Source organism: Amblyomma americanum, chromosome 3, assembly GCF_052857255.1.
Source record: "Amblyomma americanum isolate KBUSLIRL-KWMA chromosome 3, ASM5285725v1, whole genome shotgun sequence".
Lineage (NCBI taxonomy): Eukaryota > Metazoa > Arthropoda > Arachnida > Ixodida > Ixodidae > Amblyomma > Amblyomma americanum.
In genome coordinates this window covers 5,477,195-5,549,283 of record NC_135499.1, presented here as the reverse complement: position 1 = coordinate 5,549,283, position 72,089 = coordinate 5,477,195, and the positions used below count along the sequence as shown (strand labels likewise).

General features: G+C 46.7%; 2 protein-coding genes and 1 long non-coding RNA gene across 3 annotated transcripts; all 3 read left to right on the top strand.

Moving 5' to 3' along the window:
• Nucleotides 1-16,506: 16,506 nt before the first annotated feature.
• LOC144124431 (uncharacterized) lies at nt 16,507-22,297 on the top strand. Its single transcript, XR_013313167.1, has 2 exons — nt 16,507-16,895; nt 21,823-22,297. It is a non-coding gene; the product is annotated as an uncharacterized LOC144124431 (long non-coding RNA).
• Nucleotides 22,298-23,688: 1,391 nt separating this feature from the next.
• On the top strand, nt 23,689-28,467 carry LOC144123039 (uncharacterized). The gene is made up of 4 exons (XM_077655958.1): nt 23,689-24,043; nt 24,609-24,794; nt 27,684-28,281; nt 28,379-28,467. The coding sequence occupies exons 1-4, from the start codon at nt 23,738-23,740 to the stop codon at nt 28,465-28,467; spliced, it is 1,179 nt and encodes a 392-aa protein (XP_077512084.1). The 5' UTR covers nt 23,689-23,737.
• Nucleotides 28,248-34,016, top strand: LOC144124430 (uncharacterized). Its single transcript, XM_077657077.1, has 2 exons — nt 28,248-28,475; nt 28,691-34,016. The coding sequence occupies exon 2, from the start codon at nt 29,480-29,482 to the stop codon at nt 29,996-29,998; it is 519 nt and encodes a 172-aa protein (XP_077513203.1). The 5' UTR covers nt 28,248-28,475; nt 28,691-29,479; the 3' UTR covers nt 29,999-34,016.
• The last annotated feature ends 38,073 nt before the right edge of the window (nt 34,017-72,089 follow it).

Genomic DNA, 72,089 nt, shown 5'->3' with positions numbered 1-72,089 from the left:
CGTAAATTTCGAGCTTTGAACTGCTGTTAAGCTCAGTTCTGCGCTTAACCGCAGTCATATCTCAAGTCCAAAAGACCAAATACCGCTTAATTTTCATCGCAACTTTTTTCTTGTGCACTTTTTTTTTCCCGAGTGGTCATCACACTGCAAGTGAACAGCTTTGTTTCCATTATTTTTTTTTAGTGGCTTTGTTCTCTTGCAGGTGCAGGTTGGTGCAACAAAGGTTGAGGAAGCTTCCATTCTTTTTTTTAAAATGCTGAAATGCTTATGGAGGTGGTCATCTGAACATTTATATTTATTTTCACATCCTGCAGCCTCAGGTGAAACTGTGGCACGAGGAGGTGAAAAAATACGTACCCCAGTGTGCCCTTATAAACACCTGTCCAGTGATAGCAGGATCTAATACACTGTATATTGTGCAGTGGAATTTTTTCCTTACACATTTCTTTGTACACTTTTTTTCCAGAAGTTGTTGCCCTCGTCATCCAAGAAAGTGATGCGGCTAGTGCTTTGCAGAAGAAAGCCACTGACATATTGGTTCGCTGCCTGATTTTGTTCAAGCTATGCAACAGCTGAGGTGCTCTGCAGACTATATCAATGAAGCCTTCACCAACATTGGCCAAAACATAGTTAAGGTACTGTGCTTCTGCTAAGTGTGAATTCTTTGAGGCCCCGATGCCAACATGGTGTGAAAATGACATTCAAAAGATGTCTTCACAAGTTTACGGTGGACTGAATTGTATGGAAGCAGTCCTTTAACAAAGGCACTGTCTCCTCATTGCTCTTCAGAGCAACCAAACTGCCATATATATAGCCAAGAGAAAATCGGACAGCGATTCAATAATTCAATGTCAAAGTGGTTGCTTTCTGTGCCAAACGAGCCGCAATCGTTATGCCAGGTAACTAGGCCAACCATTTTTTGCCTGAATAGAATGCGGAAAAAACAAACATAACATCGGATTTTTTCAGTGCACAGGATTCATTGTACACTGGATCCCGCTGTATTAGGTACGGTTTCTTTAACGACAGACTGGGGTACATTTAAATTATTGTTTTCACGAGCATAGCAAAAATGTAAAAGTCAGAGAATGGTGGTTTCCCCAACCTTAATTGCAGAGTATGCAGGTGTCAACATATCTTTGACATATTGTAACAGGAAGAAACATTTCTGATAACCCGAGAAATTGTCTGAGCAGAAATAATTCATAGTCTGAAAAGAGAAAAATGCACGTCTACTATTGCCGACATTTTACTGCAGAAACCTGCAGTCATGATGATGATTCTTATGCATTCACAGTTCTAGCACTCTTTACTGCATAAGTCTGTGTAAGAGTGCGAACAGTAAATGGCAAGCAGCAGCAGCAGTGCATCATCCTTTCCTCTGTATTCATTGTCTGTGTACTTTACCAAAAATAAAAATTACGATTACTTACGCTGCGAGACCAGGCCGGATCTCATCAAACAAGCCATTTCCTACAATGTGCTTCGCACCAAGGCACTGCGAGTTTTATGTTTGAAACATAAGTTAAGGAGCTGCACAACAGAGTCCACACAACTTTCTGCACAGTGCGGATGTCAGACGAGTGATGTATTCCTTCCAGTCCTCATAAATTGGTAGTCAAACCACACCCTCGGTCACATGCAGCGTCACACTGATATGGATGTTAGTTTTCTGTACACTAACCAAAGAGGTGTTCTATCTGAATACATGGCTCTTTCTTCACTAATCAATTCAAGCAGTTTGTCTATCATCACGCTTACCGAGACCTGGTTAAATGACATGATTTCTGACAATTACATTTTCCTCTGCGACTCCGAATTTAACATATTTCATTGTGACCACGTCGGCCGTAGGGGTGGTGGTGTACTTCTTGCCATTAAAAAAAGAGGTTACTGCTGTGCTTATTGAGGTCGTATCGTACCTGGAGTCAGTGTGGGTTCGTATGAAATGTGGTCCTACGGATGTCATTATTGGTGTTTACAGCCCTCCTGACATGAGCACTTTTTTTTCAATTGAATTCTGTGGAATGTTAAGCGAAGTTACTGTTCGATTTCCTAATTCAGGCTTACTATTACTAGGTGATCTTAACTTTGCAGCAATTAGTTGGTCTTCATTAACAGCTACAGCTAATGATCCTGAAGCTCAGGCTTGCATGTTTTTTTTATTGCAACAACATATTTCTGAACCCACGCATTGTTCTGCCAATGTTCGTGATCTTATCCTAACCAGTAAACGTTTGCTCCAATATTACCCTCTTAGAAGGCCTTTCTGATCATACTATAATCACGGGAAAGCTTAATTTCAAACACCACAAGAAAGCAACTCGGAAAAAACAAATCAGCTGCTACAACTTAGCAAACTTTGCCGAAATAAATGCTGAGATGACTGTTTTTGCTGAGCACTTTCTTCTAAATTTTTTCAACACGTTCAGTGCAGGTCAACTGGAACCTGTTCAGTAAAAAACATGCTGCTCTTATTGACAGATTCATGCACTAATCCTGCGTTTTGGTTTAATCGGCACCTACATCGCCTAAACAGTGACAAAAAACTCTTTTACAGACAGGCTGACTGCTGGAAACGCTACAAAGGCTGGAAATGCTACAAAGCATGCGATAAGGATTAGCAGTTGATGTCTAAAAAATGGTGTCATTACATGGCATCAATTTTTTGGGGAAGAAGCATTCGAGTGCTTTTTATTTATTTACACATACTGCTGTCTCTTCTCATAGAGGCATAACAGGGGTGGGCTACACAGCATTTCATTACAACAATGCCAATAACATGGTTAGGCAGTTCTTTTTGAAATTATTTAGCAATGCATGCAGAGAACCGTCCAAGTTGTTCCATAATTTAACGTTCCGTGGACCTTGATATGCCGGCCTTGATATGACGTAGATATGCAAGCTTGAGCCATTTTTGCAAGCCACCCAAGACAAACACATTAGGTAAAAAATTGTGAAGCATAGTAGTGATGTCATTGTTAAACAGTATGAGAAGACGGGACACATGAAAGGAAGACAAGCTACACAACCACTGAAGCAAATGGATCATTACCAACTTGCCCAAACAGAAGCTTTAATTTAGTGGTGATATGTTCACTTTGTTTCAAGAACTGGTGAGCGGTTTCAGCAGCTTTGCACCGTACCAGTATTTTTAGTTTTCATTTACCCACTGCAGTACGTTTTTTCACATTCACACTGCCCTGATATAACAACTACCAGCCCTTCTGACATGTATGATCCTGAAAAACTGAATGAAATTTGGGTGCGCAGAAAAACCCATATACATGCGCCATAACCCACAACATTTCCAAGGTAATCATGAGGGAACATGCACGCTCCATTCACTGGCGTAATGCCAGGCAACTGGTGCACAAGGCAGCAGCGCACCAATGAAGTTTTTTCTACACAGCCACATTCTGCAAACCTTTAAGGCTGACAAAACAGAAGACAGCAGTGCAGCACAAGGTCATGACTGTGACTCAACATTTCTGGATGATAGGATTTAACAAAAGTGACCATGGAAAACTCTGTATCAAACATGCACATAACTAACATACAACAGAGAACCGTACACTGGTATGGTTTATTAGGGTTCAACGTACCTAAGCAAATCAGGCTATGAGGGACGCCGTAGTGAAGGGAACTTCGACCACCTGGGGTTCTTTAACGTGCACTGACATCGCACAGTACATGGGCCTCTAGAATTTCGCCTTCATAGAAATTCCGCAGCTGCGGCCGGGATCGAACCCGCGTCTTTCGGGTCAGCTGCCGAGCGCCATTACTGAGCCACCGCGGCGGGTCGTACATTGGTGAGTTGTTTGTATTCCATGGCGACAGCAGCACCACAAGACAATGGCACAGGAACAGCACAGCCCCCAAGTTCTTGTGTCAATATCTTTTGGTGCTTCTTCTATCACAGACTGAATATTCTATATTCAGTACTTATCATGATAACTTGGTATCTTGCAAATACTTTAAAAGTGAATATTTACAATGAACTTAAACACTATTACCCATTCTTTAACTACTCATAACATGCTTCAAGTTTGTTTGCTCATACTGATTACTCATACAAGACATGTTAACCAGTTGTAGCATTTGTCATTATGAGCAGGCAGTGGTGGTGAAAAACACTTACAGTAAAAAAAATACAGAGAGAGAAGAGGCTATCAAATACGGATGCTTTGCTAAACCATGTTGATGACCTCTGTTAACACTAGTTATGTCAAACTGAACTGGTTGCCGCTCATTTAAGGTGCTGAATCGAGCAGGGCTGGTCAGAAACGTGCTTATGGAGTGTCTTTATACTGTTATGAAGGCATCAACTGTACAGCAATTGTAAACGTCACTGTCATTTTGGCTCAGGAGGGCTAATATTTTAGTGTGAAAGTACTACTACATGAGGTCTAACTGGCTCACAGAATTAGTGTGAACCTTGACCTTGAGGATGACCTTGGCTAACAAATAATAAAATATTGCCGTGACTGGGATTCAAACCCACGGCAGCACAAGCAGATCAATTTCGCTGGCCTGTGCACGAGAACACTATGCTGCTGCCGCAGACGACCACGGCTCGCGTTGTTGCCATGAGGCTTGGCACATACCCACGACAGGGGATTGGCCAGGGTTCAGTGGGGAGACCCCATAGAATAAAGTAAACTGGCGTCAAGCTAATGATTGTGCCTTGGGTGAAATTTCAGAGTAATTTAAAAGAGAAGGAAGAAACAAAATACCGGGAGAGAATATCTGAGAATTAAATAATTAAACATACGAAAATACCCAAACGCTCTTTTGAATGCGGAAATTTTTGAAACAATCAGCAAGGGAATCTGCCGGTAGTTAAATAATTGTGGAGGTGTTCGCAAACTTGATGCAATGCAAAACCCCTTGCGCTCACGCCGAAAGAGTTGAGAAGGGGAACCGACAAAGTGAGACCCAACTTTGTAATGGGAATTTCTAGGTGCGCTCTCCTCTGGTGTGCAAACCTCCAGCAAGAGAGTAGGAAATGCTGCAATGTCTCGACTTCACCACAAGCCGCACAAAGGTTTCTGGGACTGAACCCGCATCTACATAAGTAAAGATTTAAATGGGGAACCCTGCACCGCATGAGTGTCATCGCTACCTCACACTGCCGGGTTTTACATGCATGAGCCTTCCATGGGTACATGAGATGTTGGCAGCCAACGGTAGAGAGTAAGGGATCGTTGCACGTGGCAGTTATAAACTGAAAGCGCTGAAATCGAGTCATACCAAAAAGAACAAGATTAGGGACGCTACAGGCAACAGGTGCATTTAGAGCTTATTTTGTCAAAAAGTCTGCTGGTTCATTTTGTAAAATACCACAGTGGCCTGGTATCCAAACGAAGCGCACCTCTTTCACCCATCCAGGAATAAAAATAACTTTAGTGGGCGTCTCAAAAAAGCATTTCATGTGGACTCCAGCACCAACAGAACAGACAGAGAATCGGAGAGGAATATCACCTGAGAAACAGTTGGGGGAATTCAAAGTGACCAGCCCAAGAGCCATAAACTCTGCTATAAATATGGTTGTGTAATCCGGGACTCTAAACGAAAAGCTCCACAAGAGAGGCTCAAAAAATAGCAACCACTGCCTTCCGGTTGGCCCCAGACGCATCTGTAGCAATCACAGTATGTTGCGGGTAATGGGCAAGGTGATCAATGAGGAGTCCAGTTAATGTCCTTGCAGGCAGATGCTTCGCATTAGGTAGGAGATTATAATCAAAAGCAATATCCACAAGGGACGCTGCCCAAACAACTCTGCATACAAAATTGAGATGCACACCAATGTTGGATAAACCTTGGCTAATGAGGAGTGAGAAAGAGGGCTGGGTGACGAAAATAGGTGTAGCCACATCAGGAGCCAACTCAAATGCCCGCAAAAAAGTCCTGACAGTTAAAAGGTGAAAACAGGAGTTAAGGTCGGGAATACGAGCCTCCAGGTACAGAACTGCGGTGGAAACTGATTGAGGGAGACCTAGGCAGAGGCGCAGTGCGCGCCTTTCTAACAGCAGCAACGGATGAAACTTATATTTAGGGGAGCCAGAAAAATTATGCAGCCAAATTCCAAAATGGGTCTGACATAGGCAAGGCTTTGTAGTGAGGTACAAGCATGTCCCGGTGCATGCCAAATTTCCTATTACTCATCCATAGTAGCCTACCTAGTGCACACTCACCTTTCTGAACGTTAGTCTTGATGTGGGGCCGCCAATCCATACTGGCATCATAAATGACGCCTAGATACCTCAACGTTTCTACCTGAGGTATGCTGTCCGAGCAATAGTGTAGCGATATATATATAGAGGCATGTTGGTTTTAAAAACCATCACGCTGCTTTTATGCACATTTAATACCAAATTTAACGTATCCAGCCAAACCGCGAGCGCATTGAGGTAATCCTGGAGAGAACGATATAGGGCATGAATGTCTGCTGCCGAAGCAAAGAAGGCTATGTCGTCTGCATAAACATATACTGTAACATCAGGGTGTACTGGAATGTCACAAATCAGCAGATTGAATAGAAGTGGCAGAAGTACAGAACCTTGTGGCATGCCTCTGGTTTGGGCATAGGTGTCTGAGGTGAAGGAACCGTCAGAGCAAAAGAACTGCCATCCTGTTAAAAATTCGCGGATCCATGCATGAATGTAGTACGGCGGGTGTAATAATGCCAATTTACAGAAAAGGGTCGAATATTCAACACTGTTGTACGCTTTAGCAATGTCGAGCGTCGCTAATGCTGATACTTCTTTCTTGCGCATAGCAAGGCGGACTCTGCTGTCTAAATCGACATGGGCAGACCAAACGGAGCATCCGCGGCGAAAGCCAATCTGGGCAGAGCTCAATGCGGTCACTACTGGAACATGCGTGGATAGGCGGCTGTGCACAATTCTGTCTATGAGCTTTACCAAATTGGATTTTAGAGCTATCAGCCAAATGTTATCAATATGGAAGCCTTTTTTTGTACCTTTCAAGAGCAATATTATTTTCGCCACCTTCCAGGAGTGCGGCAACCATGCAGTTTCCAATGATGTATTGACCAGATGGGGGGGTCCCGAGTGAAGTCTTGCGCTAAGATTTTGAACATACCGACCGTAACACCATCCCAACCCGGAGCTGAGGATTGCATTAAATAAACTGCAGTTGTTAACTCTGATTTGTCAACCGCAACATAGTCTGAGCCGGGGTAGGGGGCGAACAAAGGGACTCTATGCTGCTCCTGAAAACGTGAAGCACGCCCTTGAGCAATTCGCTCTAACTCATCTTTCGCCTCATGTGGAGAGAGCACCACTGAGCTGCTTAAATGCATGGCTGAGGAGTTCACATTCTGTTCCATAAAACGATACAAAGCTTTCATATTTTTTGGATTTGACAAATAGGTGTTCAAATTTTGATTGTAGTCATCCTTTGCCTTTGCTATGGTTCGTTAAAACGAGGCCGAGAAAAATTTGTAGTTGATCCAATTTGCCTGGCTCTGATTATGCGAAAGGGTCCTCCACACTGCTTTCCTGCAACGGAAAGCTGTCTCACACGCGTCATTCCACCATGGGGATGGTGATTTCTTGCAAATAGCAGAACGCACAGTGAACTGGGATCTCTCCGTAGCCTTCAAAACTGAAGAAAAATCTCGCTGAGCCCTGTCGGTCACACAATAACAAGGATCAGATGTAAGGGAGGCGCACAAAGATGATTTGTAGCCTGCAACTAATTTTCGGGCAGAACCATTATCTTGGAGGGGCTCACCAATATGGTGAAAGTAATTGGCAGGTGGTCACTAGATGTGCCACAGTCAATTGTGGACCATGCCCCTATACCTACTCCTCTTGCTGCCAAGGACAAATCGAGAACTGAGCGTTAAGTGTCTGAGGATGAAGGTTATGGCCCGAGAATTGCAGCAGCGCACATTTTCTGACATCCATGCCCATAACATATGTCCATGTGAATCAGTATAGGAACCCCAGACGACGTGATGTGAGTTGAAGTCCCCAGCAATGATTACCCTGCTAGAGCTTGCAAGTAAGCTGTCTAGGTGGTCTGTTCTGCATATTCTATTTGGAAAATAGACGTTTGCGACTGTGACAGTAGAGCAGTGCGGCAAAGTGAGATTTATAGCTAGAAGCTCACAATTGGAATCCATTACTTTTTAGTTATTAATGCCCGGTGACACAATTTTGACGAATTCAGGGTCACGAACCCTCCCCCCCTGCCATTAATGCGGTCCACAGGGAAAATACAAAACCTGTTTAAAGAAAATGACTTAAGAGGGAAGAGCCAAGCTCCTTGCAAGAGCAGAATATCTGGGCTATGAAAAGATAGAAGAATTTTTAAATCGGGAAGAGAAGATGCAACAGAGTGGCAAATCCACTGGAGAACCTTTACACCTGCCATGATGCCTATTTGAGAATAGAGGCTGAAACAGCCTTTTGTAGCATATCTGACCTGGAAGACACTCTAGAAGGCCCTTTTTTTCTCTTGAGATGGGGAATGGAGGACTTAGAAGGAGTGGTTGAAGCACGACGCTTCTGTTTAGGACACGCCATTTCTACATCATTAGTGCAAACAGTGTTGCAAGAAAGACTTACAGGGGCGCTGTCGAGAAGCGGCACGTGAGACGGTACCTTGGGTGATGACGTGGCAATGAAACTTTGAGCACAGTGTTGCTGTGATGTTGATGCTGGTGGAATTACAAGCTGAGGTTGAGGAATAGCCTGATTTGCAACAATATCAGACAAGGCCTGCGTGAAGCTGCTAAACATGCGCTCAACTACAACTGAGAGGGCTTTTTCAACGGTTGACACTATTGAGGCAGACAATGTGGCCTCGAGGTCAGGAGTAGAGGAATGCACAATGCTGGCATATGAATGTTTTTTGCGGTTAAGGAGTGCATAAGCGTCTGCCCGTGAGCAGCGATTCTGCTCAATTAATTCCAGTAAACTTTGCTCCTGTGACCGACTTTCACAAATGGCATCATCGCCGCTGTGACTGTTACTGCATAGACAACAGCTTGGTTGTTCAGCGGTGCAGCTGTCGGAAGAGCGACCTTCGCCACACACCCGGCATCTGGTCACCTACTTACAGGCTCTGCCACTATGTCCAACTCTCCAACAGTTGGTACATTGCAGGAGTCGAGGATGCAGCGGGTCCACGCGGCAGACAATAGGCCAAATTTTCAACTCCGAGGGGCATGTGCGACCATCAAAAGTTGTTATGACTGACTCCGCTGCAACACGGACTACAGCCGTCTCGCGAGAGCAGCGGTATACAGAAATAATTTCCGCCCCGGCTTCCTGGAACTCCTCCAAAATTTCAAGATGACGGGTCCACTCCACGTACAATGCCCTTAGCGCACGCAAGCTGCTCAGGAATGAAGGCTTTAACTGGCAGAGAAGTGAAGGTATTACACCGGAGCAGATCCGACACACACTCAATGTTTACCGACTTACAAACAATGCCCCACCTTCCAAAAGGTCGCACTTCAGAGATGTCGAGATAGTGACTGGTTAGACTTTTTAGTTGATGCTGCATTGTTTTGGGTTCTTCATTTTGAGAATTGCATCTCCAATCGGTACATGCGCCATGGGAATTGAATCGACGCCATTTTTAGAAATTAATTCAAAGGCAAGCTTTTGGCCGGTAGGCTGGTGAACCAGGCTGCCGAGCCTCCTCCCGGGGAGGTGAAAGACATGCCTACACACTGCGCGCCGGCAACCTTACATCCCCTGAGTAAGCACAGCTACCCTGAACTGTGGCAGAAAACCCATGAACAGGGAACGGCCTCACCAAAAGAAAAGAAATGCCCAGCACCACCAGGAAATGAAGCAGGCAGTGACGAAGCAGCAGCAGCCACCAAGCAGCGGTTTTTCAGCCTTTTAGGCCTTTGCGCCGGCACTTGGCGTCTAACACAGCAACGTTCCCCAAACTGCGTTAAGCTGCAACACACGCTCACGCTGTGCATTGCATGTCGTCGTCTTCCATTAACTAAAACTACTCTAGAACTAATCTTGTCACCATAAGTGCCGACGACCTAGCAAAGCAATACCATGAGACAAACAGGCTAAACACATGCTTTCGCACATATACTCGGTTTAACTACGTTGAAACCCTACCATTTTTTCCCCCCTGGTGCGGTACCCATTTACTATACAGGGGCAGAGTGGCTGAGCTCAAGCACTGCGCTCAGTATTTCTAAGAAAATTAACTGTGTGAACTCACTTAACTGAACAGGTCAGGCCTGAAGCGATCAATTTCGTGTCGCGTCACACGGAGGTAATATCGGCAGGCAAAATTTACGAGATGGGAGTGTACGGGAAGAAGATGTTTTTGGGGAAAAGAAATGGCGCAGTATCTGTCTCGCATCTTGGCGGACAACTGAACTGTGCCGTAAGGGAAGGGATAAAGGAGGGACTAAAGAGAATAAGGGAAGAAAGAGGTGCCGTAGTGGGGGGCTCCGGAATAATTTCGACCACCTGGGGATGTTCAACGTGCACTCACATCACGAAGAGCAAAACCGCAAAACAGGACGGGACCAAGGCAGGCGACAACACAGGGCGGTACTTTCGCCGCACTGAATGTTTTAGTCATGGTTGCCATTGAACTGTTTCTACATACTTCATCTTCTTTTTATGATTTATGATTGCTTTCCAGATTACACGCGCGACTGATCCTTATAAGCTCTGCTGTGTTTCAATAAATGTTCAGTTGTCAGTACCGCCCTGTGTTGTCGCCTGCCTCGGTCCCGTCCTGTTTTGCGGTTTTGCTCTTCATGATGTCATACCAACTGGCCTACACCACAGTCCTTCTAACTCACATCGCACAGCACACGGACGCCTTTGCGTTTCGCCTCCATCGGTAACGCGGCCGCCGCGATCGGGTTCGAACCCGGGAGCTCCGGCACAGTAGCCGAGCGCCACGTAAGCCAATCGCTCGAAGTGTCTGAACGAGGCGACTTGCATTCGCCACACGCTGGTAGCATTTTTAAAACACTAGTTCGCGAGGAAGCTCTACAATAACTTCTTCCAAGAGAACACGCACCCCAATAACTTTTGCTGCTGGTGGTACATGCATTTACGCGGTATGAACTCGACTCTGCCCGACAGGATTACGCAGCAGAGAAAGCCTCCGAAAAGAAAAGTGACTATAAGGTACCTCAACTGCTGTTTTCCGAAAAATTAGTACAGTACTAACGAAGGCCGTGTAGGCAGCTGCGCAGCACGGAGAGCTCACCTGAACTGGTTCCAACGTGTCATACTTCAACACCGCAGCCTAACTTTTTGCTTGCGCTTAAAAATGCACTTAGTGTTACAACAAACACAAGAACAGCACCAATCCAGCCACATACAAACGACCCGCGGCACGCAGAAGGATGATGCTGATGTCGATGGGCAGGCCAGCCCATGGATGGATGGATGGATACGGCTGAACCCTTTACATCGGGCGGTGGCTCAAGCCACCTAGCCATGTCTTGTGAAATTTTACTCCTGTCTTGCTTTTAGCCACCAATCAGATAACCTTCGCTTGGTTACTTCTAACCTCTTAAAATCCACTTTCCCTTCACTATCCCTAAACCCCAATGCCTTGGTAAGTCAGCCCCGCTGCCTTCCACTGTAGGGTGAAGCCCTTTACAGAAAAGTATCAAGTGTTCAGCCGTTTCCTCCTCCTCTCCGCACGCAATGCACAAAGTGTCTATCTCCTGGTACCTGACTCTATACTTCTTAGTCCGCAAAACTCCAGTCTGGCCTCAAACAACAAAGAACTTCCCCTACAATTGTCATAGATATTTTCTTTGACAATTTCCTGTTTAAAGGTCCGGTATGTTTCTAGTGCCGATTTCGTCAGCATCCCTGTTTTCCACAAAGCTCTCTCTGTTCCTTTAACCTTTTTCTTAACCGATAATTGCTGATTTGCCCCCTTACTGCTGTCCAGATATTTGCTTGTCAATTTTCTAGTTCGCTTTCTCCATTTCGTGTCAACATTCTTTATATACAGGTATCTGAAAACTTTCCTAGCCCACCGCTTTTCCTCCATCCTTCTCAATCGTTCCTCAAATGCTATCTTACTGCTAGCCTCTCTGCTCTCGAAAGACGCCCATCCCATATCACCCTGTACCCCCTGATTTGGTGTATTGCCATGTGCTCCCAAAGCTAACCTCCCTACTCCCCGTTGCCTAATTTCCAGCCTTGCTTGAACATCTGGCCTCATACACAGGACCGCATTCCCGAAGGTCAGGCTAGGGACCATCACCCCTTTCCAGATCCCTCTTACCACCTCATACCTATTGTAATTCCACAGTGCCCTATTTTTCATGACAGCTGCATTCCTACTAGCTTTATTCATTACATATTTCTCATGCTCTGTCAGATACTCAACACTGTTATTTATCCACACCCCAAGATACTTGTACTCATTCACTACCTTTAGCACGAACTCCTGTATTCTATGCTCGCCGCCCTCTTCAATAAATGTCATGACTGCAGATTTTTCCTTACTATACTTGAAGCCTAATCTATCTCCCTCTGTACTGCATATGTCTAACAACTTCTGCAGGTCTTCCTTGTTGTCAGCCATTATCACTATATCGTCCGCATATATTAGTCCCGGTAATGTCTGTTTAATCAATTCCCCTTGCTTGAAAAAAGATAGGTTGAAACCTAGTCCGCTCCCCTCTAGCTTGGCCTCCAAACTTGCAGGTACAACATGAACAACAAAGGGGACAGAGGACATCCTTGTCTAAGCCCCCGCTGTATCTCTACAGGCCCTGATACATTTTTTCCCCATTTTATGAGCACTCTGTTACCTCTATATATATCTTTTAAAAGATTAATTACTCCATTTTCCACATCCAATGTGCCCAATATGTCCCACAAATGCTCCTGAGTAACGTTGTCATAGGCTCCCCTAATATCCAGAAATGCTAGCAATAAGGGCCTATGTTCCTTTTCCGCAATTTCTATACACTGTGTCAATGAAAATAGATTGTCCTCCAACCTCCTTTGTTTCCGGAACCCATTCTGTAGTTCCCCTAGCACCCCCTCGTTCTCCACCCAAGCCTGCAGTCTATCCTTTATAATTTGCATCACCACCCTGTAAACCACAGACCTCACTGTTATGGGGCGATAGTTACTTACGTCTGCTTTGTCCCCCTTTCCCTTATATATCATGTTCATTCTACTTAATCGCCATTCATCGGGGACTTTCTCATCCACTATCATTTTGTTCACTACCTGTATTAATGTTTGCTTGGATTTTGGTCCTAACTTCTTTATCAACATAATCGGGATACCATCTGGTCCTGTTGATGTGCCACTAGGAACCTTCTTCTCTGCCCTTTCCCACTCTCCTTGCTCAAGTGAAGCTATTGCTGTAACCGGTCTATCCTCCTTCGATAAATTATGTACCACGTGCTTTGCTGAAAATTTTTCCGTCATCCTTGTTCCTATGTGTTTTATTGCTTCATCCCCTTCTAGTCGAATACCCTCATCTGTAACAATAAACCTTTGTTCTAGCCTAGTTTTATTACTCATTGCATTTAGATGTTTCCAGAATTTTCGGGCTGCTTTTCTATCCTTTTTATTTACTTTTGACATCCATTGGGCACCCTTTCTTCTAATTTTCTCATTAATCAAATAGGATGCGTCCCTTCTACACTTTATGAAGGTATCCCATTTTCTGTCTACTTCGGGTTTTGGTTCCCCCCTCTTCTTGGAATATCTGTGTTCCCTGGATGCTTCCTTGCGCTTTTCTATTGCCCTCTTGACCTCCTCATCCCACCAACTCTTGGGTTTGCATCTTTTCCCTTTTAGCTTTACTCCCACCTTAGCTAGCTCTAGCTCCAGTAATCGAGTTAATTTGGTATAAGTCCATTCTGTTTCACTATCCTCAAAAATTGCTTTCTCGATTTGTTTGGCTGCTACTTCCAATTGCTTTTCTGAGTAAAAATTTCCCCCTGATTGTTTATCTTGATTCAGTCCTACATTGCTTTTTCTTCTGAAGCTCAACTTGATACGCTTGTGGTCACTACCTAGACTTCTGGAACCATCTTCATCTATGCTCATTACCCCTAATCTGTTATACATCCTCTGTGACATTAGTGCATAATCTATCGTCGAGTGCAGACTCCCCGCCTCCCATGTTATGAGCCCTTCACACTTCTCGGTGCTGTTGCATACAACTAAATCATGCCTGTCACACATGTCCTGCAGCATGCTTCCTGTCGAATCCGTGTACCCATCCAGGTCTTCTATGTGTGCATTCATGTCGCCTAATATAATTATCTCGCCCTGTCCTCCTAGCTCATCAATGTCGCTTGCAATACATTCTAACATTTTCCTGTTTTCCTCTTTGGCATTAACCCCTGTCCACAGGTATACAAAGCCAAGGAGTGTTTGCTTGCCTGCCACTGTTCCTTTTAGCCATAAATGTTCCCTGCATCCCAGTCTAACCCTTTGAAAATTCATACTTTTATGAATGAATGCCCCAATTCCACCTCCCTTTCTGCTGCCCTCTGTTCTATTGCAATATTCCCATGCGTAGTCTGGGTTACAGGGTGGTTGCTCCATGTCTCTAAGGTGTGTTTCCGCTAAACCATATACCATTAATTCCTCCTGTCTTAACTGTTCTTCTATTTCCTCCCATTTCAGTCTATTCCTGCCACCTTGCATGTTAATGAAACCTATATCTGAATTAACTTGGCCCTGGCGCTTGCGTCTCTTTCTTCCCCTATGGTTCCATTGTCCGTTTGATCTTAATTCTTCCTTCTCTACACTGGTTCCTTCAGAGCTCTGGGTCCCCCCAAAAAAGCTGTTGCCCGGCGACCTATCCTACTACCCACCTTCTTGCCAGTGGCACCACCGTAGTGGATGCCATCCTGTGCAAAAGGGTGGGGCCTAACCTCGTACACTTCCCTGTTGACCTCCATCACCTCGTATCTTAGTCGTCGACTCAATAGCCTAATTACCCGATTAGTCTCCACGACCCTCCTTTCCGTTTCGCGAGCCTGCCTCTGGACCTCTGGGATTGTGCATATGGTCACATGCACACTCTCAGAGGCCTCTCTAAGCCTACGCATCCCCACCTCCAACTGCGTCTCAGCAGATGGCGCTGCAGCGCCACCTACGAAATGAACTTTTTCTGCAACTGTTACGAAATCCGCTGGAAGCATGACTCAGAATTAGTAAGAAAGGACACCACATTAGCACCATAAAAAATAATTAAAGCTGACAGCAAAAATAACGAAAGTACAGATTTTAGACAGAACTGCCGATCGTAAAATCAAAACCCAAACTCGGCAAAGAATGCACTCAGCAGACGACTTTACCATTTTTTTTTTGTCATCGAAGCGCGTTGACCTACAACTGCACCAACTTGAATCTCAATTTTGAAGCGTGAAAATGTTATTTCTCGAATCAAATGCTCTCTCATAACCGAAACAAGATTGGTTTCGTTTCCTTAACGTGCACTGCCATCAGACAGTGCACGGGCCCCTAGCATTAACGCCTCCATCGAAATGCGACAGCCGCCGCGGGATCGAACCTGTGCCTTTCTGGTCAGAAGCCGAGCACAATAACCACAGCAGCGCTGAGCGAAGGTGCTGGCATTCATGGAGGTGCATGGAAGATATTAATTGTGCAGTCTCAACCCTTTCTCGAGGCGTCATATCGCGTTTCACAAGGACGGGTAAATAATGCAGGCTGAGATAAGCTGCGTTTACAAGAATGCAGCAGTGCCGCACCGTATATTTCACGGACGCGACACGCCACTATTCACATACAGTATGTACTATCCGGGAAGAGAGTTCTTGGAAAAACGTTTATTGTAGCTCCACCTCCCTCACGGAGCAAGACTATACAGGAGGTGAAACTCCCGTCAGCGCGAGCGAGCGCAGGCGCAGGCGACCAGATAGTCACAATTTTATGCGCCGACGGGGGCGCATGCAGTGGCGGCGCCTTGCGGCGCCTCGTAGAAGCAGCAGAAAAAAAAAATGCAGCGCCCAGACACGCGGCTCCGGCGCGCTCTCCGGTGGCGCGATCTCAGAGCAGACAAGCAGACGAAACGGGTGTTTGCTTCAGCGGGCACGCCGTGACGTTGTATTTCAGTAGTTTCTTTCCAGGCCGCCAGGCGCCGCCAGCAGGATAGTGGCGCCGCGGGATGTGACCTTTTCTGGTCGCCGCAGACGGCGGAGTTTCCACTCCTTATAGTCTTCCTCCGTGACCTCGCTATTCAGTCGCCAGATACTGTATGACGTATACCATAGGCTTAAATGCTCATTCCTCTCAAAAGCAGCTACAATGAACAGTGAACTACCAATGGCGCAACACGGCCTCCGAGATTACCGATGCTAACGCGAAATGGGTGATTCCGGAAGCCATTGTTCAAGAGTGTAACGGACGGACGGATGATCGGACACAGCATGAGCCATTAAAGGCTTTCTCCTTAATAACAAGCTTATAAAACATCTCCCTCCGTCCTCGTTCACCCCTCGCTCGCAGTCGATATTTGCCCTCTCCTTCCTCCGTCTGCTCTCTTTCACATGCCCTTTCTCTTCTCATTCATTTCCCGTCCTGTCCCGCCAAAAGTGCATTGTTTCACGGCGCACCACGTAAACGCCATTCGACAGCCAGAGCTCGTCCCGAGTCCGTGTCTTGTTCTCTTAAGCTGTGTGCCTCGCGTTGCGACCTGTCAAGTTTGCGTAAGCCACGCCTGCCTTGTGGGCATCACATCTACAAATGTCGGCTCCTACTGCACTGGAGTGCGTGGAAGACGTCCAAGCCTCCACCCCTGATGTGAAGGTGCTTCGCTGCAACCTCTCAGATGACGCAGCAGCGGAGCAATGGGTGCAACAGTACAGCGCCGATACTAACACATCGTGGATCGTCGACAAGGTGACAACAAAATGCACCAAGTGATGTTAGCATAGCATGCCACACACGACAAAATGTGGCGTTCATTACACGAGAAGGGGAGGGGGGGGGGCTCGATCTCGGCCATCTCGGATTTATTAAAAAATACCATGCCAGTTAGCGGCAGGCAACTCTTGCGCGATAGGCACGAAACAAGACAATGGGGAAATAATTCTAAAGAAAAAACTCCGACGGCCTTTACGTTGCTTGCCATGGTGTCTACAATGAGATCTAGCTCAATGTTCTTCCGATTTTCCCGCCAGAACTCCGGTGGGAGCTATCCCGTCTAGGAGATTAATAAAAGCAGAAGAAAAAAAACACATCTCGCCGGTGATCCAAACCTACGACCTCCCGATTCCGCGTCCGGTGCTCTACCAACTGAGCCACGGCGAAGGCTGTTCAATCTTTGTTTTTGGGGGCATTTATATGTAGTGTAACCGAACCTTGGATGGTGGATGGAAAGTAGGAGCGTCACCTTTGAAACGGGGCAGTGGTAGTCCCCACCATGCTTTTTTTTTCCTTTATTTTTGTTTAACTCTGCTGTAAGTTGTAAATAAAATTCGCTCATTTTCTTTAAAATACGTCTTTCTACACTTTAAAACTTATGTCACCTCTCTGTTTTTGTGCCACCAATCCTCCAATCACTTTTTGCTAATTTCCACCGCAGATTTATTTACATGACTATAGTTATCTCTAAGCCCTAAGGCCTCAGGAAGAGTGACTGCCTGCATCAACATGGGGATGGATACCATCACATTTTAGAATGAGGTGTTCTATTGTTTCTACAGATTTACCACACGCAGCACACGTGTCATCTAGCTTCTTCGTTAAATTTCTTTTTGTAGCGGCGCGTTCTGGGACACCCTGACTTTGCTTCAAAGAGGAGGGCACTGCCTCTTGAGTTATCATTAAAGGCTTCCTTCCTGATTTGCCTTTTCCAGCATCGATATAGTTCTACACTACGCTTCTTTTCCACTGAATCTATCCAATTTTTACCTTCGACGTTTTTAACCTGTCAATTAGTGCTCTTTCTTTCTCCTTCCTCATCTCTGGCAAACTTACTGGCCAGCTTTCTAGTTCGTTTCCGACACTGTGTGTCAACGCTCTTTCTGTACAGGTATTTAAATACCTTAGCTGCCCACCTGTTATCGTCCAATTTGCTCAGGCGTTCTTTGTATAGTACTTTACTCTGAGCTTCCCGTGCTTCAAACGTTGCCTAGCCCATATCCCCCTGTACTGCCTCGTTTGTGGTTTTCCTGTGGGCACCTAGTGCTGATCTTCCAATAGTTCTCTGATTTACTTCTAATCGCGACTGAACTTCAGCCCTTAAGCATAGAACTGCATTCCCGAAAGTAAGCCCCGGCACCATTATTCCTTTCCAAATACCTCTGAGGACTTCATACCTGTTGTACCCCCACAATGCCCTATGTTTCATTATTCCGGCATCTCTTCGCCCTTTTGCTATGAGAGACTGTTCGTGCTTTTCCATGTACATATGTCCTTTGTTTGCCCATACTCCAAGATATTTGTATTCGGCCACTCAGGGTATTTCATGGCCTTGTATTGTAAGCTCCTGATCAGTTGTACCGTTGAAAACCATCACACCTGAATTAGTTGCGCTAAAACTGTAACCTAGACTGTCTCCTTCGTCTCCACAGCAATTCACCACAGTTTGCAAATCTTCCTGGCTATCTGCTAACAGTACGATACCATCTGCATACATTAAACCTGGTAGTCGCTGCTCAACAACCTTTCCGCCTAATGTGTATGACAGATCATAACCTAGATTGCTTCCTTGTAGCCTTCTTTCCAAACTGATCAAATAAAGCATGAACAGCAGCGGTGATAGAGGACAACCTTGCCTTAATCCTTCGTGTACCTGGACACTTATTGTACTCTTAATTCCTTCTCATGTTATTTCAACATTTTCTCGATATATTTCCTGCAGAAAATTAATTACCTCATGACCGACACCTTCACCTTTTATTATGTTCCACAGGAGTTCCCTGTTCACGTTGTCGTATGAACCGCTTATCTCCAGGAAGGCTAAATACAGAGGTCTGTTTTCCGCCTTAGGTATTTCTATGCACTGGGTAAGCACGAACAGGCAGTCATCTAAGCGCCTACCACTTCTGAACCCGTTCTGAAGTTCTCTGAATATTTTATTACTTTCTACCCATGACTGCATATTTATTTTCACCGCCTACATCGCCAGCCTGTATGTAACTGATGTTATCGTAATTGGTCGGAAGGATTTTATGTTCGTCTTATTGCCATTCCCTTTATAAATCAAATTAATTTTAGTCTGTTTTCAGCTGTGCGGAATTTGCTTATTTGTTATGACTGCCTCCAATACTTTAGCAGCGTTTCCTTGCCTCTTGGGCCAAGTGTATTAATTAGCTTGATTGGAATTTCGTCGATCCCTGCGGACGTACATCTTGGAATATTTGTTTCCGCCTTTTTCCAGTTAAGATTCGTCAGTTCCTCGCTGTTTTCTATTGTGCTGTCCTGTGTTGCTCCCTCATTTGGGGTGATTACTCTATCGTCTTTCTTAAATGAACCAGCTATAACTGATGACATGTAGTTCACAGCATCATCTCCCTCTAAACATTTTCCCTCGGCATCGTGAATCTGTTCCTGCTTTCTGTGATTCGCTTTGCCCAGCCAGTTTATATGGTTCCAGAATTTTTTTGGCCCCCCTTTAGTTGCATCGTGAACTTCAGCCAGCCAGCGATCAGAGGACTGCTTTATTTTAGCCTGGACGAGGACCTGCATTTGCTGTTTCTTTTGTCGATAAGATTCCTATTTTTGGCCTATTTCCTCTTCAGATAACTGTGCCCTCTTTGCTTCTCTGTGTTCCCGTGATGCCAACCGTCGTTGTTCGATGGCCTCCCTAATTTCCTTATTCCACCAACTTCGTGGCTTCCTCTTTCCTCTCCAGCGGTTTACTCCTTTAACTTGTTTTATTTTTGTACTTATGAGTAGTTTTAACTTATTATAATCCCACTTTTCCATGGGATGTGTGCTTTTTGCTTCCCCTATGCAGGCCGCTATTTGCACTATTTGTTTGTCATTTAATTTTGCGTACTCTTTTTGACTCCCCTTCATTTCTCTTTTGAGCAGGGTTCCAAACTGTAGACTAATACGCTTATGATCACTACCGAGGCTGTACTTCCCCTCTTCGTCTATTTCCATCATTGTGAGCTTGCTATACATCCCCTGCGAGATTAAGCAGTAGTCAATGGTTGTTTGCCTGTTATGGGATTCCCACTTGATTTGTCCCTCACACTTAGTTTCTCTATTTACAATAATTAGGTTGTGTCACTCACAGAAGTCTAGCATCAACTTCCCGTTACAATCTGTGTATCCATCCAGATCCTCGATGTGGCCATTCATGTCCCCCAACAGAATAATATTGGCGCCTTCTCCAAACTGCTTTATATCGTCATTGAGACACTTAACTAGATCCGTGTTCTCTTGCCTGCATTTATCCCCTGTCCCTAAATAAACTACTCCTAGCCATGTCCTTTTACCGGCAATTGTACGCGATACCCAGACATGTTCTTTGCAAGTTGACTTTATTCTTTGCCAATTTTTTCCCTGCTGCATAAGCATACCTATACTCTTTCTACTCCGTAGTTGTTCTGTTCCTCCCTTCCCAGGCGTAGCCGTCAATAAGCGTTGGATCTTCTAGATCCCTGAGATGTGTCTCGCATAGCGTGTACACACCTACTTCTTCGTCCTTCAACTGCTGTTCTATCTCTAACCACTTCGCTCTCTTTCTACCGCCTTGCATGTTTATGTACCTGAGGGGGGGGGGAAGGGGGGGGGGCAGGAAGTAAGCTTTATCAAGTGTGCCATTGTCCGAACATCGAAGTGTTGACCCTACGTGACTGTGCACGCTGCATTTATTTTGGCTCGGTTATCATGAGCAAAGATGGCTTCTTTTTATTACTGTTTTTTTATGTCCGTGATGGTGTGTCAAAAGGAACTCGCGGGAACAATAGATGATAGTGCTGCTTTTAGCCAGTATTACACAAGCTCGAAAAAGAGATAGAGTTTATTTTCCCGGTGCAACTAATACACACAAGTCACTTTGTTAGGAAACTGTAGTAACAATATTAACAGTAGCACTATGCCATCAATTCAGGAAAAGAAGTAAGGAGGAGAGCCAGCTCGCTGTCGTGATGCGAGAGCAAATGCGTCGTTGCACTAATGGCGTGCATAGGTCCCACCGACCCTCACAACGCTTTGAAGGCGCTCAGGGAAGGAGTCAAGCAGGCTGCTTGCAAGGTCAGGAAGAGGCTGGAGCCTGCTCCATTCCTCTCGAACTGCCACCCAAAGGATATGTGGCGATGACTTGTGCAGCTGCCTTTTAGCAAGTCGCTCTTTCATTAAACCTGATTATATTTTCAATTATATTCAAATCTCCCTTGGGAGGCCATGGCGGCTCCTGGATGCAGAGCTGCTCAAGCAGTTACCAAGCGCAGTGCGGCTGAGGCTGCTCGCAAAAGTAACTGCCACACAAAAAAAAAACAAATATATTTTTTCAGGAGGACACAGGGGCGCAACAAAAACACACGGACGTAGAAGTAGACAGGGACCAGTTGCCTTTGGGAGCAAGGCTGCATTAGGTAAAAAAAAAAAGAAAAAGGGCGAGACAGAAAAATAAATTTTGCTGGGCCGTGACAGTCCGTTAAACCCCTCTAATACTGTAGAGTGGGAACGGTCCGGCACTCTTGTTATCAGCCTACTCATCCCCCGCAGCGCCACGCGTTGTCATTCCGGCGCTCCGGTGTTCCCTCATATGTGCTAATCTTTTTACTCGCGACTGTACATACAATATGCCAAATTTGTAATTATTGTGATTTGAGCTGTGAAATCCCTAAGGCAGTTCTGTTTTTTGCAGGATGGTCTTCCATAAGGTATGGTGCTGTCAGCACCACCACAGGAACAAGACTTCTTCTCAGAGAAGCACTGGCTGCCCTGCAAAACTGCATATCAAAATAAAAAAACTGAATCGGAATACAAAGAAGAATGACCAGTTCCTCTGCAGGGCAGTCCCTCTGCCTGCTGTAATTCGGTTGACATCAAGCCACAATCATAGTACCGAGTCAGCTGATTCACTCAGAATGCTTCGCACCAGCCCCGAAACAAAGGCCACATTTATTTCCTACTTTGAAGCGGGAATGACACCCTCTCAGGCTATAAACCACCATGAGAGTCTCCTCGCTGTGCAGCCAGATGGGCCACAACTTCTAGCAAGTGGTTTTGTGAATCCTACTAAAAGGGCCGTGTACTACATGCACGACCATTGGCGGACCGACAAGTATGGACCATGCGGGAGTCCACTGGTCAAGCTGCAGGAAAAGATGCCACAATATGCAGCCGAAGGTATGCAATATCATTCCTAAAATTTCACTGTAATATGTTTGAAACCTATGCAGCATGCCAAGTTGGTGTCCTTGCTGCTGCTCGTACAGAGAAGTAAGGCGCCACATGCAGTGACAGGAACTTTCTATACAGGATGAAGCATGAACTTAATAGTGCAGCTGCTCTGCAGCCCAGTAGGTCGCTGCTGCGGAGTTTAGCAGCAACTCTCGGCTGGCATGCTGCGCTCGCTTCACTGCCGAAGGCATTGTGGAAACTAACTGTACCTTAATATGCACTGTGATTAGAATATTTATAGTGTACTGGTGGCAGGATTATACTTCTTATATTAGGCAGTGGCTAGCTCCAAAGCACCATGTGCTGCGGCTCCAGTGAAAAGCACATTACATCTAGGAATGCCTAGCGAGTGGTGTGCTACCAGTACACTGATGGACGACGCTTTGTTGCAAGAAGCCCGCTGCTACAGTGAGTGCAATGTATTCTTGTTTTTAGGTTACAGATAAGCTCATTTCTTGCCATTTTTTAGACATCGAATTACCAACATATCAAACTTTTCGTGAGCCCCGTCAAGTTTGATATATCCGGGTTTGACTTGTAGTTGTAGTCAAGTAGCAGTAGCAGTTTGGTTTATGGGGTTTAACATCCTAAACCAATTTAGGCTATGAGGGGTGCAGTAGTAGAGGACTTCGGATAATTTCAATCACCTGGGGTTCACTTTACGTGCAATGACATCGTGTAGTACATGGGTCTTAAGCACTTTGCCTTCAATGAAATGCAACCGCTGCAGCCGGGATTGAACCTACGCCTTTCAGGTGAGCAGCCAAGCACCGTAACCACCGAGTTACTGTGGCGGTTAGTAGTAGTAGTAGTAGTAGTAGTAGTAGTAGTAGTAGTAGTAGTAGAAATCTGCAAGCTAACCCAAGACAAAGGAGGGAGAAATAAGAGGAGGCGAAGACGAGAAAAATCAGGGCTCTCACCAAATGTTTTAACTAATCTGTAGCTTAGTTTGGCCATAATTTTTCACATACTACATGTGTTCCATCAGACTCAGTCATGAGCAATATGGTAGCAGCCATGGCTCCTAGGCAAAACTGTGAACCAACATCATTTCTGACACAACCAAGAGAGATGCCTTTCCAAGCGAAAGTTGAAAACATTGTTTCACACTTTTTGACTTTCTCCTGCCATCAATACTGAATAGCTCGCAAATGTGACTCCCATTTGTGACGCACATCTGCCTAAACTTTCAATCATACCTAGCATATGACAGAGTGTTAAAATATAGTTACTACAGAAAGGAGGCAGCAAATATGTTCCCTGCAAAATGCCGCAATATTCATTAGTGGTAATAGAACAAGCGCCATGTCAATTCTTCCTCTGGAAATCTCGGTATCTGTGTTACTTCATTTGTGTCTCCTGAATGACCATTCTGCATGTTCTGTTGCACAGGCACAGATGTCTACACCAGCAGTAAGGCAGATGACTGCTGGGCAGCGCTCGTGGTCACACCCATTATGCGGCGTGCCCAGAGCCTGGAGTCAGCTCAAGAACTCATCTTTGTTGACTCGACGGCTTCCTGCGACACTACAAGGAGCACAGTCACAGTGTTGTTGACAGCCACAAAAGCTGGTGCAGTGCCAATAGCTGTGCTAATACACAGCTCACAGAGCAGGGAGGGCTACAGTTTGGCTTTCCAGCTGCTGAAGCATTGCTACCCAACATGCTTTGGAAACAGAGAGGTAAGGGTTTCTGAACTAATGCAGGAGCTGGAAAATAGCGACAGTATTTAACGGGTGACAGTTGTAGATTATGTTGCTTATTTTTCAAGGAAAATCAAATGACGTCATTAGCATCTGACATACTGTTGTTGGAAGTGAGGTGCTTGTGCACTGTTGTTGAAAGTGGCATGCTTGCTTCAAGATGTTTAGAAACCATACTCTTAAATGAAAACGACTTCCTTTGTTTTCAACAAATTTCGTTTCTTAACGTCAGTTTTCCCTGTGAAGCTGGTATCGGGGAAAGAAGGTCTCACCATGGTAAAGCACGTACACGCACTGCCCGCCTTACTTTTGCAAAGGTAAACTTCACATATGGGTAATACTGCTTGACATGTGGTTAAGCCTTTACTACCCATGAGTACAAAAGCATGGTAATGTTTTAAACGTTACTTCATAGCTTTCATTCACTGCATTAACAGATAAAAATAACTGTCTAAACGCCCTCAGCAAACACAGTACACATGCACTTTCCCTTAATGCAGCAAAGAATGCTTATCTTTTTGGCGTATGTCAACTGCTGTTGCAGGCACCTGCTGCATTCATGTCAGATTCTTCTCGGCCTGAGAAGGACGCCCTGCGTGACGTCTGGCCCTCGGCACAACAGGTGTTGTGCCATTTTCATATCCTGCAGGCAGAGTGGAGGTGGATCACCTCTTCACACCATAAGGTGGACAAAGATGACCGACGCCGCTTCATGGCAGCCTTCCAAAAGGTATTGCCAACTTACTGCTCGCTGAGTACTACACAAAAAATAGACCAAATGCTGTGTGAAAAAATTTAAATGATGGAAGCACTACATCTAAGCTATCATACTGCTTGCGTGGTACACATTACACAGAAAAAACTAAACAAGATCAAGGTCTTATGTTTTGGCATGGTGCTCAAACAATATGAACGTTTACCAAATTGTCCAGGTTTTCATTTTTCCCACACCACATCTGAGCCTATAAGATTAATATTTATTTGGTAGGAAATTGATGTAATATTTAATGATTGTTAAATACTAAATGCAGAGTGATGTAGACACTGGGTTCTGTCCAGTCTGAGCCAGAATGCACTGCTTGCACTAACGGAAGAGAATTATTATACCTCAGCTCACCAGCCTAATGCATTAATCAGTGAAAGCTGATTGGCGTTAGCAGCTGAAAGGTCTGGAGTGGCAGGCCCAATTTGACGTTTCACAAGCGCCTGCCCACTTGGGCGTCTTACAGGCCTGTTCTGGTGCCTATATGCTCACATGAACACTCTGCCTTCTTCTGCTTCCAATGTTCAGTTCGATCCCATTCCCGGCACACTTCACGGACTCCAGGATCTGTTTGCACAAAGCAAGCAGTCTAGTTCCCAGTGTTGCCTTATTCGCAGTCTAAGCACTCCATTCAATTTCGGGACAAAAAAGGCATATAACTGGCTCCCAGGGTCAGCGGACACCTTAAAGGACTATAGATACCCGATTTTTGCTTGCGTGTTTTCCTCTTTCAAACAATGCATTAGACATTTTTATGTATTCAGCACCCCGCTGTATTCGGCTGCGACCAATATATATAACATGTCAACACAGGTTAACAACATCTTAGTTAAAATCAAAAAGTGATGGACTTGGGCACGGCATGTAATGTGAGGTCAAAATAGCCGATGGTCGTTAAGTGTAATGGACTGGATTCCAAGAGAAGGCAAGCGTACCCGGCGGCGGCATAAAGCCAGGTGGGTGAATGATACTAAGTCTGCAGGGATAAGGGGCCATGGGAGAGGCGTTTGTCCTGAAGGTGGGCATAGTCAGATTGATGATTATGATGAAATCTACAAAACAAGTGGTTTTTTTTTCCCACTAAAAGCAACATGGAGTTAGGTCAGGCTTATTGTGTGAAACACAACTCATAGAATTCATCTCAGCATTCTTTTTTCGGTAGACTGCATTTCTCTGGCTTCAAGAAAGGCTTCCAATTTAGAAGCTCAACACTTAATAGGTATTGCAAAAACTCTGAATAGCAAACATTCCTACTACCCTCTTCACACGGATTGAAGCATATCTAGTGGGAAGGAAGCACTGTGCAGCTTACAACTGCACAAGTTCAACAAGTGTGTGTGTGGCCTTGGGTGTCCATTTCAGGCCTCCGATGTATTTACAAATGATCTTGCTAGCAATGTTTGAAGTGCTACCAAACTGTAGCTGATGTGTGCTGCACTTACCATGAGATTTCCTCTTCAGGATGGTTACGGCAGAATGGGTAGAATAAGGACAAAGAAAGGAATGCACTGACAGGCGTGGACAAAGGTGCTGCTTCAGCACCTTCGCCCACATCTGTCTATTAAGGCGAAAGCCTTTAATGGCTCACCGTTGTCCGTCCGTCCGCAAAATCTGTCACACTATAGCTGTCAATAAAATGACGTCAACTGGATAAGAAAAAAAATCCTTGTGCACAGCGGAATTCGAACCAGCATCCTTCCGCTCCGCAGCCAAGCGTGCTAACGACTATGCTACTTCCTGCCAATACATATGTAGTTCTCCTTGTCTGCTGTAAGGCGTGGGCTGGGCAACTTTATTTTTCTTTCTTTTTCTTTGCCCACACTAATATATGTCTACTGTAAGGCAAGCCTGTTATACGTAGTGGCATGGGCAGGGACAATTTATTTTTAATTCTTTTTATAGTCCAACAATAATTTTTGTCTAGCATAAGGCAGCCCGTTATACCTAGTGGAATGGGCAGGGTCATTTTATTTTTCATTCTTTTTTTAGTCCCACTGTAATTTTTGTCCACCGTAAGGATGCTGGAGAGTGTTTGCGGAAAGGCATCTAATCAGACGGATGCCTCCCAAACATCCTCCAGTGTCTCCAGCATTTAAGATTCACAAATAATTGTGTACTTAACATTTTAGCCACACATCAGTGACACAAGCAGCAACACCGTGCTAAAGCCCTCACCGCACTTTAGGTCAACAAAGTACCCCCTGAATTTTTGCTCTTTTCTTTGTCCTCGCTCTACGAAATGTGTTGGAGCCACCATAAAGTATGCAACAAGCTCAGTTACCCACCCTTTTAACGGGTGTTTGCTCAGAAACAGGTTTAGTTATGCTACAGGTTAATATTAAAACAGTACTTCTTTCACTTTCCTTTTACTGCACTGGCTCACTTTTTTTTCTACTACCTTATTTGCTCATAAAATGCATGGCTTGTGTTAACACCTTTGGACATGATATCACCTGTTCATTATAATGCATTCTGTTTTTTTGTTGTGCAGTTTTCCCTAAAACAACAATGTGCCAGTGTGGGCACTCCAAGCAGTGTGTGTGTGTGTGTGCGTGCATGCGCGCGTGTGTGTGCACGTGCGTGTGTAAACCTTTACAAAACAACGAAAGCAGCTGGAAATACTCAATCAGAAACGAAATCATAATGACTGATCTGGAACTGAATTACGAGCTCCTAATAAAAATGGCTTCAGAAAGAAGTGCAGAATTTGAGTTTAGCTCTTCCTTTTTTTAAAAAACCTTTTTCTGTGACAAAGTACCTCCTCATGCATGAGTGAGGCAAAAAAAAAACGATTGTGCATCACTACGTTCATTAAGCATGGTTAATACACTCCTATTGTTCTCATTTATGTCACAGGTCCTGTATTCAAAGACCAAGGAAGAACTTGAAGAAGCAAAAGCAGCTCTTCGCTCACTGCCTCACCAAGACTACGTGCAAAGAGTCGACTCGCTTTTGAAGACCGAGGAGGAATGGGTGGCTATGTACCGGGCAGGCATTGTTACAAGAGGACAGAACACAAACAACTACAGCGAGGCATCGATTAGAATTCTGAAGGACATTGTCCTGTGCAGAACAAAAGCATACAACGCAGTAGCCTTGGTGGAATATATCACAACAGCATGGGAGAAGTATTTTGAGACAAGAATTCTTCGCCATGCGCACAACAGAGAATCGGCGCATCGAAACAGCATAGACCGTCTCTTAGACAAGATCCCAGACATGGCTACCGAATCTATCGTGCAAAACCATGACGAAGGTTACAGCGTCCCAAACTCAGCTGGGACTGGGATGTATGAAGTACATGCCGACATTGGGGTCTGTAGCTGCTGGGCAGGGAGTCAAGGGGCCTTCTGCAAACACCAGGCACTTGTACAGAGGGCCTTTGGAGTGTCCTTTCCTAACAGCCCACAGCTAACACCTGCTGACTGTGTCCAGCTGGGTCAGCTGGCACTGGGTGAGAGATGCCCACCACTGGAGTTTTTTATGCCCATGACGGGAGGTCTACAAAGTGATGCACCTGCAGGCACTTCTGTGTCTTCTTCTTCTGCCAGTCTGCAAGACCCAGAACACCACCAAGGCCCCAGCTGCTGTGATCAACCAATGGATACGTCGGATGAGACAAGTCCTGAGCCACGTTTAAAGCCAGAGGTACAGCAGAACCTTTCATTCTATTTACTTCCATCAAAAGTGAAAAAAAAAATCTTGTAGGCAAAACAGCACAACCATGATGCAAGATACCTTGTATTGCATGCCGAAAATAGTTAGCCTTCAGCAAGGTCTAATAATTACACTCCTAGCCACTTAGTGTTCCAGCTGCCATAACTGGTGACGTATTAAAATCAGACTTCATTAACCTTTTGCAGGATCTCGAAGAAAAATACAGGACCCTGGAGCAACACCTGCGACGTCTACACAGACTCGCTGAGGGAAACTCGTCATACGCCGCTTTACTTGATACCGTGAATGCACAGCTCGGTAGCGTGAATACAAGCAGTGGTGCATATGGAGTTATGCTAACCGTAAAGGCCGCAACAAAACCAGACAGGCGGCGAGGCCAGAAGATAAAGGTGCAACCCACAAGCCTGGCAAGGCGCCGACCAGGTCTGGCAAGGGGCTCAGGACGTGTTCCCGCAGGATGGCCACCACAATCAGGGGCAGTAAGGAGCCTAAAACGGAAGCACGCACTGAGCTGCAATGTCCGTGACAATGTGCCTAGTGCCAAGTGCCACTAGGATGGACACACATCACCAGTAATCCTTAGCCTGTCAAGAAGCTAAGTGAGCCAAGATGGCTTCAATAACTCTTTGTGGGTGTGGCAGAATCAACAATTTCCTACCTTGACCAGCACCAAATGGGGACATCAGAATTTGCCAGTGTGCTCAAAAGAGCATGTTTTTTCCTGACTGAACATTTTACAAGCGCTGTACTCGTAACGAAAGAAGAAGAAAAAGGGCATTATTCTAGCCGCACTGCCACTGCTCAGAGCGAGAGCCTGCTGACCTGGACAGACCAGAGACTGTCGCCGCCGTGGTTTTGCCGCAGCCTGAGCGCTGACCTAAGCCCCCGTTACATTAGATGGAGGTTTGGTTTAGCATCCTCATACCTCTCATACCGCCCTGGACCTTTGCAGCCGCACACGACCGACCTTCACTATGCCTAATGACGCCAACCACCAAGCCGTGCAGGTGGACTCCTCAGTCCTCTGCTCCAGCTCCCTCCGGCAGCGGGACCCCACCCTCTTCAGCGGTACTGATGATCATGATGCTGAAGACTGGCTCACATACGAGCAGGTGAGCACATATAACAAGTGGGACGATACTACCAAGTTGAGCGCCGTCATCTTTTATTTGACCGGCGTTGCCAGCCTGTGGTTTTCAAACCATGAAGCAGACTTCTCTACGTGGGCTGCTTTCAAGGCGAACCTCACCGAAGTGTTAGGACGTCCTGCTGTGCGCAAGCTCTGCGCTGAACACCGCTTGCTCGAGCGCTCTCAGCACTCGAGTGAGACGTTCACAAGCTACACTGAAGATGTGGTAAACCTGTGCCTGCGCATCAACGCCCAGATATCTGAGGTTGATGCCTTTCAGATGCTGCTGTCGGAGATCTTTGCACCATTGCCGAAGTTGTCAGTCTCCGCCAAAGCTACGACAAGGTGCGCAAGCAGAGGCTAATCACTCGCCAGCACACAGCGCTTGTCGAGTCGCTTGCCGGCCTGTCAGCTGCACCCGACCACTCGCAACTATTGGCACACATCAAAGATTTCGTGCATGAGGAAGTTGCACGTCAACTATCGCTTCTGCCATCCCACTCCATGCAATCTCCGTACCTGGTACCCGACCTTTGCACTGTCATCAGTGAAAAAGTGGCTGGGGCCCTTCCACTGGTCCCTCCGCCTGCGCCAGCTCAGCCGCCCGCACCTGTCACTGCACCCCTGACTTACGCTGCTGCCGTCGTCGCACGGCCGGGGCCACCTAACTACTGCCCAACCTATGCTCCACCTCAAGCATCTATGCCTCAAGCCCCCTCACGCTCTGACGCCTTTTTTCCGACCGCTTCGACAATTCGGCAATCCTTGGTGTACCAGTTACAACCGGCCTATTTGTTGCTCTTACAGATTGCCCGGTCATGTGGCCCAGCTTTGTCGTCGTGTACCAATCTCCCAGGTTCCCGGTTACTGGCCTCCTCCCAGTGAATATTCACCACCAGCCGAGCCGCCACAGAGTTGCCCTCGTTCACCTGATCACACTACCGTCTCTACCCAGCGCTCACCTTCTCCTCGTCGCCGTTCCCTTTCTCCCATGCATTGGTGCCTGGATCTTTTGCAAGAGGAAAGCTAGATACTGCAGTTCCTGAGGCAAGAACTGCGCCACCAGCGAAATGTCCAAGGCCTCAATTATCTCCCGCAAATCTGATCGCCGTTTCTGTAGAGGGTGTTTCTGTTCTGGCGCTTGTCGACACCGATGCTGCTGCTTCTGCCATGGCGGCCATCTTTTACTGCTCCTTGCAAAAAGTGACGACCCCACTTTCTGGATTTTCGCTAGGCACCGCAAGAGTGCAGGCTATTGCACCGTTAGCGACGTGCGCGGCTCGCGTCATTATTCAGGAGATCCTCTACGTGATTGAATTCATCATTCTGTCTACCTGTGCTCATTAAATCATCTTGAGTTGGGTCTTCCTGATGCGCCATAATGCAGTCATCGATGGTGCTCAAGCTGAACTCAAGTTCTTCGCACTCAGCGGTTCTTCGCCGCCCAATGCCCCTGCTGCTGCTCCTGCCAAAGCCGTCGTTGCTGAAGGCACTGAATTGCCTGCCTGCTCTTCAGTTCTAGTGCCCATTACTTCTGACCTTGTTTGCGATGGCAACATACTTTTTTACACCATCGCACCTCTTTTTGTGCCGCAAGTACGTGCCCATACCTTACGTCATCCTCACCCTGACATCTGGCCTTAGCGCGTTGTTCGTGACGAATCCATTTACATATGCTTCCACTGTGCGTTGCAGTGAGTGTTTCGGAACTGTTTAAATCATTGATTTCATTCTCTATCACGAAGAGACTGATGATTCGCCGTCCCTCGACGTAGATGCCATCAGCCCGCTGATTCCTGCCCTCGACACTTCGCATCCAGACGTTTTCCTTCCCGCCATCAATGCCTCTCTCCCTGCACCTCAACACACTCAACTTCTCGCGCTGCTTCATCACTTTCGTTCCTCCTCCGATTCACACCAGACCGCCTTAACCCGCACGTCGACTGTCGCCCACCACATCGCCACCGGTGACCGCGCCCCTCTGTGTCAGTGCCCATATCGTGTCTCCGCCAGTGAGTGGCATGTTATTCAAGAACAAGGTGACACCATGCTTCAGAGCGGCGTGATTCAAGCCTCACACAGTCCCTGGGCCTCACCCGTGGTACTCGTGAAGAAGAAAGACGGCTCTACTCGCTTCTGCATTGATTACCGCCACCTGAATAAGATCACGCGAAAGGATGTTTACCCTCATCCCCGCACTGATGATGCTCTGGATTGCCTCCAAGGAGTAGAACATTTCGCTTCTCTCGATTTACGCTATGGGTACTGGTAGGTCCCCTGGTATCTGACGATCACCCTAAAACCGCACTTGTGACCCCTGATGGCCTGTATGAATTTAACGTCATGCCTTTTGGCCTCTGTAATGCTCCAACTACTTTCGAGTGCATGATGAACACCAATCTGCACTGGCTGAAATGGAAGCCGTGCCCTCTGTTATCTCGACGACATCGTGATCTTTTCGCCCGACTTTGCAACTCATCTGTCCCGACTGAAGCACATCTTAACCTGTCTCAAGAACGCCAGCCTTCAGCTGAAATTTGCTGCTTGTGAATTGAAAATTATAGGCCACGTTGTGTCAGAAGGAGGCGTCCGCCCCGACACAAGCAAACTTCGTGCTGTGACTGCGTTTCCAACACCTACTTGCATTAAGGAACTGTGCAGCTTCCTAGGCCTCTGTTTCTATTTTCGACGTTTTATTCACAACTTTACGGCCATTGTTGCCCCTTTAACTCAGCTTCTCAGCAGCAACATAGGTTTTTCGAGTTGGTTGCCTGCCTGCGACGACGCGCAGTCTCCTCAAGACACCACCCACCTTGCGTCACTTCGACCTGCAAGACCCAACCGAAGTACACACGGACGCCAGTGGCATTGGCCTCGGGGCTGTGCTCGCCCAACGCAAGTCTGGATTCGAGGAATATGTGGTTGCTGACCCCTGCCGCACCCTCACAAAAGCCGAATCCAACTACTCCGTGGTAGAAAAAAGAGTGCTTAGCCATTGTCTGGGCTCTTGGCAAGTTTCGACTCTATCATAATGGCCGTCCTTTTGATGTGGTCACCAACCATCATGCCCTATGTTGGCTTCCTTCGCTAAAAGATCCCTGCGCTCGCCTTGTGCGATGGGATCTCCGTCTACAAGAATATAACATACGTGTCGTATATCTTGCCTTGTCCCGCTCCCCGCTACTGGCCGAGCTTGCCAGCCTCTCTACCCTCGAATCCGCTGCACCTTCGCTCACCACCTCCGGCATGCCTTCTGAGCAGCGTAAATATCAATGGATTGCCTCTCTTTTTGACTTTCTCTCTTCCCCATCTACGGCTCCAGCGTACCGTGCGAGGAAAATTTGTAAATTGTAGGGTTTAACATCCCAAAACAACCTGCCGGCTACAAGGGTCACCTTAGTGGAGGGCTCCGGATTAATTTAAAGCATATAAAGAAGACTGAAGACATACACTTAACGTAGTGTGACCATGCTGCCTCGAGAACTTCTGCATAGGCTGTTACAAGCAAAAGGCTAAGGGCTATCCTGAACTATTTCCAGTACTGTGTCTCATGGTGTCTGAACCTTCAAACCATTTAGGTAAAGAGAGCTAATTGATGAACAGCTCAGAGCGAGACTAACACCGTTCTTGCTTCAGGTTGTTGGTCAATATGGCCTCGTGCACCATGGCATCTGCTAGGCATCCTGGTTAGCTTAAAAGTAGAGTGACTGCCCAGGCAGGCTGTGGTCCCTGGTTCTACCCCAGACTAAGACGAATTTTCCTTCAGCTGCAAAGTTTCTGAAAAAGCTGTCTAGCTTTGCTCTGCAACCGTATAAATGTGATAAAGTAGAAACTCATGAGTAATTACTGCCTAATTGAAATGCACTTCACCTTGAGTGTTTCCCTTAAACACTTTGAGCTACATTGTGAATGTGCATTCCAAGAGCATCTTCCATTCCCCAACATTCTCCTTGCCCCAAAACAGTTATCAATCTGAAACTCAAAACAAAACAAGAGGCTCCATGCTGACACTGTCAACAGGAATTTCCTATTCAGTCTTTGAGAATATACGCATCCTATTGTAACGATACTTTTGATACAGCATTGTGTACACAGACTTAAGACACAAATCAATCGCACTCTCACTTTACAGTTCCATTCAGTGCCTCTCACGATGAACGTTCATGTTTACTGTTTGGTTTCAAGAGGGTTTTTGCTGCAGTGCTGCCTGCATTACCTACCCCCTTCCAATTTCCTATTTTTCTTTTGCCAAGGCTGTGGAGTCTGATTGCACCTGTTTCATTTAACAGGTATATTTAGCAGGCTATTTGCTGCAGTTCACAGAGTGTTCGAATTTACTTTCTTTGCAATGGAATAAAATGTAGCAGGAAGCTTTTAGATAACTGGATTCTTATGCTGCAAACCTGTTGGACCTAACATGTGCTTTCTGGCAGTTTCTCGGGGTCATCTTTCTGCATTTCCGGAGTACACTGAAACTTGGGATTAGAGATAATGTTAGATAATGCTTTGTGCAACATGCATGAAAGCAGCTTCACATTTTTTCACAGTGGCTGCAGTCCTAGCAGGATGACCTACAGCATGAACTAACACATGTTGACGTTTGAATTTAGGCTCCCTCTTGGGCTTTCTAGACAGTATATGCTTCCTGCATGAAGTCGAAGGTTGGACGGAAACCTGTTTGGTCGGGGCTGTACATCGAGAAGGCAGAACACCGGCCAAAATAAAATGAACTCCTAAATGACGTTTCGGCTCTCACACGGGAGCCTTGTTCACAAAAAGGTGCAGACGTGAAATGCTGGCTATTTAAGCTTGAAAATGTGCCCTAGGCAGTGGGCTTATGCACTAGGAAGTGCCCCGTCAGTGTGATTAAGAGTGTGTTCGGTTGTGTGAATGGCTAAGGAGTCTAGTGCATTTGACGAGGCTTTCTTGTCTGCAACAGCATGCAAGTGTTGTCTCAACCTTTTAACAAAGTTTCCACTTTCACCTACATACACATAGTTAGTCTCTGCACGGTATAGTGTACACTACACCCGGAAATTTTTCTTTCGGCAGGCAGTCTTTTTACATTGACGAGCAACTTTTTCGCCGCCACGTGTGACACCTCAGCGTCATAAGATCGCAAGATGCGTGCCAAGGCTTCATTGAACCCGGGCACATATGGCACAGGTCCACGTTTTTTGGCGGCTGAGCCACTGTCAGATCGTGGGGGTTGCAACAGTTTGCGTTCCACAGCGTTGACGAAAGGCAACAGGTAGCCACATTCGGAGAAGTCCTTGCGAACACCTTGACGGTCGGCCTTCACGTCCTCTGGCTCTGTGCAGATGCGGTTTGCTTGAAGAAATAGTGAGGCAACTACTGATCTCTTGTGAGAGGCTGGGTGAAAGGAGTGAAAGTGAAGATAGCAGCCAGTATGAGTGCTCTCCCTGTACACTTTGGATGAGAGCATGGATTGGCTTCGTTTCACTAAGACATCCAAAAACGGAAGCTGTCCATTCTCTTCTTTTTCGACTGTGAACTGGACGGCTCTTTCGGTGCTGTTAAGATGCGCTGTGAAATCAAATAAAACATCCTTCTTGATAATAGCAAAGCAGTCATCAACGTACCACACAAAAATCTTTGGCTGTGGGCTGAATGAATTTAGTGCGTGGCTTTCAGGCCATTCCATTGTTAGGTTTGCAGCGGTAACAGAAACTGAAGCACCCATGGCTGTGCCGTGAACCTGTTTGTAAAACACCTGGTCGAAAGTAAAATATGTGTTACTCAGGCAGAAACGCAGGAGTCGCCCGAGATCTGGCACATCGATTGGCGACCTGCCAGGCGAAGTAGCATCAGATTCTAGGGCCGCCGTGCAAACCTCGACTGCTAAGTCAGTTGGAACACTCATGAAGAGTGGCTTGACATCAAAAGAGACCATCATATCACAGTTGTCAAGACGCACGTTTCGAACTTTTTATATAAAGTCAGCAGAATGAGGCACACTGGTCGGGGTTCTTCCGATGAGCGGAGCCATTATGTGGTGCAGGAAGCCAGAGAGCTTGTAGAGTGGTAAAATGTGCGACAGGCCTCACTGGAACATCGGTTTTGTGTATCTTAGGAAGGCCATAGAACGCTGGTGCTGAGCCATTGTGACATAGTAGCGCTAAGCAGAAGGACTTATGTTGGGGTGGCACCACAAAAGGTGCGATAGAAGCTTTTGCAACTGAGAGAGAGAGACTCTTTAATGAAGAAACAGAGAATTTAGCCGGCGTTTCAATATCGCTGGCATGCTACTCTGCGTAGGGAGGGGAATTTGGGAGATAAAGACTGAAGGAGAGCAGCGTGGAAGAGGTGGAAAAAAAAACGAAGATAAAATGCAGCCATGAAATGGGTACTAAGGATGCAGTGGCGAGTATTGATGTAACCTATGGAATGATGGAGTGCATAGTCCGACGAATGGGCTGACGAAGTTCACTGCAAGAAGAATGCATGAAGGTAACCTGCAAGTGAATTTAGAGCTTATCGAGATGTCCAATGTCTTTTAAATATGTAAAAAGAAAGTTCATTGCAAGTCTCTGTTGCCTGAAGCAGGCTAAGGGGCCTAAAACTTTGTCCATTGTTAGAGGCACTGGGCAGAGCTTCTGCATGTAATGTTCATAGTACGCACGCTCGATAGCACACGCAGGGCTCTCAAGCAGGATATGTTCCACAGTTTCTATCGAAGCACAGTTCTCACAATGCGGACTGTTCATTTGTCCAAAACGGTATCGCAGGCCATTTGTATATGCAGCATTCAGACGAAGTCGGTGATAAAGTGTTTCGAGTTGTCGAGGAATTCTGGGTGAGAGTCGATCTAAGATGTGGGTCGATTGAGTGAAGAAATTGGTACTGATGTGTCGGCAAACTCCAAAGCCGATATGTTTCTTCGTGCGCAAAACTTTTAGCCATTTGGGACGCATCAGATTTCGTGAGAAAACTTCGAATGTATCTCTGATGTTGATGGCCCTTACGGGCCGCTTCATCTGCTTTTTCATTAGCCATAATGCCACAGTGAGCAGGTACCCACTGAAATGTTATGCAGTGGCCTGCGGCAATAGCTAAATGATGGATATACCCAATGTCCAGGGAAACTGGCTGGTGATTCGTTTTCTTCAGCAGGTTGGCCAGGATCTGCAGAGATGCTTTTGAATCGGTGAAGATAACCCAACGGCCGGCGGTTCGGCGCAGGATGTAAGAAACAGCTTCCTTAATGCCGTGAAGCTCAGCTGTTGTAGAGGAGGTCCTCCGCTGCAGCCGGTAAGAAAGGGCATGGCCTGTAAGATACAGGCATGCAACTGATATTTCTGATATTGCATCACTGAACGTACCGATCATGCGGTCCAGTGCACCAGCAATGGCATAATCCACTGCAGAGCAGCCTGCGCGGAGATACTTCTGATATTGCATCACTGAACGTACTGTTCATGTGGTCAAGTACACCAGCAATAGCCTTCTACATAGCAGAGCAGCCTGCGCGGAAGTTACTTCTGATATTGCATCACTGAACGTACTGATCATGCGGCCAAGTACACCAGCAACAGCCTTCTCCACTGGAGAGCAGCCTGAGCGGAAACTGTGATAATGCATCACTGAACGTACTGATCATGCGGTCAAGTACACCAGCAATGGCCTTCTCCACAGCAGAGCAGCCTGCGCGGAAATTACTTCTGATATTGAATCACTGAACGTACTGATCATGCGGTCAAGTACACCAGCAATGGCCTACTCCACTGCAGAGCAGCCTGCGCGGAAACTACTTCTGATATTGCATCACTGAACGCATACTGATTGGGCGGTCAAGTACACCAGCAACGGCCTTCTCCACAGCAGTGCAGGCTGCGCGGAAATTACTTCTGATATTGCATTCATGAACGTACTGATCATGCGGTCAAGTACACCAGCAATGGTCTTCTCCACAGCAGAGCAGCCTGCGCGGAAATTACTTCTGATATTGCATCACTGAACGTACTGATCATGCGGTCAAGTACACCAGCAATGGCCTTCTCCACTGCAGAGTAGCCTTCGCGGAAATTACCCCTGATATTGCATCACTGAACGTACTGATCATGCAGTCAAGTATACCAGCAATGGCCTTCTCCACAGCAGAGCAGCCTGCGCGGAAATTACTTAGATAATGCATAACTGGACGTACTGATCATGCGGTCAAGTAAACCAGCAATGGCGTTCTCCACCGCAGAGCAGCCTGCGCGGAAATTACTTCTGATATTGCATCACTGAACGTACTGATCATGCGGTCAATACATCATCAAAGGCCTTCTTCACACCAGAGCAGCCTACGCGGAAATGACTTCTGATATTGCATCACTGAACGTATACTGATCATGCGGTCAAGTACACCAGCAATGGCCTTCTCCACAGGACAGCAGCCTGCGGGGAATTTCTGATATTGCATCACTGAACGTACCGATCTTGCAGTCCAGTACACCAGCAATGGCATATTCCACTGCAGAGCAGCCTGCGCGGAATTACTTCTGATATTGCATCACTGAACGTACTGTTCATGTGGTCAAGTACACCAGCAATGGCCTTCTCCATAGCAGAGCAGCCTGCGCGGAAATTACTTCTGAGATTGCATCACAGAACGTACTGATCATGCGGCCAAGTACACCAGCAACAGCCTTCTCCACTGCAGAGCAGTCTGAGCGGAAATTGGGATAATGCATCACTGAACGTACTGATCATGCGGTCAAGTACACCAGCAATGGCCTTCTCCACAGCAGAGCAGCCTGCGCGGAAATTACTTCTGATATTGCATCACTGAACGTACTGATCATGCGGTCAAGTACACCAGCAATGGCCTACTCCACTGCAGAGCAGCCTGCGCGGAAATTACTTCTGATATTGCATCACTGAACGTATACTGATCATGCGGTCAAGTACACCAGCAATGGCCTTCTCCACAGGACAGCAGCCTGTGGGGAATTTCTGATACTGCATCACTGAATGTACCAACCATGCGGTCAAGTACACCAGCAATGGCCTTCTTCACAGCAGATCAGCCTGCGGTGATATTACTTGTGATAATGCATAACTGAACGTACCGATCATGCAGTCAAATACACCAGCAACAGCCTTTTCCACTGCAGAGCAGCCTGCGCGGAAATTGTGATAATGCATCGCTGAACGTACTGATCATGTGGTTTAACAAAACCAGTTGTTGGGCGAGTTGGTGCTGACGATGATCCATAACAGTGCGACATAAGGGACAAAGAAGAGGAGACACAACACACAGCGCTGACTCACAACTAAAACATTTATTGGCTGCCAGCCAGTATAAATACTGGCCTGGTGGCCGGGAAAAAATACAAGCACGCTTGACTTGCGTGATATCAAAACATCGCCAGTTCATCAGGCACGTGTCAACATGCAAGAGTCATCAGTGCAAAATATCCCCTACAGCAGGCACGAGTTTTCATCAACAATCAAGGTAACGGGTTCCCTTATCCGACAAGGCTAAAGAGGGAGTGCTGATACACTGATCTTAAGTCCTAGCTATCAGGTGGGCTTCTATTATTTCCCTAGTTAGCGAGTCGCGGTTCTTACCTTATACAGAGCATTCCTTGTAAAGGGGAAAACAAGTTTTTGAGTCGTCGCTGTCTTCCTCGTCATCGTCATCTTCGTTGTCTTTGCAGTTTCTGCAATGTTTTGCTACGTGGCCTGTGATAGCGGCACGAGAGACATTATATTGGTGCTCCTTTAATCTTTCGTTAGCACATCGGCCAGTTTGGCCGATGTAACATTTGCCACATGACAGAGGTAGAGAGTAGAGACCCCTTCCCGGCAAGGCACGAATTGTTTCGCGTGCCTTATCAAGCAGCTGCGTGGTTCCCTTCCTACTGAATTTACTTTTTCGACCATGCTAGACAGTCGCTTAGGCGCCGGGAAGACAACTTCGACACCAGCATGTTTCCCAATTCTTTTCAAGTTATGCGAGACTTGGTGCAGATACGGTACTACGGCAATCTTTCTTTTCTTTTCCTCCTGTCTCGCTTCACCTATCGTATCCAGTCCGACCTTTTTCTTCAGTTTTTCTGCAACAGAACCCAAAACGTCTGCATGGTAGCCAGCCTTTGACAGGCGGTTAAGATGGTTGCAGAAGCTGCGCTCCAACCTGTGCGCACAAGATTTCATTACAGCGTTGTAAAGCACAGAAAAAGCGTTCGCTCTCTTCACCAGCTTTGAATGAGCTGATGAAAAAGGCAAAATTGGCTTTGCACCACGGGGCTCAAAAGCCCAACAAACATGAGATGGAGTGAAATGAAGCGAAAGATCTAAAAACCTAAAAAAAATCATTCGATGGTACTTCGTGTGTTAAAATCAATGGACTAAGGCATTCTGAGAATACCGATAACACGTCATGCAATTGCTGCTCGAAATCGAGGTTGTCACAGTCTAAAAACACGAAGTAGTCGTCCACAAATCTAAAAACACGACAAACACGACCTGTCAAAACGCTCCTTCAACATTCTGTCGCGTGCAGCTAGAAACACATCGCTGAGAAAGGGTGCTAAACACGAACGAATACAAATTCCCTCTTTTTGAATAAAAACCTCGCCTTCCCATTCGGCAAACGTCGAGACAAGATAGAGTGAAAGCAATTCGAGGAAGCCGCCAGTGGAAATTCCGCACTCATTTTGAAACTCTATAGCACCATGTTGGTCAATGAGGTCACTTACAGATGACAGAATTTCTGCTTGAGGCAAGGTGTAATAAAGATCCTTTACATCGACTGAAAATCCACGGAGCTTCTTATTGTAGTTGCATTTCAAGAATTCAATCATATTGTCCCAGCGATTTATTCTAAAAGGATCATCAATCGACAAAACATTCAGTTTCTGCTGCAGGAATTTCGCTACGTGCTGCTGCCATGTTGCAATTTCGGAGACTATTACGCGGAACGGCCATTCAGGCTTATGGGTTTCGCAGTGAAGAACACTTCCAACAAGGATTTAGAGCTGCTGTTAATCTTACTTGACAGCGTATTTAATTTCACATTATTGACGAGTTTTCTTGCCCTGCTCTTGACCTTGGCAATTGACACATCATTGCGCTTTTCAAACACAGCAAGAACAGCGTCTGATGCTTTTGACGCATACACATCCATGTCCAGAACGACAAAACCTCCGTCCTTGTCAGCAAGTAGGAGGGAGAGTTAATTATCTTTCAGCCAGCTAATGGTCTTCTGTAGAGGTAGCTTCTTCCCCGACGACCTGTACCTTGTTAGCACGTCTACACCTTCCGATATGCATCGGTCCACCTCAGTTTTGTCGGCCTGCTTAGCCACCTGCCTCACCATGGCCAGAAGTTCAGGTCTCGATCTCTTTGGCTCCACTGCAAACTTGGGCCCCAGGCTCAGGACTTTCCTGACGTATCCAGGAAACGGGACGCTCTCAGTGGCGTAGATCTGTTGTGCAGTTGTACTCTTTTTCGGCAGCAGCGCACGAAGACCGGGAACCGTTTGCTGCCGAAGGAAATCTGTGGTGCGGTCGATACACCGTGATAGCTGATGCCATTGATTGCTTGAGGGGACCGGTCCCACGGAAAGCTGCATCCGAAGCTTGAGTTGCTCCCTGTACACTCTCACCCTTTGCTGCCATTCCGCTCTGAGCGACTTGCACAGTCTTCTTCCATGGCTGGCAGACGGCTGTACACCACCCAATAGAGCCAAGACTCCGGGCGGGAGGACTTTCTTGCGGATGCAAAAACCGAGCGTTCTTGCCGTGCACGACGCAGCCGCGATGACAGACACAAACTGAAGAGATTCAGTGTCACAAACAAAAGAGCCCTTTGTACGAGAAATGAAGTTTAACAAAACCAGTTGTTGGGCGAGTTGGTGCTGACGATGATCCATAACAGCGCGACAGACGGGACAAAGAAGAGGAGACACAGCACACAGCGCTGACTCACAACTAGAACGTTTATTGGCTGCCAGCCAGTATAAATACTGGCCTGGTGGCCGGGAAAAAATACAAGCACGCTTGACTTGCGTGATATCAAAACATGGCCAGTTCATCACGCACGTGTCAACATACAAGAGTCATCAGTGCAAAATATCACCCCTACAGCAGGCACGAGTTTTCATTCACAATCAAGGTAGTGGGTTTCCATATCCGACAAGGCTACAGAGGGAGTGCTGATACACTGATCTGAAGTCCTAGCTATCAGGTGGGCTCCTATTATTTCCCTAGTTAGCGAGTCGCGGTTCTTACCTTATACAGAGCATTCCTTGTAAAGGGGAAAACAAGTTTTTGAGTCGTCGTTGTCTTCCTCGTCATCGTCATCTTCGTTGTCTTTGCAGTTTCTGCAATGTTTTGCAACGTGGCCTGTGATAGCGGCACGAGAGACATTATATTGGTGCTCCTTTAATCTTTCGTTAACACATCGGCCAGTTTGGCTGATGTAACATTTGCCACATGACAGAGGTGGAGAGTAGATGACCCCTTCCCGGCAAGGCACGAGTTGTTTCGCGTGCCTTATCAAGCAGCTGCGTGGTTCCCTTCCTACTGAATTTACTTTTTTGACCATGCTAGACAGTCTGAGAGCGTCCCGTTTCCTGGATACATCAGGAAAGTCCTGAGCCTGGGGCCCAAGTTTGCAGTGGAGCCAAAGAGATCGAGACCTGAACTTCTGGCCATGGTGAGGCAGGTGGCTAAGCAGGCCGACAAAACTGAGGTGGACCGATGCATATCGGAAGGTGTAGACGTGCTAACAAGGTACAGGTCGTCGGAGAAGAAGCTACCTCTACAGAAGACCATTAGCTGGCTGAAAGATAATTAACTCTCTCTCCTACTTGCTGACAAGGACGGAGGTTTTGTCGTTCTGGACAGGGATGTGTATGTGTCAAAAGCATCAGAAGCTGTTCTTGCTGTGTTTGAAAAGCGCAATGATGTGTCAATTGCCAAGGTCAAGAGCAGGGCAAAAAAACTCGTCAATAATTTAAAATTAAATGCGCTGTCAGGTAAGATCAACAGCACCTCTAAATCCTTGTTGGAAGTGTTCTTCACAGCGAAAACCCATAAGCCTGAATGGCCGTTCCGCGTAATAGTCTCCGAAATTGCAACATGGCAGCAGCATGTAGCGAAATTCCTGCAGCAGAAAATGAATGTTTTGTCGATTTATGATCCTTTTAGAATAAATCGCTGGGACGATATGATTGAATTCTTGAAATGCAACTACAATAAGAAGTTCCGTGGATTTTCAGTCGATGTAAAGGATCTTTATTACACCTTGCCTCAAGCAGAACTTCTGTCACCTGTAAGTGACCTCATTGACCAACATGGTGCTATACCGTTTCTAAATGAGTGCGGAATTTCCACTGGCGGCTTCCTCGAATTGCTTTCACTCTATCTTGTCTCGACGTTTGCCGAATGGGAAGGCGAGGTTTTTATTCAAAAAGAGGGAATTTGTATTGGTTCGTGTTTAGCACCCTTTCTCAGCGATGTGTTTCTAGCTGCACGCGACAGAATGTTGAAGGAGCGTTTTGACAGGTCCAGTGTTTGTCGTATTTTTAGATTTGTGGACGACTACTTCGTGTTTTTAGATTGTGACAACCTCGATTTCGAGCAGCAATTGCATGACGTGTTATCGGTATTCTCAGAATGCCTTAATCGATTGATTTTAACACACGAAGTACCATCGAATGATTTTATTAGGTTTTTAGATCTTTCGCTTCATTTCACTCCATCTCATGTTTGTTGGGCTTTCGAGCCCCGTGGTGCAAAGCCAATCTTGCCTTTTTCATCAGCTCATTCAAAGCTGGTGAAGAGAGCGATCGCTTTTTCTGTGCTTTACAACGCTGTAATGAAATCTTGTGCGCACAGGTTGGAGCGCAGCTTCTGCAACCAACTTAACCGCCTGTCAAAGGCTGGCTACCATGCAGACGTTTTGGGTTTGGTTGCAGAAAAACTGAAGAAAAAGGTCGGACTGGATAAGATAGGTGAAGCGAGACAGGAGGAAAAGAAAAGAAAGATTGCCGTAGTACCGTATCTGCACCAAGTCTCGCATAACTTGAAAAGAATTGGGAAACATGCTGGTGTCGAAGTTGTCTTCCCGGCGCCTAAGCGACTGTCTAGCATGGTCAAAAAAGTAAATTCAGTAGGAAGGGAACCACGCAGCTGCTTGATAAGGCACGCGAAACAATTCGTGCCTTGCCGGGAAGGGGTTATCTACTCTCTACCTCTGTCATGTGGCAAATGTTACATCGGCCAATCTGGCCGATGTGTTAACGAAAGATTAAAGGAGCACCAATATAATGTCTCGCGTGTCGCTATCACAGGCCACGTAGCAAAACATTGCAGAAACTGCAAAGACAACGAAGATGACGATGACGAGGAAGACAACGACGACTCAAAAACTTGTTTTCCCCTTTACAAGGAATGTTCTGTATTAGGTGAGAATCGCGACTCGCTAACTAGGGAAATATAGAAGCCCACCTGATAGCTAGGACTTCAGATCAGTGTATCAGCACTCCCTCTGTAGACTTGTCGGATAAGGAAACCCGCTACCTTGATTGTGAATGAAAACTCGTGCCTGCTGTAGGGGTGATATTTTGCACTGATGACTCTTGTATGTTGACACGTGCGTGATGAACTGGCGATGTTTTGATATCACGCAAGTCCAGCGTGCTTGTATTTTTTCCCGGCCACCAGGCCAGTATTTATACTGGCTGGCAGCCAATAAACGTTTTAGTTGTGAGTCAGCGCTGTGTGCTGTGTCTCCTCTTCTTTGTCCCGTCTGGCGCGCTGTTATGGATCATTGATGATCATGTGGTCATGTACACCAGCAATGGCCTTCTCCACTGCAGAGCAGCCTGCGCGGATATTACTTGTGATAATGCATAACTGAACGTACTGATCATGCGGTCAAGTAAACCAGCAATGGCGTTCTCCACCGCAGAGCAGCCTGCGCGGAAATTACTTTTGATATTGCATCACTGAACGTCCTGATCATGCGGTCAAGTACATCAGCAAAGGCCTTCTTCACAGCAGAGCAGCCAGCGCGGAAATCACTTAGATAATGCATCACTGAACGTACTCATCATGCGGTCAAGTACACCAGCAATGGCGTTCTCCACCGCAGAGCAGCCTGCGCGGAAATTACTTCTGATATTGCATCACTGAACGTACTGATCATGCGGTCAAGTATACCAGCAATGGCCTTCTCCACAGCAGAGCAGCCTGCGCGGAAATTACTTAGATAATGCATCACTGAACGTATTGATCATGCGGTCAAGTACATCAGCAAAGGTCGTCTTCACAGCAGACCAGCCTGCGCGGAAATTACTTCTGATATTGCATCACTGAACGTATACTGATCATGCGGTCAAGTACACCAGCAATGGCCTTCTCCACAGGACAGCAGCCTGCGGGGAATTTCTGATATTGCATCACTGACTGTACCGACCATGTGGTCCAGTACACCAGCAATGGCATATTCCACTGCAGAGCAGCCTGCGCGAAAATACTTCTGATATTGCATCACTGAACGTACTGTTCATGCGGTCAAGTACACCAGCAACGGCCTTCTTCACAGCAGAGCAGCCTGCGCGGAATTTAATTCTGAAATTGCATCACTGAACGTATACTGATCATGCGGTCAAGTTCACCAGAAATGGCCTTCTCCACAGCACAGCAGCCTGCGGGAAAATATTTATGATATTGCATAACTGAACGTACTGATTATGCGGTCAAGTACACCAGCAATGGCCTTCTCCAGTGCAGAGCAGCCTGCGGTGATAGTACTTGTGATAATGCATAACTGAACGTACCGATCATGCAGTCAAATACACCAGCAACAGCCTTTTCCACTGCAAAGCAGCCTGCGCGGAAATTGTGATAATGCATCACTGAATGTACTGATCATGTGGTCATGTACACCAGCAATGGCCTTCTCCACTGCAGAGCAGCCTGCGCAGATATTACTTGTGATAATGCATAACTGAACGTACAGATCATGCAGTCAAGTAAACCAGCAATGGCGTTCTCCACCGCAGAGCAGCCTGCGCGGATATTACTTGTGATAATGCATAACTGAACGTACTGATCATGCGGTCAAGTAAACCAGCAATGGCGTTCTCCACCGCAGAGCAGCCTGCGCGGAAATTACTTCTGAAATTGCATCACTGAACGTACTGATCATGCGGTCAAGTACATCAGCAAAGGCCTTCTTCACAGCAGAGCAGCCTACGTGGAAATTACTTCTGATATTGCATCACTGAACGTATACTGATCATGCGGTCCAGTACACCAGCAATGGCATATCCCACTGCAGAGCAGCCTGAGCGGAAATTGTGATAATGCATCACTGAACGTACTGATCATGCGGTCAAGTAAACCAGCAATGGCGTTCTCCACCGCAGAGCAGCCTGCGCGGAAATTACTTCTGAAATTGCATCACTGAACGTACTGATCATGCGGTCAAGTACACCTGCAATGGCCTTCTCCACTGCAGAGGAGCCTGCGTGGAAATTACTTCTGATATTGCATCACTGAACGCACACTGATCGTGCGGTCAAGTACAACAGCAACGACCTTCCCAACAGAAGTGCAGCCTGCGTGGAAATTACTTCTGATATTGCTTCACTGAGCGTACTGATCATGCGGTCAAGTACACCAGGAATAGCCTTCTCCACAGCAGAGCAGCCTACGCGTAAATTACTTCTGATATTGCATCACTGAACGTACTGATCATGCGGTCAAGTACACCAGCAATGGCCTACTGCACTGCAGAGCAGCCTGCGCGGAAATTACTTCTGATATTGCATCACTGAACGCATACTGATCGGGCGGTCAAGTACACCAGCATTGGCCTTCACCACAGCAGTGCAGGCTGCGCGGAAATTACTTCTGATATTGCATCCATGAACGTACTGATCATGCGGTCAAGTACACCAGCAATGGCCTTCTCCACTGCAGAGCAGCCTGCGCGGAAATTACCCCTGATATTGCATCACTGAACGTACTGATCATGCGGTCAAGTATACCAGCAATGGCCTTCTCCACAGCAGAGCAGCCTGCGCGGAAATTACTTCTGATATTGCATCACTGAACGTACTGATCATGCGGTCAAGTGCGCCAGCAAAGGCCGTCTTCACAGCAGAGCAGCCTGCGCGGAAATTACTTCTGATATTGCATCACTGAACGTATACTGATCATGCGGTCAAGTACACCAGCAATGGCCTTCTCCACAGGACAGCAGCCTGCGGGGAATTTCTGATATTGCATCACTGAATGTACCGATCATGCGGTCCAGTACACCAGCAATGGCATATTCCACTGCAGAGCAGCCTGCGCGGAAATACTTCTGATATTGCATCACTGAACGTACTGTTCATGCGGTCAAGTACACCAGCAATGGCCTTCTTCACAGTAGAGCAGCCTGCGCGGAATTTAATTCTGAAATTGCATCACTGACCGTATACTGATCATGCGGTCAAGTTCACCAGCAATGGCCTTCTCCACTGCACAGCAGCCTGCGGGAAAATATGATATTGCATAACTGAACGTACTGATTATGCGGTCAAGTACACCAGCAATGGCCTTCTCCACTGCAGAGCAGCCTGCGGTGATATTACTTGTGATAATGCATAACTAAACGTACCGATCATGCAGTCAAATACACCAGCAACAGCCTTTTCTATTGCAGAGCAGCCTGCGCGGAAATTGTGATAATGCATCACTGAACGTACTGATCATGTGGTCATGTACACCAGCAATGGCCTTCTCCACTGCAGAGCAGCCTGCGCAGATATTACTTGTGATAATGCATAACTGAACGTACTGATCATGCGGTCAAGTAAACCAGCAATGGCGTTCTCCACCGCAGAGCAGCCTGCGCGGAAATTACTTCTGATATTGCCTCACTGAACGTATTGATCATGCGGTCAATACATCAGCAAAGGCCTTCTTCACAGCAGAGCAGCCTGCGCGGAAATTACTTCTGATATTGCATCACTGAACGTATACTGATCATGCGGTCAAGTAAACCAGCAATGGCGTTCTCCACCGCAGAGCAGCCTGCGCGGAAATTCTGAAATTGCATCACTGAACGTACTGATCATGCGGTCAAGTACATCAGCAATGGCATATTCCACTGCAGAGCAGCCTGCGCGGAATTACTTCTGATATTGCATCACTGAACGTACTGTTCATGTGGTCAAGTACACCAGCAATGGCCTTCTCCATAGCAGAGCAGCCTACGCGGAAATTACTTCTGATATTGCATCACTAAACGTATACTGATCATGCGGTCCAGTACACCAGCAATGGCATATTCCACTGCAGAGCAGCCTGAGCGGAAATTGTGATAATGCATCACTGAACGTACTGATCATGCGGTCAAGTAAACCAGCAATGGCGTTCTCTACCGCAGAGCAGCCTGCGCGGAAATTACTTCTGAAATTGCATCACTGAACGTACTGATCATGCGGTCAAGTACACCTGCAATGGCCTTCTCCACTGCAGAGCAGCCTGCGTGGAAATTACTTCTGATATTGCATCACTGAACGCATACTGATCGTGCGGTCAAGTACAACAGCAACGGCCTTCCCAACAGAAGTGCAGCCTGCGTGGAAATTGCTTCTGATATTGCTTCACTGAGCGTACTGATCTTGCGGTCAAGTACACCAGCAATGGCCTTCTCCACAGCAGAGCAGCCTGCGCGGAAATTACTTCTGATATTGCATCACTGAACGTACTGATCATGCGGTCAAGTACACCAGCAATGGCCTACTCCACTGCAGAGCAGCTTGCGCGGAAATTACTTCTGATATTGCATCACTGAACGCATACTGATCGGGCGGTCAAGTACACCAGCAACGGCCTTCTCCACAGCAGTGCAGGCTGCGCGGAAATTACTTCTGATATTGCATCCATGAACGTACTGATCATGCGGTCAAGTACACCAGCAATGTTCTTCTCCACAGCAGAGCAGCCTGCGCGGAAATTACTTAGATAATGCATCACTGAACGTACTCATCATGCGGTCAAGTACACAAGCAATGGCGTTCTACACTGCAAGCAGCCTGCGCGAAAAATACTTCTGATATTGCATCACTGAACGTACTGATCATGTGGTCAAGTGCACCAGCAATGGCCTTCTCCACTGCAGAACAGCCTGCGTGGATATTACTTGTGATAATGCATAACTGAACATACTGATCATGCGGTCAAATACACCAGCAATGGCGTTCTCCACCGCAGAGCAGGCTGCGCGGAAATTACTTCTGATATTGCTTCACTGAACGTACTGATCATGCGGTCAAGTACACCAGCAATGGCTTTCAATAGAGTAGAGTAGCCTGCGCGGAAATTACTTAGATAATGCATCACTGAACGTACTCATCATGCGGTCAAGTACACCAGCAATAGCCTTCTACACTGCAAGCAGCCTGCGCGGAAATTACTTCTGATATTGCATCACTGAACGTACTGATCATGCGGTCAAGTGCACCAGCAATGGCCTTCTCTACTGCAGAACAGCCTGCGTGGATATTACTTGTGATAATGCATAACTGAACATACAGATCATGCGGTCAAATACACCACCAATGGCGTTCTCCACCGCAGAGCAGGCTGCGCGGAAATTACTTCTGATATTGCTTCACTGAACGTACTGATCATGCGGTCAAGTACACCAGCAATGGCTTTCTCTAGAGTAGAGTAGCCGGCGCGAAAGTTACTACTCATTTTGCATCATTGCACGTACTGCTCATGCGGTCAAGTACACCTACATAGCTCTTCTCCACTGCAGAGCAGCCTGCACAGAAATTACCTCTGCTATTGCATCACTGAACGTACCGGTCATGCAGTCAAGTATACGAGCAACAGCCTTCCCCACTGCAGAGCAGGCTGCGCGGAAATTACTTGTGATATTGCATCACTGAACGTACCGATCATACGGTCAAGTACACCAGCAATGGCATTCTCCACGGCAGGGCTGCCTTCGCGGAAATTACTTCTGATATAACATTACCGAACGTACCGATCATGCACTCAAGTATACGAGCAACAGCCTTCTCCCCAACAGAGCAGACTGCGTGGAAATTACTTGTGATAATGCATCACTGAACGTACCGATCATACGGCCAAGTACACTAGCAATGTCATTCTCCACTGCAGAGCAGCCTGCGCGGAAAAACTTGTGATATTGCATCACTAATGCAATGAAGTGAAGTAGCAGTCACTGACCATAGTCGAAAAAAGAAAGACGTTTCGAAACCCGTACGGGTTTCTTGTTCACAGTGAGCAGGACAAGAGCGGTGGCGAATTTATATCCGGAGAATGTGACGTAAAGATCGGGCGTAGATGCCTGGCATGGGGCCAGCGTTCTTGTTTAATGTTGCTTGTGATGTTTGGATGAATAGCGATTCCAGCAGAAGGCGCGTCGTCAGGTTTCTTTCTTTAGATAAGATGGAGGCATTGCCCCAGTCAATCTGGTGGCCAGTGTCGTGTGCATGACCCGCCAGCGCATTTGTGGCATGCTTTTTGTTTTTTACATCACGTTGGTGGTCCTTTATGCGTCTTGAGAACTTCCCTGTCTCACCGATGTAGGCATGATTGCAGTTCAGGCATGGTATTTTGTAGACGACTCCTGGAAACTGCTCATTTGGTAGCCGGTCTTTCACATTCATTAGCTGATTCCGCAGCTTGCTGACAGGCATGTGGGCCACGCGTAAGTCGTATTTTGAGAACACACGAGACAACGCTTCGCTGATACCAGGCATGTATGGAATGCCTGCTCGTGTTCGATACGTCCTACAATCAGTGGTAGCTGGATGTGCAGCTCGTTCTTGTAGCTTTGATATGAAGCGGCTCGGATAACCGTTGGCTAAACGTACCGATCATGCGGTCAAGTACACAGCAATGCATTCTCCACTGCAAAGCAGCCTGCGCGGAAATTACTTGTGATATTGCATCACTGAACGTACCGATCATACGGTCAAGTACACTAGCTATGGCATTCTCCACTACAGAGCAGCCGTCGCGGAATTTACTTGTGATATTGCATCACTGAACGTACCGATCATACGGTCAAGTACACCAGCAATGGCATTCTCCACTGCAGAGCAGCCTCCGCGGAAATTACTTGTGATATTGCATCACTGAACGTACTGATCATGCTGTCAAGTACACCAGCAATGGCCTACTCCACTGCAGAGCAGCCTGCGCGGAAATTACTTCTGATATTGCATCACTGAACGCATACTGATTGGGCGGTCAAGTACACCAGCAACGGCCTTCTCCACAGCAGTGCAGGGTGCGCGGAAATTACTTCTGATATTGCATCACTGAACGTACTGATCATGCGGTCAAGTATCCAGATGTGGTCTTCTCCACAGCAGAGCAGCCTGCGCGGAAAAACTTCTGATATTGCATCACTGAACGTACTGATCATGCGGTCAAGTACACCAGCAACGGCCGTCTCCACAGCGTGCAGCCTGCGCGGATATTACTAGTGATAATGCATCACTGAATGTACTGATCATGCGGTCAAGTACACCAGCAATGGCCTTCTTCACAGCAGAGCAGCCGGCGCGGAAATTACTTCTCATATTGCATCACTGAACGTATACTGATCATGCGTCATGTACACCAGCAATGGCCTTCTTTACAGCAGAGCAGCCTGCGTGGAAATTACTTCTGATATTGCATCACTGAACGTATACTGATCATGCGGTCATGTACACCAGCAATGGCCTTCTCCACAGCAGAGCAGGCTGCGCGGAAATTACTTCTGATATTGCATCACTGAACGTACTGATCATGCGGTCAAGTACACCAGCATTGGCATTCTTCACTGCAGAGCAGCCCGCGCGGAAACTACTTGTGATAATTCATCACTGAACGTACTGATCATGCGGTCAAGTACACTAGTGATGGCCTTCTCCACAGCAGAGCAGCCTGCGCGGAAATTACTTCTAATATTGCATCACTGAACGTACTCTTCATGCGGTCAAGTACACCAGCAATGGCCTTCTCCACAGCAGAGTAGCCTGCGCGGACATTACTTGTGATAATGTATCACTGAACGTACTTATCATGCTGTCAAGTACACCAGCAATGACCTTTTTCACAGCAGAGCAGCCTGCGCGGAAATTACTTCTGATATTGCATCACTGAACGTATACTGATCATGCGGTCAAGTACACCAGCAGTGGCCTTCTTCACAGCAGAGCAGCCTCCGCGGAAATTACTTCTGATTTTTTTGAAGAAACCATGTTGCGCATAAAAAGACAACCACAGGAAAGGCCAAAGGTACAGAAAGAGCGCAAACTATCAACTGGGTTTATTTGTGCGAAAGTGCCATATATATGCAAAATCACATCAAAATAACAAGGAGGTTGAGAGAGGGGGTATATCCAAGCAACTCCTGATCAACAACAGGTGCGCAGAAAATACTTTTCCTTATTGTAAAGTTTGACGGAAGTGTTACTAATACATTTATCACCTTTATCTTTTATGTGATAGGCCTCCAAAAGCTCACGCGCTGTTTTGTTGTTACTTTTGCCTAGTATTTTAATCTGCTTAAGCAAAGGCTCGCATCCACTGCAATCAAAGCAATGAGCAGGCAAGTTAGCTCTTTCCTTATTCCGAATGGATCGGGCATGTTCCCCTGCGCGTTCATTCACGCAACGGCCTGTTTGGCCCACGTAGGCACATCCACACTTGAGTGGGATTTCATACACCACACCAGTGGCACATTTAACGAACGTCTCAGCATGTTTGATGCCGCATCCACTGCCTCTAGTTCCTTGGGTGCCGGTTCTCGGGCACAAGGCTGCGAGTTTCCGTGGGGCAGAAAAAACGACAGAGACGCCATACCTCTTGGCCACTTTTTTTACATTGTGCGCCACTTTGTGTATGTATGGCATCACCACGATCTTCTTTTTTGGCGGCGGCACATCCACACTACCTCGATTTCTTCTTTTTATCTTCCTAAGAAGATTCTCGGCCACAGCTGATATGACATCGCAGGGGAAGCCGGCTGAAAGCAACCTTTATATTCGATTATTGAAACTAATATGCATTGCATGCGGGCATGACTTGGTGATGGCAGATTCCAGGCACGTGCTTGCAATCGCTCTTTTGACTACCTTAGAATGCGCAGAATCAAACGGTAGTAGCTCTTTCTTTGCTCGTGGGGCATAGTGCCAACAGGCGTGTTGTGAGCCGAAATTCAGGTTGATATCTAAAAACTGCAACGACCCACTAGAAGGAAGTTCATGCGTGAAGGTCAGACCTCGCCCATACTGCGCACCTGTTGTTGATCAGGAGTTGCTTGGATATACCCCCTCTCTCAACCTCCTTGTTATTTTGATGTGATTTTGCATATATATGGCACTTTCGCACAAATAAACCCAGTTGATAGTTTGCGCTCTTTCTGTACCTTTGGCCTTTCCTGTGGTTGTCTTTTTATGCGCAACATGGTTTCTTCAAAAGCAATGTACCAACTTGCCCAACAAGAAGTTCTTCTAAATTACTTCTGATATTGCATCAATGAACGTACTGATCATGCGGTCAAGTACACCAGGAGTGGCCTTCTTCACAGCAGAGCAGCCTGCGCGGAAATTACTTCTGATATTGCATCACTAAACGTAAACTGATAATGCGGTCAAGTACACGAGCAATGGCCTTCTCCACAGGACAGCAGCCTGCGGGGAATTTCTGATATTGCATCACTGAACGTACCGATCATGCGGTCCAGTACACCAGCAATGTCATATTCCACTGCAGAGCAGTCTGCGCGGAAATACTTCTGATATTGCATCACTGAACGTACTGTTCATGCGGTCAAGTACACCAGCAATGGCCTTCTTCACAGCAGTGCAGACTGCGCGGAATTTAATTCTGAAATTGCATCACTGAACGTATACTGATCATGCGGTAAAGTTCACCAGCAATGGCCTTCCCCACAGCACAGCAGCCTGCGCTGAAATTATTTATGATATTGCATAACTGAACGTACTGATTATGCGGTCAAGTACACCAGCAATGGCCTTCTCCACTGCAGATCAGCCTGCGGGGATATTACTTGTGATAATGCATAACTGAACGTGCCGATCATGCAGTCAAATACACCAGCAACAGGCTTTTCCACTGCAGAGCAGCCTGCGCGGAAATTGTGATAATGCATCACTGAACGTACTGATCATGTGGTCATGTACACCAGCAATGGCCTTCTCCACTGCAGAGCAGCCTGCGCGGATATTGCTTGTGATAATGCATAACTCGACGTACTGATCATGCGGTCAAGTAAACCAGCAATGGCGTTCTCAGCCTGCGAGGAAATGACTTCTGATATTGCATCACTGAACGTACTGATCATGCGGTCAAGTACATCAGCAAAGGGCTTCTTCACAGCAGAGCAGCATACGCGGAAATTACTTCTGATATTGCATCACTGAACATATACTGATCATGCGGTCCAGTACACCAGCAATGGCATATTCCACTGCAGAGCAGCCTGCGCGGAAATACTTCTGATATTGCATCACTGAACGTACTGTTCATGTGGTCAAGTACACCAGCAATGGCCTTCTCCATAGCAGAGCAGCCTGCGCGGAAATTACTTCTGATATTGCATCACTGAACGTACTGATCATGCGGCCAGGTACACCAGCAACAGCCTTCTCCACTGCAGAGCAGCCTGAGCGGAAATTGTGATAATGCATCACTGAACGTACTGATCATGCGGTCAAGTACACCAGCAATGGCCTTCTGCACAGCAGAGCAGCCTGCGCGGAAATTACTTCTGATATTGCATCACTGAACGTACTGATCATGCGGTCAAGTACATCAGCAAAGGCCTTCTTCACAGCAGAGCAGCATACGCGGAAATTACTTCTGATATTGCATCCATGAACGTACTGATCATGCGGTCAAGTACACCAGCAATGTTCTTCTCCACAGCAGAGCAGCCTGCGCGGAAATTACTTGAATAATGCATCACTGAACGTACTCATCATGCGGTCAAGTACACCAGCAATGGCCTTCTACACTGCAAGCAGCCTGCGCGGAAATTACTTCTGATATTGCATCACTGAACGTACTGATCATGTGGTCAAGTGCACCAGCAATGGCCTTCTCCACTGCAGAACAGCCTGCGTGGATATTACTTGTGATAATGCATAACTGAACGTACTGATCATGCGATCAAATACACCAGCAATGGCGTTCTCCACCGCAGAGCAGGCTGCGCGGAAATTACTTCTGATATTGCTTCACTGAACGTACTGATCATGCGGTCAAGTACACCAGCAATGGCTTTCTCTAGAGTAGAGTAGCCTGCGCGGAAATTACTTAGATAATGCATCACTGAACGTACTCATCATGCGGTCAAGTACACCAGCAATGGCCTTCTACACTGCAAGCAGCCTGCGCGGAAATTACTTCTGATATTGCATCACTGAACGTACTGATCATGCGGTCAAGTGCACCAGCAATGGCCTTCTCCACTGCAGAACAGCCTGCGTGGATATTACTTGTGATAATGCATAACTGAACATACTGATCATGCGGTCAAATACACCAGCAATGGCGTTCTCCACCGCAGAGCAGGCTGCGCGGAAATTACTTCTGATATTGCTTCACTGAACGTACTGATCATGCGGTCAAGTACACCAGCAATGGCTTTCTCTAGAGTAGAGTAGTCGGCGCGAAAGTTACTTCTCATTTTGCATCATTGCACGTACTGATCATGCGGTCAAGTACACCTACATAGCTCTTCTCCACTGCAGAGCAGCCTGCACAGAAATTACCTCTGCTATTGCATCACTGAACGTACCGGTCATGCAGTCAAGTATACGAGCAACAGCCTTCCCCACTGCAGAGCAGGCTGCGCGAAAATTACTTGTGATATTGCATCACTGAACGTACCGATCATACGGTCAAGTACACCAGCAATGGCATTCTCCACGGCAGGGCAGCCTTCGCGGAAATTACTTCTGATATAACATCACCGAACGTACCGATCATGCACTCAAGTATACGAGCAACAGCCTTCTCCCCAACAGAGCAGACTGCGTGGAAATTACTTGTGATAATTGATCACTGAACGTACCGATCATACGGCCAAGTACACTAGCAATGTCATTCTCCACTGCAGAGCAGCCTGCGCGGAAATTACTTGTGATATTGCATCACTAAACGTACCGATCATGCGGTCAAGTACACAGCAATGCATTCTCCACTGCAAAGCAGCCTGCGCGGAAATTACTTGTGATATTGCATCACTGAACGTACCGATCATACGGTCAAGTACACTAGCTATGGCATTCTCCACTGCAGAGCAGCCGTCGCGGAATTTACTTGTGATATTGCATCACTGAACGTACCGATCATACGGTCAAGTACACCAGCAATGGCATTCTCCACTGCAGAGCAGCCTCCGCGGAAATTACTTGTGATATTGCATCACTGAACGTACTGATCATGCTGTCAAGTACACCAGCAATGGCCTACTCCACTGCAGAGCAGCCTGCGCGGAAATTACTTCTGATATTGCATCACTGAACGCATACTGATTGGGCGGTCAAGTACACCAGCAACGGCCTTCTCCACAGCAGTGCAGGGTGCGCGGAAATTACTTCTGATATTGCATCACTGAACGTACTGATCATGCGGTCAAGTATCCAGATGTGGTCTTCTCCACAGCAGAGCAGCCTGCGCGGAAAAACTTCTGATATTGCATCACTGAACGTACTGATCATGCGGTCAAGTACACCAGCAACGGCCTTCTCCACAGCGTGCAGCCTGCGCGGATATTACTTGTGATAATGCATCACTGAATGTACTGATCATGCGGTCAAGTACACCAGCAATGGCCTTCTTCACAGCAGAGCAGCCGGCGCGGAAATTACTTCTCATATTGCATCACTGAACGTATACTGATCATGCGTCATGTACACCAGCAATGGCCTTCTTTACAGCAGAGCAGCCTGCGTGGCAATTACTTCTGATATTGCATCACTGAACGTATACTGATCATGCGGTCATGTACACCAGCAATGGCCTTCTCCACAGCAGAGCAGGCTGCGCGGAAATTACTTCTGATATTGCATCACTGAACGTACTGATCATGCGGTCAAGTACACCAGCATTGGCATTCTTCACTGCAGAGCAGCCCGCGCGGAAACTACTTGTGATAATTCATCACTGAACGTACTGATCATGCGGTCAAGTACACTAGTGATGGCCTTCTCCACAGCAGAGCAGCCTGCGCGGAAATTACTTCTAATATTGCATCACTGAACGTACTCTTCATGCGGTCAAGTACACCAGCAATGGCCTTCTCCACAGCCGAGTAGCCTGCGCGGACATTACTTGTGATAATGTATCACTGAACGTACTTATCATGCGGTCAAGTACACCAGCAATGACCTTTTTCACAGCAGAGCAGCCTGCGCGGAAATTACTTCTGATATTGCATCACTGAACGTATACTGATCATGCGGTCAAGTACACCAGCAGTGGCCTTCTTCACAGCAGAGCAGCCTCCGCGGAAATTACTTCTGATTTTTTTGAAGAAACCATGTTGCGCATAAAAAGACAACCACAGGAAAGGCCAAAGGTACAGAAAGAGCGCAAACTATCAACTGGGTTTATTTGTGCGAAAGTGCCATATATATGCAAAATCACATCAAAATAACAAGGAGGTTGAGAGAGGGGGTATATCCAAGCAACTCCTGATCAACAACAGGTGCGCAGAAAATACTTTTCCTTATTGTAAAGTTTGACGGAAGCGTTACTAATACATTTATCACCTTTATCTTTTATGTGATAGGCCTCCAAAAGCTCACGCGCTGTTTTGTTGTTACTTTTGCCTAGTATTTTAATCTGCTTAAGCAAAGGCTCGCATCCACTGCAATCAAAGCAATGAGCAGGCAAGTTAGCTCTTTCCTTATTCCGAATGGATCGGGCATGTTCCCCTGCGCGTTCATTCACGCAACGGCCTGTTTGGCCCACGTAGGCACATCCACACTTGAGTGGGATTTCATACACCACACCAGTGGCACATTTAACGAACGTCTCAGCATGTTTGATGCCGCATCCACTGCCTCTAGTTCCTTGGGTGCCGGTTCTCGGGCACAAGGCTGCGAGTTTCCGTGGGGCAGAAAAAACGACAGAGACGCCATACCTCTTGGCCACTTTTTTTACATTGTGCGCCACTTTGTGTATGTATGGCATCACCACGATCTTCTTTTTTGGCGGCGGCACATCCACACTACCTCGATTTCTTCTTTTTATCTTCCTAAGAAGATTCTCGGCCACAGCTGATATGACATCGCAGGGGAAGCCGGCTGAAAGCAACCTTTATATTCGATTATTGAAACTAATATGCATTGCATGCGGGCATGACTTGGTGATGGCAGATTCCAGGCACGTGCTTGCAATCGCTTTTTTGACTACCTTAGAATGCGCAGAATCAAACGGTAGTAGCTCTTTCTTTGCTCGTGGGGCATAGTGCCAACAGGCGTGTTGTGAGCCGAAATTCAGGTTGATATCTAAAAACTGCAACGACCCACTAGAAGGAAGTTCATGCGTGAAGGTCAGACCTCGCCCATACTGCGCACCTGTTGTTGATCAGGAGTTGCTTGGATATACCCCCTCTCTCAACCTCCTTGTTATTTTGATGTGATTTTGCATATATATGGCACTTTCGCACAAATAAACCCAGTTGATAGTTTGCGCTCTTTCTGTACCTTTGGCCTTTCCTGTGGTTGTCTTTTTATGCGCAACATGGTTTCCTCAAAAGCAATGTACCAACTTGCCCAACAAGAAGTTCTTCTAAATTACTTCTGATATTGCATCAATGAACGTACTGATCATGCGGTCAAGTACACCAGGAATGGCCTTCTTCACAGCAGAGCAGCCTGCGCGGAAATTACTTCTGATATTGCATCACTTAACGTAAACTGATAATGCGGTCAAGTACACGAGCAATGGCCTTCTCCACAGGACAGCAGCCTGCGGGGAATTTCTGATATTGCATCACTGAACGTACCGATCATGCGGTCCAGTACACCAGCAATGTCATATTCCACTGCAGAGCAGTCTGCGCGGAAATACTTCTGATATTGCATCACTGAACGTACTGTTCATGCGGTCAAGTACACCAGCAATGGCCTTCTTCACAGCAGTGCAGACTGCGCGGAATTTAATTCTGAAATTGCATCACTGAACGTATACTGATCATGCGGTAAAGTTCACCAGCAATGGCCTTCCCCACAGCACAGCAGCCTGCGCTGAAATTATTTATGATATTGCATAACTGAACGTACTGATTATGCGGTCAAGTACACCAGCAATGGCCTTCTCCACTGCAGATCAGCCTGCGGGGATATTACTTGTGATAATGCATAACTGAACGTGCCGATCATGCAGTCAAATACACCAGCAACAGGCTTTTCCACTGCAGAGCAGCCTGCGCGGAAATTGTGATAATGCATCACTGAACGTACTGATCATGTGGTCATGTACACCAGCAATGGCCTTCTCCACTGCAGAGCAGCCTGCGCGGATATTGCTTGTGATAATGCATAACTCGACGTACTGATCATGCGGTCAAGTAAACCAGCAATGGCGTTCTCAGCCTGCGAGGAAATGACTTCTGATATTGCATCACTGAACGTACTGATCATGCGGTCAAGTACATCAGCAAAGGGCTTCTTCACAGCAGAGCAGCATACGCGGAAATTACTTCTGATATTGCATCACTGAACATATACTGATCATGCGGTCCAGTACACCAGCAATGGCATATTCCACTGCAGAGCAGCCTGCGCGGAAATACTTCTGATATTGCATCACTGAACGTACTGTTCATGTGGTCAAGTACACCAGCAATGGCCTTCTCCATAGCAGAGCAGCCTGCGCGGAAATTACTTCTGATATTGCATCACTGAACGTACTGATCATGCGGCCAGGTACACCAGCAACAGCCTTCTCCACTGCAGAGCAGCCTGAGCGGAAATTGTGATAATGCATCACTGAACGTACTGATCATGGGGTCAAGTACACCAGCAATGGCCTTCTGCGCAGCAGAGCAGCCTGCGCGGAAATTACTTCTGATATTGCATCACTGAACGTACTGATCATGCGGTCAAGTACACCAGCAATGGCCTTCCCCACTCCAGAGCAGCCTGCGCGGAAAATACTTCTGATATTGCATCACTGAACGCATACTGATCGTGCGGTCGAGTACACCAGCAACGGCCTTCCCCACAGCAGTGCAGCCTGCGCGGATATTACTTGTGATAATGCATCACTGAACGTACTGATCATGCGGTCAATTACACCAGCAATGACCTTCTCCACAGCAGAGCAGCCTGCGCGGAAATTACTTCTGATATTGCATCACTGAACGTACTGATCATGCGGTCAAGTATCCAGAAGTGGTCTTCTCCACAGCAGAGCAGCCTGCGCGGAAAAACTTCTGATATTGCATCACTGAACGTACTGATCATGCGGTCAAGTACACCAGCAACGGCCTTGTCCACAGCGTGCAGCCTGCGCGGATATTACTTGTGATAATGCATCACTGAACGTACCGATCATGCAGTCAAGTACACCAGCAATGGCCTTCTTCACAACAGAGCAGCCGGCGCGGAAATTGCTTCTGATATTGCATCACTGAACGTATACTGATCATGCGGTCAAGTACACCAGCAACAGCCTTTTCCACTGCAGAGCAGCCTGCGCGGAAATTGTGATAATGCATCACTGAACGTACTGATCATGTGGATTAACAAAACCAGTTGTTGGGCGAGTTGGTGCTGACGATGATCCATAACAGCGCGACATAAGGGACAAAGAAGAGGAGACACAACACACAACGCTGACTCACAACTAAAACATTTATTGGCTGCCAGCCAGTATAAATACTGGCCTGGTGGCCGGGAAAAAATACAAGCACGCTTGACTTGCGTGATATCAAAACATCGCCAGTTCATCAGGCACGTGTCAACATACAAGAGTCATCAGTGCAAAATATCACCCCTACAGCAGGCACGAGTTTTCATTCACAATCAAGGTAACGGGTTTCCTTATCCGACAAGGCTAAAGACGGAGTGCTGATACACTGATCTTATGTCCTAGCTATCAGGTGGGCTTCTATTATTTCCCTAGTTAGCGAGTCGCGGTTCTTACCTTATACAGAGCATTCCTTGTAAAGGGGAAAACAAGTTTTTGAGTCGTCGTTGTCTTCCTCGTCATCGTCATCTTCGTTGTCTTTACAGTTTCTGCAATGTTTTGCAACGTGGCCTGTGATAGCGGCACGAGAGACATTATATTGGTGCTCCTTTAATCTTTCGTTAACACATCGGCCAGTTTGGCTGATGTAACATTTGCCACATGACAGAGGTGGAGAGTAGATGACCCCTTCCCGGCAAGGCACGAGTTGTTTCGCGTGCCTTATCAAGCAGCTGCGTGGTTCCCTTCCTACTGAATTTACTTTTTTGACCATGCTAGACAGTCTGAGAGCGTCCCGTTTCCTGGATACATCAGGAAAGTCCTGAGCCTGGGGCCCAAGTTTGCAGTGGAGCCAAAGAGATCGAGACCTGAACTTCTGGCCATGGTGAGGCAGGTGGCTAAGCAGGCCGACAAAACTGAGGTGGACCGATGCATATCGGAAGGTGTAGACGTGCTAACAAGGAACAGGTCTTCGGAGAAGAAGCTACCTCTACAAAAGACCGTTAGCTGGCTGAAAGATAATTCACCCTCTCTCCTACTTGCTGACAAGGACGGAGGTTTTGTCGTTCTGGACAGGGATGTGTATGTGTCAAAAGCATCAGAAGCTGTTCTTGCTGTGTTTGAAAAGCGCAATGATGTGTTAATTGCCAAGGTCAGAGCAGGGCAAAAAAACTCGTCAATAATTTAAAATTAATGCGCTGTCAAGTAAGATCAACAGCAGCTCTAAATCCTTGTTGGAAGTGTTCTTCACAGCGAAAACCCATAAGCCTGAATGGCCGTTCCGCGTAATGGACTCCGAAATTGCAACATGGCAGCAGCATGTAGCGAAATTCCTGCTGCAGAAACTGAATGTTTTGTCGATTTATGATCCTTTTAGAATAAATCGCCGGGACGGTATGATTGAATTCTTGAAATGCAACTACAATAAGAAGTTCCATGGATTTTCTGTCGATGTAAAGGATCTTTATTACACCTTGCCACCAGCAGAACTTCTGTCATCTGTAAGTGACCTCATTGACCAACATGGTGCTATACCGTTTCTAAATGAGTGCGGAATTTCCACTGGCGGCTTCCTCGAATTGCTTTCACTCTATCTTGTCTCGACGTTTGCCGAATGGGAAGGCGAGGTTTTTATTCAAAAAGAGGGAATTTGTATTGGTTCGTGTTTAGCACCCTTTCTCAGCGATGTGTTTCTAGCTGCACGCGACAGAATGTTGAAGGAGCGTTTTGACAGGTCCAGTGTTTGTCGTATTTTTAGATTTGTGGACGACTACTTCGTGTTTTTAGATTGTGACAACCTCGATTTCGAGCAGCAATTGCATGACGTGTTATCGGTATTCTCAGAATGCCTTAATCGATTGATTTTAACACACGAAGTACCATCGAATGATTTTATTAGGTTTTTAGATCTTTCGCTTCATTTCACTCCATCTCATGTTTGTTGGGCTTTCGAGCCCCGTGGTGCAAAGCCAATCTTGCCTTTTTCATCAGCTCATTCAAAGCTGGTGAAGAGAGCGAACGCTTTTTCTGTGCTTTACAACGCTGTAATGAAATCTTGTGCGCACAGGTTGGAGCGCAGCTTCTGCAACCAACTTAACCGCCTGTCAAAGGCTGGCTGCCATGGAGACGTTTTGGGTTCTGTTGCAGAAAAACTGAAGAAAAAGGTCGGACTGGATAAGATAGGTGAAGCGAGACAGGAGGAAAAGAAAAGAAAGATTGCCGTAGTACCGTATCTGCACCAAGTCTCGCATAACTTGAAAAGAATTGGGAAACATGCTGGTGTCGAAGTTGTCTTCCCGGCGCCTAAGCGACTGTCTAGTATGGTCGAAAAAGTAAATTCAGTAGGAAGGGAACCACGCAGCTGCTTGATAAGGCACGCGAAACAATTCGTGCCTTGCCGGGAAGGGGTCATCTACTCTCTACCTCTGTCATGTGGCAAATGTTACATCGGCCAAACTGGCCGATGTGTTAACGAAAGATTAAAGGAGCACCAATATAATGTCTCGCGTGTCGCTATCACAGGCCACGTAGCAGAACATTGCAGAAACTGCAAATACAACGAAGATGACGATGACGAGCAAGACAACGACGACTCAAAAACTTGTTTTCCCCTTTACAAGGAATGTTCTGTATTAGGTGAGAATCGCGACTCGCTAACTAGGGAAATAATAGAAGCCCACCTGATAGCTAGGACTTCAGATCAGTGTATCAGCACTCCATCTGTAGCCTTGTCGGATAAGGAAACCCGCTACCTTGATTGTGAATGAAAACTCGTGCCTGCTGTAGGGGTGATATTTTGCACTGATGACTCTTGTATGTTGACACGTGCGTGATGAACTGGCGATGTTTTGATATCACGCAAGTCAAGCGTGCTTGTATTTTTTCCCGGCCACCAGGCCAGTATTTATACTGGCTGGCAGCCAATAAACGTTTTAGTTGTGAGTCAGCGCTGTGTGTTAAGTCTCCTCTTCTTTGTCCCGTCTGGCGCGCTGTTATGGATCATTGATGATCATGTGGTCATGTACACCAGCAATGGCCTTCTCCACTGCAGAGCAGCCTGCGCGGATATTACTTGTGATAATGCATAACTGAACGTACTGATCATGCGGTCAAGTAAACCAGCAATGGCGTTCTCCACCGCAGAGCAGCCTGCGCGGAAATTACTTTTGATATTGCATCACTGAACGTACTGATCATGCGGTCAAGTACATCAGCAAAGGCCTTCTTCACAGCAGAGCAGCCAGCGCGGAAATCACTTAGATAATGCATCACTGAACGTACTCATCATGCGGTCAAGTACACCAGCTATGGCCTTCTACACTGCAAGCAGCCTGCGCGGAAGTTACTTCTGATATTGCATCACTGAACGTACCGATCATGCGGTCAAGTAAACCAGCAATGGCTTTCTCCACAGTAGAGTAGCCGGCGCGAAAGTTGCTTCTCATTTTGCATCATTGAACGTACTGATCATGCGGTCAAGTACACCTGCATAGCTCTTCTCCACTGAGAGCAGCCTGCACAGAAATTACCTCTGCTATTGCATCACTGAACGTACCGATCATGCAGTCAAGTATACGAGCAATAGCCTTCTCCACAGCAGAGCAGGCTGCGCGGAAATTACTTGTGAAAATGCATAACTGAACGTACTGATCATGCGGTCAAGTACACCAGCAATGGCGTTCTCCACCGCAGAGCAGCCTGCGCGGAAATTACTTCTGATATTGCATCACTGAACGTACTTATCATGCGGTCAAGTACACCAGCGATGGCCTTCTCCACTCCAGAGCAGCCTGCGCGGAAGTCACTTCTGATATTGCATCACTGAACGCATACTGATCGTGCGGTCAAGTACACCAGCAACGGCCTTGCCCACAGCAGTGCAGCCTCCGCGGATATTACTTGTGATAATGCATCACTGAACGTACTGATCATGCGGTCAAGTACACCAGCAATGGCCTTCTTCACAGCAGAGTAGCCGGAGCGGAAATTACTTCTGATATTGCATCACTGAACGTATACTGATCATGCGGTCAAGTACACCAGCAATGGCCTTCTCCACAGGACAGCAGCCTGCGGGGAATTTCTGATATTGCATCACTGAATGTACCGATCATGCGGTCCAGTACACCAGCAATGGCATATTCCACTGCAGAGCAGCCTGCGCGCAAATACTTCTGTTATTGCATTACTGAACGTACTGATCATGCGGTCAAGTACACCTGCAATGGCCTTCTCCACTGCAGAGCAGCCTGCGCGGAAATTACTTCTGATATTGCATCACTGAACGCACACTGATCGTGCGGTGAAGTACAACAGCAACGACCTTCCCAACAGAAGTGCAGCCTTCGTGGAAATTACTTCTGATATTGCTTCACTGAGCGTACTGATCATGCGGTCAAGTACACCAGGAATGGCCTTCTCCACAGCAGAGCAGCCTGCGCGGAAATTACTTCTGATATTGCATCACTGAACGTACTGATCATGCGGTCAAGTACACCAACAATGGCCTACTGCACTGCAGAGCAGCCTGCGCGGAAATTACTTCTGATATTGCATCACTGAACGCATACTGATCGGGCGGTCAAGTACACCAGCAACGGCCTTCACCACAGCAGTGCAGGCTGTGCGGAAATTACTTCTGATATTGCATCCATGAACGTACTGATCATGCGGTCAAGTACACCAGCAATGGTCTTCTCCACAGCAGAGCAGCCTGCGCGGAAATTACTTCTCATATTGCATCACTGAACGTACTGATCATGCGGTCAAGTACACCAGCAATGGCCTTCTCCACTGTAGAGCAGCCTGCGCGGAAATTACCCCTGATATTGCATCACTGAACGTACTGATCATGCGGTCAAGTATACCAGCAATGGCCGTCTCCACAGCAGAGCAGCCTGCGCGGAAATTACTTAGATAATGCATCACTGAACGTACTCATCATGCGGTCAGTACACCAGCAATGGCCTTCTACACTGCAAGCAGCCTGCGCGGAAATTACTTCTGATATTGCATCACTGAACGTACTGTTCATGCGGTCAAGTACACCAGCAATGGCCTTCTTCACAGCAGAGCAGCCTGCGCGGAATTTAATTCTGAAATTGCATCACTGAACGTATACTGATCATGCGGTCAAGTTCACCAGCAATGGCCTTCTCCACTGCACAGCAGCCTGCGGGAAAATATTTATGATATTGCATAACTGAACGTACTGATTATGCGGTCAAGTACACCAGCAATGGCCTTCTCCACTGCAGAGCAGCCTGCGGTGATATTACTTGTGATAATGCATAATTGAACGTACCGATCATGCAGTCAAATACACCAGCAACAGCCTTTTCCATTGCAGAGCAGCCTGCACGGAAATTGTGATAATGCATCACTGAACGTACTCATCATGCGGTCAAGTACACCAGCAATGGCGTTCTCCACCGCAGAGCAGCCTGCGCGGAAATTACTTCTGATATTGCATCACTGAACGTACTGATCATGCGGTCAAGTATACCAGCAATGGCCTTCTCCACAGCAGAGCAGCCTGCGCGGAAATTACTTAGATAATGCATCACTGAACGTATTGATCATGCGGTCAAGTACATCAGCAAAGGTCGTCTTCACAGCAGACCAGCCTGCGCGGAAATTACTTCTGATATTGCATCACTGAACGTATACTGATCATGCGGTCAAGTACACCAGCAATGGCCTTCTCCACAGGACAGCAGCCTGCGGGGAATTTCTGATATTGCATCACTGACTGTACCGACCATGTGGTCCAGTACACCAGCAATGGCATATTCCACTGCAGAGCAGCCTGCGCGAAAATACTTCTGATATTGCATCACTGAACGTACTGTTCATGCGGTCAAGTACACCAGCAACGGCCTTCTTCACAGCAGAGCAGCCTGCGCGGAATTTAATTCTGAAATTGCATCACTGAACGTATACTGATCATGCGGTCAAGTTCACCAGAAATGGCCTTCTCCACAGCACAGCAGCCTGCGGGAAAATATTTATGATATTGCATAACTGAACGTACTGATTATGCGGTCAAGTACACCAGCAATGGCCTTCTCCAGTGCAGAGCAGCCTGCGGTGATAGTACTTGTGATAATGCATAACTGAACGTACCGATCATGCAGTCAAATACACCAGCAACAGCCTTTTCCACTGCAAAGCAGCCTGCGCGGAAATTGTGATAATGCATCACTGAATGTACTGATCATGTGGTCATGTACACCAGCAATGGCCTTCTCCACTGCAGAGCAGCCTGCGCAGATATTACTTGTGATAATGCATAACTGAACGTACAGATCATGCAGTCAAGTAAACCAGCAATGGCGTTCTCCACCGCAGAGCAGCCTGCGCGGATATTACTTGTGATAATGCATAACTGAACGTACTGATCATGCGGTCAAGTAAACCAGCAATGGCGTTCTCCACCGCAGAGCAGCCTGCGCGGAAATTACTTCTGAAATTGCATCACTGAACGTACTGATCATGCGGTCAAGTACATCAGCAAAGGCCTTCTTCACAGCAGAGCAGCCTACGCGGAAATTACTTCTGATATTGCATCACTGAACGTATACTGATCATGCGGTCCAGTACACCAGCAATGGCATATCCCACTGCAGAGCAGCCTGAGCGGAAATTGTGATAATGCATCACTGAACGTACTGATCATGCGGTCAAGTAAACCAGCAATGGCGTTCTCCACCGCAGAGCAGCCTGCGCGGAAATTACTTCTGAAATTGCATCACTGAACGTACTGATCATGCGGTCAAGTACACCTGCAATGGCCTTCTCCACTGCAGAGGAGCCTGCGTGGAAATTACTTCTGATATTGCATCACTGAACGCACACTGATCGTGCGGTCAAGTACAACAGCAACGACCTTCCCAACAGAAGTGCAGCCTGCGCTGAAATTATTTATGATATTGCATAACTGAACGTACTGATTATGCGGTCAAGTACACCAGCAATGGCCTTCTCCACTGCAGATCAGCCTGCGGGGATATTACTTGTGATAATGCATAACTGAACGTGCCGATCATGCAGTCAAATACACCAGCAACAGCCTTTTCCACTGCAGAGCAGCCTGCGCGGAAATTGTGATAATGCATCACTGAACGTACTGATCATGTGGTCATGTACACCAGCAATGGCCTTCTCCACTGCAGAGCAGCCTGCGCGGATATTGCTTGTGATAATGCATAACTCGACGTACTGATCATGCGGTCAAGTAAACCAGCAATGGCGTTCTCAGCCTGCGAGGAAATGACTTCTGATATTGCATCACTGAACGTACTGATCATGCGGTCAAGTACATCAGCAAAGGGCTTCTTCACAGCAGAGCAGCATACGCGGAAATTACTTCTGATATTGCATCACTGAACATATACTGATCATGCGGTCCAGTACACCAGCAATGGCATATTCCACTGCAGAGCAGCCTGCGCGGAAATACTTCTGATATTGCATCACTGAACGTACTGTTCATGTGGTCAAGTACACCAGCAATGGCCTTCTCCATAGCAGAGCAGCCTGCGCGGAAATTACTTCTGATATTGCATCACTGAACGTACTGATCATGCGGCCAGGTACACCAGCAACAGCCTTCTCCACTGCAGAGCAGCCTGAGCGGAAATTGTGATAATGCATCACTGAACGTACTGATCATGGGGTCAAGTACACCAGCAATGGCCTTCTGCGCAGCAGAGCAGCCTGCGCGGAAATTACTTCTGATATTGCATCACTGAACGTACTGATCATGCGGTCAAGTACACCAGCAATGGCCTTCCCCACTCCAGAGCAGCCTGCGCGGGAAATACTTCTGATATTGCATCACTGAACGCATACTGATCGTGCGGTCGAGTACACCAGCAACGGCCTTCCCCACAGCAGTGCAGCCTGCGCGGATATTACTTGTGATAATGCATCACTGAACGTACTGATCATGCGGTCAATTACACCAGCAATGACCTTCTCCACAGCAGAGCAGCCTGCGCGGAAATTACTTCTGATATTGCATCACTGAACGTACTGATCATGCGGTCAAGTATCCAGAAGTGGTCTTCTCCACAGCAGAGCAGCCTGCGCGGAAAAACTTCTGATATTGCATCACTGAACGTACTGATCATGCGGTCAAGTACACCAGCAACGGCCTTGTCCACAGCGTGCAGCCTGCGCGGATATTACTTGTGATAATGCATCACTGAACGTACCGATCATGCAGTCAAGTACACCAGCAATGGCCTTCTTCACAACAGAGCAGCCGGCGCGGAAATTGCTTCTGATATTGCATCACTGAACGTATACTGATCATGCGGTCAAGTACACCAGCAACAGCCTTTTCCACTGCAGAGCAGCCTGCGCGGAAATTGTGATAATGCATCACTGAACGTACTGATCATGTGGATTAACAAAACCAGTTGTTGGGCGAGTTGGTGCTGACGATGATCCATAACAGCGCGACATAAGGGACAAAGAAGAGGAGACACAACACACAACGCTGACTCACAACTAAAACATTTATTGGCTGCCAGCCAGTATAAATACTGGCCTGGTGGCCGGGAAAAAATACAAGCACGCTTGACTTGCGTGATATCAAAACATCGCCAGTTCATCAGGCACGTGTCAACATACAAGAGTCATCAGTGCAAAATATCACCCCTACAGCAGGCACGAGTTTTCATTCACAATCAAGGTAACGGGTTTCCTTATCCGACAAGGCTAAAGACGGAGTGCTGATACACTGATCTTATGTCCTAGCTATCAGGTGGGCTTCTATTATTTCCCTAGTTAGCGAGTCGCGGTTCTTACCTTATACAGAGCATTCCTTGTAAAGGGGAAAACAAGTTTTTGAGTCGTCGTTGTCTTCTGCGTCATCGTCATCTTCGTTGTCTTTACAGTTTCTGCAATGTTTTGCAACGTGGCCTGTGATAGCGGCACGAGAGACATTATATTGGTGCTCCTTTAATCTTTCGTTAACACATCGGCCAGTTTGGCTGATGTAACATTTGCCACATGACAGAGGTGGAGAGTAGATGACCCCTTCCCGGCAAGGCACGAGTTGTTTCGCGTGCCTTATCAAGCAGCTGCGTGGTTCCCTTCCTACTGAATTTACTTTTTTGACCATGCTAGACAGTCTGAGAGCGTCCCGTTTCCTGGATACATCAGGAAAGTCCTGAGCCTGGGGCCCAAGTTTGCAGTGGAGCCAAAGAGATCGAGACCTGAACTTCTGGCCATGGTGAGGCAGGTGGCTAAGCAGGCCGACAAAACTGAGGTGGACCGATGCATATCGGAAGGTGTAGACGTGCTAACAAGGAACAGGTCTTCGGAGAAGAAGCTACCTCTACAAAAGACCGTTAGCTGGCTGAAAGATAATTCACCCTCTCTCCTACTTGCTGACAAGGACGGAGGTTTTGTCGTTCTGGACAGGGATGTGTATGTGTCAAAAGCATCAGAAGCTGTTCTTGCTGTGTTTGAAAAGCGCAATGATGTGGTAATTGCCAAGGTCAGAGCAGGGCAAAAAAACTCGTCAATAATTTAAAATTAATGCGCTGTCAAGTAAGATCAACAGCAGCTCTAAATCCTTGTTGGAAGTGTTCTTCACAGCGAAAACCCATAAGCCTGAATGGCCGTTCCGCGTAATGGACTCCGAAATTGCAACATGGCAGCAGCATGTAGCGAAATTCCTGCTGCAGAAACTGAATGTTTTGTCGATTTATGATCCTTTTAGAATAAATCGCCGGGACGGTATGATTGAATTCTTGAAATGCAACTACAATAAGAAGTTCCATGGATTTTCTGTCGATGTAAAGGATCTTTATTACTCCTTGCCTCCAGCAGAACTTCTGTCATCTGTAAGTGACCTCATTGACCAACATGGTGCTATACCGTTTCTAAATGAGTGCGGAATTTCCACTGGCGGCTTCCTCGAATTGCTTTCACTCTATCTTGTCTCGACGTTTGCCGAATGGGAAGGCGAGGTTTTTATTCAAAAAGAGGGAATTTGTATTGGTTCGTGTTTAGCACCCTTTCTCAGCGATGTGTTTCTAGCTGCACGCGACAGAATGTTGAAGGAGCGTTTTGACAGGTCCAGTGTTTGTCGTATTTTTAGATTTGTGGACGACTACTTCGTGTTTTTAGATTGTGACAACCTCGATTTCGAGCAGCAATTGCATGACGTGTTATCGGTATTCTCAGAATGCCTTAATCGATTGATTTTAACACACGAAGTACCATCGAATGATTTTATTAGGTTTTTAGATCTTTCGCTTCATTTCACTCCATCTCATGTTTGTTGGGCTTTCGAGCCCCGTGGTGCAAAGCCAATCTTGCCTTTTTCATCAGCTCATTCAAAGCTGGTGAAGAGAGCGAACGCTTTTTCTGTGCTTTACAACGCTGTAATGAAATCTTGTGCGCACAGGTTGGAGCGCAGCTTCTGCAACCAACTTAACCGCCTGTCAAAGGCTGGCTACCATGCAGACGTTTTGGGTTCTGTTGCAGAAAAACTGAAGAAAAAGGTCGGACTGGATAAGATAGGTGAAGCGAGACAGGAGGAAAAGAAAAGAAAGATTGCCGTAGTACCGTATCTGCACCAAGTCTCGCATAACTTGAAAAGAATTGGGAAACATGCTGGTGTCGAAGTTGTCTTCCCGGCGCCTAAGCGACTGTCTAGTATGGTCGAAAAAGTAAATTCAGTAGGAAGGGAACCACGCAGCTGCTTGATAAGGCACGCGAAACAATTCGTGCCTTGCCGGGAAGGGGTCATCTACTCTCTACCTCTGTCATGTGGCAAATGTTACATCGGCCAAACTGGCCGATGTGTTAACGAAAGATTAAAGGAGCACCAATATAATGTCTCGCGTGTCGCTATCACAGGCCACGTAGCAGAACATTGCAGAAACTGCAAATACAACGAAGATGACGATGACGAGCAAGACAACGACGACTCAAAAACTTGTTTTCCCCTTTACAAGGAATGTTCTGTATTAGGTGAGAATCGCGACTCGCTAACTAGGGAAATAATAGAAGCCCACCTGATAGCTAGGACTTCAGATCAGTGTATCAGCACTCCATCTGTAGCCTTGTCGGATAAGGAAACCCGCTACCTTGATTGTGAATGAAAACTCGTGCCTGCTGTAGGGGTGATATTTTGCACTGATGACTCTTGTATGTTGACACGTGCGTGATGAACTGGCGATGTTTTGATATCACGCAAGTCAAGCGTGCTTGTATTTTTTCCCGGCCACCAGGCCAGTATTTATACTGGCTGGCAGCCAATAAACGTTTTAGTTGTGAGTCAGCGCTGTGTGTTAAGTCTCCTCTTCTTTGTCCCGTCTGGCGCGCTGTTATGGATCATTGATGATCATGTGGTCATGTACACCAGCAATGGCCTTCTCCACTGCAGAGCAGCCTGCGCGGATATTACTTGTGATAATGCATAACTGAACGTACTGATCATGCGGTCAAGTAAACCAGCAATGGCGTTCTCCACCGCAGAGCAGCCTGCGCGGAAATTACTTTTGATATTGCATCACTGAACGTACTGATCATGCGGTCAAGTACATCAGCAAAGGCCTTCTTCACAGCAGAGCAGCCAGCGCGGAAATCACTTAGATAATGCATCACTGAACGTACTCATCATGCGGTCAAGTACACCAGCTATGGCCTTCTACACTGCAAGCAGCCTGCGCGGAAGTTACTTCTGATATTGCATCACTGAACGTACCG

Bases quoted from the DNA above. Each gene is read 5' to 3' on its own strand.
- LOC144123039 (XM_077655958.1), top strand. From the start codon at position 23,738: ATGTTCTGTTGCACAGGCACAGATGTCTACACCAGCAGTAAGGCAGAT. The intron at 24,044-24,608 runs GTAAGGGTTTCT...CTGCTGTTGCAG, and splicing joins CATGCTTTGGAAACAGAGAG to GCACCTGCTGCATTCATGTC. The intron at 28,282-28,378 runs GTGAGAGATGCC...TTCTTCTGCCAG, and splicing joins GCTGGGTCAGCTGGCACTGG to TCTGCAAGACCCAGAACACC.
- LOC144124430 (XM_077657077.1), top strand. From the start codon at position 29,480: ATGCCTAATGACGCCAACCACCAAGCCGTGCAGGTGGACTCCTCAGTC.